A 72,089-nucleotide genomic window follows, 5' to 3' on the forward strand; every position below is an offset into this window, starting at 1 on the left:
CATAGAAGACTACTAGGAGAGTCTTCAAAGACCAGGTTGGAAAAGCAAGCAGTCTGGGCAGTGGAAACCACAGCAGGAAGACCCCAATCCTTATACTGCTAATAGTGAAATAAATTAATTCCCAATCATCTACACTTCCAATAGCATAGGAAAGTTCTCACAAAAAACAAGTGAAGACACAAAACCAAGATGCAAAGGAATATGATCCCAGTTCTATCAAAAAGAAAGAAAGAGCAATGTACAGAAACAGTCCTAGAAAAAAATATAAAAAATGTTAACAGTGTTTTTTTCTGAGTGATAGAGTTACAGATAATTTTTATTTATGTACATAAATCTCATTTGTAATTATAAAAATAAATGTTTTTTAAATTACTTTTTCCAAGTCCAAAGGAAAATTGTTCTTAATGCCAAAATTTTGTGACAAATTCCATACTCACAGTTTTCAAATCCTTCTTGAGTTCATATACTTTGATAATGAGTTTTTCTAATTATTAAATGATCATATAAGTTCCATATTATGAGGATTTGGGGTTCAATAAATATTTTGAAAGCTCTTTCTTGCCTTTTATGTGAGTAACTAGGACATTATAGAGAAATCACAATTCCAGTAAATTATTGGTATTAGTATGCAAAATCCCTCTTGTCAATAATTAGTATAGACACCACTAGTTGGGAGTTTTGGGGAGGATCTTGTAAGAAGGAACTCTAGGTAATGCTTGCATATAACTTCATATAAGACCACTTCACAGATAGCTTCGCTTTTTCCAAACAAAGTTAGCTCTTTATTAAAATAGCAACATAAATATTAATAAATTTATTCTTTATTAAAAAGAAATCAGGATTCACAAAAACAAAACCTGACAACACTATCCTAAATAACACCAGTCAAAAATGAAATAAAAACAGCAATTATAATCCATTATTTTAAAACAGCAACAATTAAGAGACTACATACCAAAACTTTTGAGATGCAGTCAAAGCTGTTCTCACAGGTAAATTTATAGCCTTATATATCCTATTATTAAATAAGAAAGAAATAAAAATAAATGAACTAAGTCATCAATTACAAAGAAACATTAAGAAAACAAAACAAACTTAAGAAAATAATAAAGAAGGAATTAATTAAGAGTAAAAGTTACATTACTGATGTAAAAAATAGTCAAAATAGAATTTATGACATAGCTACATGTTGGTTCATTTAAAAGACTGGCAAGTCTAATAAAAAAAGAAAAATGCAGCTAAAAAATTAGAAATCAGAAAGGAGCTATAACTATAAATATAGAGAAAAATATTTTTAATTGCAATAATTATATATAAAAGTCTGCTGATTTTAAAATTCTATGAAAATGCATTATTTTCTCTAAAAATATTATTTTTTAAATTGATACTCAAGAAATAGTAGTTAACCTCCCTAGGCCAAAGTTATGGAAGAAAAACTTCAATGTTTTCAGAGTAATCTTCCACTCACCTACCCTGAAAAAAAGTTTGGAGTCTAAACAGTACTATGGGTGAGTTCTTCCAAATCCTCAAAGAATAAGCTATTCCTATACTCTATACTAATCTAGAGCAGAGAAGATGATTTTTTGAAGCTGATAAAAATAGAATTAAAAAATTTAAAACTACCATCCAATCTTATCCATGAATATAAATGCAATTATCCTACATAGAATGTAAGAAGCTGAATTCAACATTATTATATTATACTGAAAGAGGAAAAAGCCCACCATAATGAAATAGGAAGCATCTCATGCAGAAATAATCCAACATTAAGAAATCTATTAATATGATTTATTGTAATAATAGGTCAAGGAAGTAAAACCATATGATCATCTCTAGTTTCCCAGAATATGTTTAATATAATTCAACAACTTTCAATAAAATGCTTAGCATACGTGAGCCAGGAAACCATTTCCTTAACCTAATGGAGACCTCTATTTCAATCCAACAGCTAACATTAAAAGTGGTGAAATACTAATGACATTCCTCAAAAGTCAGGAATAAAACCAAAATTAATACCATCATTTATTTAATATATGAGGTATAAATATTGTAAAGGAAGAGAGAAAATTATCATTAATTACACTTCAAATGATTGTCTACTTAGAAGAGAATCAACTAGGAGGATTAATGGAAGAGTTCAAAAGAATTACCAAAAATCAATAGCTTGAGCCTACAAGGAGCAACCAGTTATAAAACATAAAGAGAAAATGACCCCAACAAAGATATGGCATATCTAATGATTAACAAGAAATATGGAGGACCTACAAAATTACCAAGGAATATACCTTGGTATATTGTATATTGGTATATTGGTATACCTTGGTATATACCTTGGAAGCCTTCAACAACCTTGACATGTGACAAGTTCCTGAATGGAGAAATTAATATTACAAAGATGGCAATTTTCCTCCAATTAATTTATAACATTAAAGCAATTCTAAACAAAATGCTAATAGAATTTCTCTTGGAACTTGACTGAAAGACAGCTAAAGTTTATCTGAAAGAATAAATGCACAAATAGAGCTGAAAAAGAAGAGTAAGGTTTGCCCCATTAAAAAGTTAATCACATAATAAGGCAAATTATGGAATGACAGTAATTAAAACAGCATGGCTCGGGAATAGAGAAGACTACCAGGCAACCAACAAACAAACAATAAATCCAGAAAACACTCCAAGTGTATTTAAGAATTTAATATTTGGTAAATGTGGTTTAAAACAATGGAAGAGGGAGTTTTCAATAAACGATGATGCAACAACTAAATAAATAGTTAGAGCCTTAATCACATCTATATCAAAAATAAATTCCATTTGGAGTAAAGATTTCAATCTTTAAAAATTAAGAGAAAAGAAAACATAAACAAATATTTATATAACATTGAGATGGAGAAGACTTTTTTAAAACATATCACCAAGAGCAGAAATCATGAAAGAAAAGATAGATTTATCTAAATGGAAAATGTAATATTTCTATATATCAAAGACATCATGAATTAAATTGGTACATATATGACAAGGGGCATAATGTCTGCAGCATATTGAACAAATAGTTGATTATTTTAATATATAAAGAGCTCTTAGAAATCAATAAAAAGTGAACTCCCAACTAAAAAATTAGCAAAGGTGTTTATTTGTTCCTTCAACAGGTATTTATTGTGCATCTGATATGTGCCAAGTTGTGCTAGGGGCTGGACATACAGTGTTGAAGAATCTAGACATCCAGACACAGTCTCTTCCCTCATTCATTCCAGAATGAGAAACAGACACACATACAAAAAGTAAATAAACAAATAAATAAAGTTACAAATTGAGAAAAGGGATTGAGTAATGAAGGAAACAAATAAAAAACTGGGAGAAGAGTGGTGAGGACTACTTTCAAGCAATGCTGTGGGCAGGGCTTTCTCAGGATGTATTTAAGTGTCACATAAAGGATAGCCAAGGAGAGCAGCGTAAGCAGAGATAACAGCACTTCCTAAGCCCCTGAGGTGCAAAATAGATCTTGGCATGTTGGAGGAACCAGTGCAGCTGCATCACAGTGGGCAATAAAGAGGGGAGCATGGTTGGGGGTGGAGAGAACAGTAAGGGTCAGTTCACACAGCACTCTGTAGGCCATGGCAGGGGGTTTAGCTTTTATCCTGTGAGCAACAATTTACTCAACTCAAGTTATGATCATAGGTATGACTGGCTATCACAGTAATCAAGTGAGAAAAAATACTCATCAGGATTAAATAATAGCATTGAAAATGGAAAGAAGCAGACAGATTAAAGGTGTATTTTGGAGATGAAGCTCATAGATTATGCTGGCCTATTTGATGTAAAAAAGAAGTCATCAAAGAATCAAGGATGACTCCTAGGTTTCGAGCTTGGTTGTTGGATGGCGGTGCTACTTACTGTAATAGAGAAAGTGAGAGGAAATAGGTTTGGGATGAGAATGAGGAATTAGATTTTGGACATGTTAAGTTTGAAAGATCTGAGTCATCCAAAGGAAGATATTAAGCAAACAATTAGAAAGAGTCTAGAATTTACAGGTCAAGGGGGGAAACAAAGTTGAAACCTTTAGCACAAAGACAGTACTTAAATGGATGGAAATTGTTAAGACTGTCCTGAGAAAGTACATGGAAAGAAAAGAGGGAGCTGAATGGAGGTGAGAGAACTCAACTTCTCAAAGCCTGGCAGAAGAAGTATAACACCGATCAGTGAAGGAGGAGGAAAACCAGGAGACGACAGTGCCTTGGATAGGAAGACAGAACATTTAAAAAGCAGAGAGTGGTCAAGGTGAGGACAGAAAGGTATCCTCCTTTGTTAGGATAACACGGAAGTGACTGGTAATCTTCACAAGGACACTTTCAGTGGTGGCGCAAGGGGAGTCACATTGTGGATTGAAAGCAATTGGAAGATTAGATGAAGACAATATATAAAGATAACTCCACAGAGTTTGGTTACGAAGGAGAGCTGAGAAATGGCTATTGGTGGGAAAGACGTGGTTTAGATTGAGGACGCTGGAACATGTCTGCAGGGAGATGAGAATGATCCATTCAAGACAGGGACTGATGATATAGAAGAGAGAAAGGGGAAAACCTAAGGAGAAAAGTCCTTGGAAAGGCGACAGGGAATGGGATCCAGAGCACAAGAAGAGGGGCTGGAATTTGAAATTTCCTCCACAGTCACAAAAAGGAAGGAGGAGGTTACCAAGGCAGCTGGGTTGGGAGGTTGGAGGGTAGGAGGGTTTTGTGGCGGGAAGATGAGGAGGTTTTTATGCAGTATCTTCTCTTTTCCAAGGGAAGTTTGAAGTAAACAGGTAGGAAGGGATCAGAAAATTTGAGGAGAGATGAAAAGGTATATGCATTAGAAGTGGGAAACTGAAACTACAGTGGGAACAACAGCACCAATTTGAGGTTGGAAATCATGAGTTGAAAGTGAAACTAACTGCATTGTGTGATTTTCTTAAAGAAAATGTTCGGTTGTCCCAATAAAGCCCATGGAAGGCAGATGGTATAGTTTGTCCAGAGCTGGGAGTTTACAGGGAAAGTAAATTGGAAGAAATTGAGGTTAAAGATTGCTGAGAGCACTATATTTCAAGGATTATAATGATGGACTGTGGCATCCAGGCTAGACAAGGAAGGAAGTGAATCTAGAACAGGGGCTGATAGTGGGGAAAATGAAGTTAATGAATTAGCTGTCAGTAAACAAGGGATCCAGAAGGATAGGAAGATGATCAGAGTGGAATGTCTGAGAACCTGTTAGCTCAGGTCCTTCTAGAAGCAGACACCAAGGCAGGCTTCAATTTGCAAGAGTTTTATTGAGGGGACATCTGTGAAGGAGAAAAGTAAGGAAACAGGAGCAGGGAGGGGAAGGACTTCATACCATAATGCAAGTCTGACACCTATGAAAGGAGAAGGGGATCCAGCAAGAAGAGCCTTAGACTGCACGCAGCCCGGTTCTAAGAAAGTTCAACCAGGCTGCTGAGGAGTCCCCGAGACAAAGTTGCTCCTTAGAGGAGTCCTGCATGTCACATGAATGGACCATCACTAATACCCACACGAGGCTCAGTTAGGGACTGGGAGTAGCCAGGAGGAGCATGGCTTCAGTGCAAACCCAGTCGTGGATCTCCCGGGATGCAGTCTAGAACCATGGGGGCAAGGACTGATTCCTAGGGGAAGAAATGGTCACTGGGGATGAAGTTACGAGGAGGGAAGTTACAAGGATGTTGGAGTTCGAGTTCAACCACAGTTACGCATTACACACTCCAGACTGTGTCGGTGACCCCGCAGTCATCGGGGATTTGCACACTCACTAAACCAATCTCTGGCAGACAGTGGGGCAGGGGTGGGGAGGAGCTTGGTGATGATAGGATTTGAGGTGAAGAAGACTAAAGCAGGAGCTGGCCTTTGAAGAATAACGAAAGAAACTGCCTAGGAAGTGGATAAATTACAAGGAGGGAAAGAGGTTGCTACCGTCCAGTGGGAAGATTCTTAAAAAAAAAAAAAAAAAAAAAAAAAAAAAAAAAAGCCGGGGTTTTGGCAGGATGAGGAAGTTACGCTCGGAGAGCAGCAAAGACTAGCAAGGAGGCCAACCTCCCGACCCGCCGGCCCTAAGGCACACGGTCCTCCTGAGGGGCTTCGTGGGCAAGAGTTGCGAGGCGAGCCAGGTTCGGTCACAGCGAGCGGGTGAAGGGAGGTCTGCGAACAGCTGAGCACACCGCGGAGTTCGCTGCCGTCGGAGCGGACTTGCCCGAGCCCGGGACGGTCTGCAGGGCGCGCGGGGAAGAAGGCGGGACGCGGCGGGGGCGCCTGAGGTCCTCGGGCGGTGCGGAGCGCCGGCGTGGTCCCGCCGGTGGCCGGGCGGCGGCGCTCACGGCGGCGCGGGCTTCCCGAGGCCGCGGGCGGCGTGCTGGCGCTCCCGGGCGGCGCCGCCGCGGAGCTTGGCGCGGCAGCTGGCGGCGGCCTGGCGCGTGGTGACGGCGCCCGCGGGCGGGCAGCGGCTCCCCGGGGCGGCCGGGCGCAGGGCGGCGGCGCTGCGGGGCGACGGCTTCCCGAGGCTTCGGCCCGCACGGGCGGCAGCGGTCCCCATGGAGAAAGACAAAGACACGCCGGTTAGAAACGGGACACACGCGCCGGCTCCTCCCAGCTAATCCGGGCGCCGCAAACCCGAACTCCGCGCGATGCCGTTTCCGCCCAACAGGTTGTCTGTCCCGCAGACGCCCAGAAACCTGTGTCGCTCGGAGGAAAACGGCCTCCGGCTGAAGTCGCGTATGTGTTTTAGCAATCAGAGAAAACGTATCAAAACCCTTAAATCGTTTCGTACTTTGACCCGATTCTCGTTTTAGAATTTTCCCCTAAGGAACAATTATGAATACGTACAAAATTTCCATACAGGGCGTTCAGTACAGTATCTACAACAGGAAAAAAAAACAACAAAACCAAAGGCGAAGAAAATTAAAGAAAAAATTTAAAGAAAAACGGGAACTATCCTATATCCAACAGTAAGATGTCAGTCGGATTATACTCTTTCTTAGAGTAGATATTAGCCTATCAAAATAATGCTGGGAAATAATACCTGATCACATGGGAAAGTATTTATACTAGACGGAATGAAAAAATCAGTTCTCATCCCCATTTGTAATGTGTGTGGAGAGGTGTATACTTATGTGTGTACATACACAGCACACCACACGTGTATAAAATAATGGAGACAAAAACCCCAAATGGTCATCTCCAGGTGATGAGGCCGCAGGTAATCTTGATATGCTTCCCAAATTGTATACAATAAGCATATTTTTATAATAAACAATACACTTAATAAAACTTTATTCCCTTCTTATGTTCCCATTCTTTCTCCCAAGTCAAATTTCTGAAAAGAATCGTATTGTTTAGAAAACTAGTGGACATCAGGTTTTAAGAATGAATGGATGGTCCCCAGTAGTTTATCTCCCTGAAAGGTACTGAGTACATCAGAGTATTACAAAGCAGCTTGTCTCTTAAATATTACGCAGTTAACCATAAGCAGTGTCTTTTGTGAAGTTATACCTTATTTTACTCTAGTAATCATTTCTACTTCAGAAAAAAAGGAGGGAAAAAAGCTTTCTGGGTTTCTAACAAACCTAATTTGGTTTGTTAGACTTGGGAACACAAAGTTTACTAAAAACAGAAAAAAACAATTATATTTTTGGAACAAATGTTTTACAGAATACCAACGTTTTAACAACATATTCAATCATTGTCTCTTTGACTTCAAAGAACTTAGTGGGAGCCAAATTAAAATGTTACAATGAACTAGTCTAAACATCTTGGTCTTCCAATATAATACATTTAAATTTTTAGCGGTCATTAATACCTAGGAAGCCTGGTTTTTGCTAAACCTTGTCCCAGGAAAATGCATAAAGATGACCATAAAATTATATTAATATAATATAGGGGTGGGATTCCAGGGCTGTGTTGTTAATTTGATACAAGATACATTATAAGTTCCAATGATATTTTTAATTTTTTTTAATGTTTTTTTATTTTTAAAAGATAGATACTCACACAGAGTGTGAGTGGGGAAGGGGCGCAGAGAGAGAGAGAGAGAGAGAGAGAGAGAGAGAGAGAGAGAGGGAGACACAAAATCTGAAGCAGGCTCCAGGCCCTGAGCTGTCAGCACAGAGCCCGATGCGGGGCTTGAACCCACAAACTGTGAGATCATGACCTGAACCAAAGTAGGACGTTTAACCGACTGAGCCACCCAGGCGCCCCTTTTTTAAAAAAAAAATTTTTAATGTTTATTTATTTTTAAGAGAGAGAAGTTCCAATGATATTTTAAGCAGAAGTGACCTCAGAGTTGTCAGGTTGATTTTACTTAATGATGAACAAATCCAAGTTTAGATGTTTATTACAATAGTGCTTAAATCAGTGATGACCTACTCAACCACACCATACTGCAAGTTTCCTTCTCTCTAAAGGTACTGGATAAAATTATCATGTCTAGAGGCATACTTTTAGTAAAAGATTTTCAGAAATAAAATTTACAGAGAACAAATCCTGAGAGGCCAAAAAGTTTGTATTAACTAACTGTTCCTGAACAAAAAGATGGTTTATGAGCTTTTTAATAAAGCATTTCTTCTCCAAAAACCTTATTTTTCACCAAATCAGTTAACATAAACAGGATTGAATACAGATACGCAAGAGCATTTATTTTTGGTGCTATCGTCTTTCATTCTCCATACAGTGAGTCTATTTGACATTTTTGAGTACTGTTTGTCTCAGTACTGTGCTTAGACACTAAGACCAAAAGATTACTGAGGGTTCCTACCTTTGAGAAGCTCTATCTAGAAAACTGCCTTCAGATTATTAGGATAACTCAGACCCTGGACCTAATCTGAATCCCTATATCACCCTTCAGTCCTGCCAAAGCTTTATTTCTCACATTCTTCGCATGAGCTTTCTAATTTCCCATGATTCCTTTGCTCAGATTCATCCACAGCATCCCACTGTCTTCACACTAGCTAAATTATTAGTTCTTAGCCTTTCAGGAAAATCAAAGACCAGTCTGAGATTCTGATTAAAGATATGGGCTTTGTCCTCCAGAATTATGCACAGAAATGCATACACCATATACTTTATTTCACTGCACTGGAAACTGATTTCCTGAACATAAGCAATGTATAAAGAACAATATTTACAAAGGATTATACCTCCCTCATATTGTTATTTTTCGTAAAAGAAAAATGGCTTCCTGAAGAAAATTAATTTAAAAGCTTCTAACTGCTCAGTAGTAAATTTCAATTATATTTGGCTTATTGAAGTAAAATTATGATATGGTCTTTGATACAGCAACACGTACGTCTTCTTTGATAATCAGTTAGAACTTTTTTCTCCATGGCAACAAGCAGTGAAATCTTTGAATCCCAAAGGTACACAGAACCCAAGCAGAATTCCAAAGAACGCTTTGTCAGGTTAAGGTTACCTCTGTACTGCAACACTAAATTCCTCCAACACTTAAAAAAAAAATTTTTTTTTAAGTTTATTTATTAGAGAGAGAGTGGGAGGGGCAGAGAGAAAAGGAGAAAGAATCCCAAGCAGGCTATTCACTGCCAGTGCAGAGCCCCATGCGGGGCTCAAACTCACCAACCGTGATATCATGACCTGAGCCAAAACCAACAGTCAGACGCTTAACTGACTGAGCCACCCACGAACCCCTCCTCCAAGGCTTTCAACCTAGAGTCAAGTAATGTTATTTCCCCTGCTTTCAAATTAAATTAAGACCTCTTGAAAGGCAGCAAACCTCTGCCTAGTAGAGAAAAACATCATATTCTGTTCCTATTTCTTGGTAGTACCTGTTGGAAAGGTAGTGACAGCAGCTGATACGGAAAGTAATGAGACACAGTCACGTGTGGCTAGCCTTCCCTCATCAAAGCAGGAAAACCATGACGTATGCCTGATATGATGGGTGCACATTTGCCCTCAGAGTGCTAGTATTTTTTTTTCTTCCATTTGAATATTAGAGAGAAAGACAGGATTATTTTGAAACTGTTGACAGTCTTTCCAATTTCCAAAAAGGGTCCTAAAATGGAATTCTTTCTTGAGGGCATCAGGGAGCACATGAAAATGTGAAGCTTGATGCACTGAGAGGCATCAATAGTTTATCCAGTTGCATGCTGAACAAAAATGGCACAGCATCCGTTTTCTTCTAATTCTGGAGTTAGTGGTATTTGACAGAAGCACTGCTTCAATTCTCTTTCATGGACCATATTTAAGAAACTCTATACCACTCCACTCCCCTATCATGTATGATTATTTCTCACCTCTATGCTTTTGTTCTTGGCATTTCACCCATCAAAAAAATGTTTTCTCCCTCCTTACGTCTATTCAAACACTTTCCACCCCTCAAGACCCAGACCAAAGCCACTCCCGACGAGCTTTCCCTGATCATTACAGTCTGAAATGATCTCTCCACTTTCTGAACTCCCACAACAGTAACTACCCAGGACCTTTGGCTCCAAGTGTGGTTCTGAGACCACCAGCTTCAAAAATGCACCATAATCTGTATTTTTACGAATACCAGAAAAAGCTATGGCAATGTCTCCACTGTTTTCCTAAATCATTCCGCCACTCTTAAAAGAATAACTGATCCCCAGATGGATGGAGAGGGGAAGGCTGACAATGCTCATTGTTGCTGCAGTGACCAACTCATCTGTTCCTTTCTGTACCCATTTCCATACAAAACATTTTGATTCTCCAGCTGTGTGTCCTACCTGTAACGTCACTGTCAACTGCTGAATTCACCACCATCATACCTCTCCCTCTGGGTTTTTCAACCATTACCTCCCAATTCCATGGCAATCCTGCTATTCTAAGAATCCAGATGCTGCTACCATTTTCAAAATAACTTTACATTCTATGAGAAAGAATTTAAGCAGAGCTTGAAATGAAGGTAAGCATGATTAGAGGGAAAGGGCTATAACTGAAACATCATCTGTTCAAATAAGATATAAAATTATACATATTCTAGAGCTAAGCAGTAACTTGAAGATCATCTCTTTTAATAGACTCACATTGCAGATGGGGAACTGTGGAGAATGAGGTATTTGGGAGCAAAAAACTGAAACTTGAAAAAGAAAGTCTCAAAAACAAAATGGTAGCAAAGTCATTCAGAGCTAAAAAGGATTGTCCTAATTAGCTTATGGATTCCATATTAAGGGTAAATGAAATTAAGGAGGGAGTTAAAAGACTTAAAGAATAAAGAATGAAAAGAGCTCAAAGTGTAAAAGATGAGACAGATCAGTCATCTAAAGAAATGGCCCAAAAGACTGACTTTGATATTACAAGTATCAATGTGACCTGAACTCAACACCAGTTATACTTATTAATATTAGTTATTATTTAATTACTGTATGCCAGGCACTGGGCTAAGTGTTTTATAAGTATTAATGCAAATTTATTAAACTCCAATGGAAAAAAATGTGCTAAAGGAGATAGTCCATGGTAACTATGTAAGAAAAGAAATCAAGAAATCAAAAGCTGGCCATCTGTCTGCAGCCTGGTCTAGTAAAAAGGATGCTCTGAAATTTGAACATCTGAGTGGCAAATATATTCCTTGGGAAAGATGAATGCATCACACTACCAGAACTTGCTGATTTGGGTCACTGTGAGCTGACTCAATGTCCATCAAGCAACCTTCTGATTACAATTTAGTAGACTGTAGATTTGCCTGTTTGGAGAAAATACATGAGCCATAAACATGAGAAGCCAGTGCGTCTGATACCTCTCCCTGCAAATTAAAAAACTAGCACTGTAATATTTATACACCAGTATCTAGGAGGCTCGTTAGATGACACAGTTCTCTAGCACCCAGTCACCTTGCTAGATCAACCAATAATCAAGGCCAGCCTTAGAAAGTAATAGCCATGTCAAAGTGACCTGTGAGGCCTGGAGGGGAGGCTGGCCTCTCTATCTTGTTCACCATCTTCAAAATACAATGCTATGTGATTTCGAACACATACTAAACACATACACGTGCACATGCATACAGCGCACGCGCATGTGTGCACACACGAACCATTTAGGAATGAAAATGATGGAAAAAGGAGGACAAAACATAGTGTTTCTCCAGACTCCAGGGCACCACCTTGTGAATTCAGAGCTTTGTTTTTACAGCAGAAAAGGCTCAAGATTGAGGATTGACTGATTTAGAGACAGAGAGAGAGAGAGAGAGAGTGCAAGCAAGGGAGAGGGGCAGAGAGAGAGAAAGAGAGAGAGGGAGAGAATCTTAAGCAGGCTCCACACTCAGTGTGGAGCCCGACATGGGGCTTGATCCCATGACCCTGGGATCGTGACTTGAGCCAAAATCAGGAGTCGGAAGCTCAACCAACTGAGCCACCCAGGTGCCCCAAGATTGTTTTTTTTTTAGTAGCACCAATAAGTATTTATTTCACTTGTTAAAAGAAGTTAGCCACCTAAGGAAAAAAAATTCAAGTAAAATTTAGACATATAAATTTATACCAAACAATAAATATCAAAACATTTCCCAGGTGCCTGGATGGCTCAGTCAGTTGAGCATCCCCCTCTTGATTTTGGCTCAGGTCATTATCCCAAGGTTGTGGGATCAAGCCCTGCAGCAGGCTGAGCGTGAAGCCTGCTTGAAATTCTCTCTCTCTCTCTCTCTCTTTCTGCCCCTCCCCAACTTGTGTGTGCTCTTTCTTAAAATAAAAAAAAAAAAAAAACACTAAAAAAAAAAATTCCCATGTCTCACACAATACACAGTTATTTAAGGGTTCTGGTTTTTGTTTGGGATGTTTTGTCAGTTTTTGTTTCCTGATAATATCTCCATAGAAGAGAGACCTAGAAATATAGCAAGGTTCTACCATGACTTAATCACAATTTTTGACAAGACTTTAGCTCTCAATCTTACACCAAGAATTCCAAAGTCAGAATGCAATTAGAACTGTCCAGTTTGAAGATAATACACATAAAAGCTGCACTAATGCTATAAACCTCAAAACTACGATCTTATTTGTTCTACTACTGAATCTTAACTATTGTGAAAGTATTACGGAAATATACTTTTAGTATGATTAACTTTTTTCCAATCAGTAATGGAATTATAATTAATACTGTTTTCAAACAGAATTACTCAGTAAACAATGCATTGAGAAGTACTGCCACCTTTAGGGAGAATGCAGGATTACTGTCTAAAGTAAAATCCAAATATAAATACTTAACCTCTATAAATCCTATCATGGACATCTGGCATGGGACACATTTTTTTTTAGTGGGTTTGCCTTTTGTGATATGGTTTGGTTGAAAAGATCTAAAATCAAGGAGTTCTTTAGGCCCCATTAATCTCTAATAAATAAAGCAATAATTGCACTGATACATAAGTTAGCCAAGAGAAACCCAGAATGATCAAAATTAAGAATACATTTTTATACAGATGATCATGAGTCATATCAAGAGTAACACATATAGTTACAATCCATTTTGAGAAACAAATGAAAAATTATTTCTGTTATTTGCATATGAGGTTGGAGATTTAAAAATTCAGAAAATAGGGGCGCCTGGCTGGCTCAGTCGGTGAAGCATGCAACTCTTGATTTTGTGGTTGTGAGCTCAAGTCCCATGTTGGGTATAGAAACTACTTACAAATAAAATCTTTCTAAAAAATGGAAAAAAAGGTATTTAAAAATTTAGAAAATAAACATTTGTGGTTTGGTATTTATAACATCATTGCCTTTCACTGGCACTGAGAAAGATTTTTGTACATACCAGAAAGATTTTTATACAAGTCTAAAGGTAGATCATTTCCCTGAAAACTGTACCTGTCACTTCTTTTTCAAATGAAAATTTCCTAATTAGCTGTTATTGGTAACTAGCAATAATAATTATTATATATATTTCACTTATCTTTTAACTTCAACATATACCATAAAATAAATCAATAACCATGATCTCTTTCTGAAAGCAATGTGAAATACTACATTATGGTCACATAAGAAACTCAATGTATACTAGAAACAAAAAATGATTTAATAATTTGTCCATTCATATGAACAAAAACTATTTGTTTAAATGATAGACAATATAGTAACATGAAAGTTCATGGACCAAAGAATAAAAATATCCAGTGTCCACAAAATTCAGACATACTGCCATGTGAAAAAGTGGGGGGAAAAAGCAAGGTACAGAAAAGTGTATACAAACATGCTACCATTTGCATAAAGGGGAAGGTATACATTTATATGGTTATATATACATAGGACAGCTCTTGAAAGCCCAAGAAACTGGTAATTTGACTCTGGGGTAGAGAATGAGAGATGGGATAGGAAGAAAACTTACCTTTCACAGAACACCTCATAGTACCGTTTTTTTGTTATTTTTTTTTTTTACATGTATGTGTCATTACCTACTAATCTTTAAGAGATAGCTGGCCTCTATTCCTGAATTCTTCATTAACTACACATGTGACCTTGTGCAACCACTTACCTCAACTTTTTCCACTTTAGAATGAGGGTATGCTAAATCTCTAGAGTCCCCATCTGCAATTCAACAGAATTATGGCTCAAAAAACAGCATATACAAAATGCCAGGTGGCTAAAAAAAAAAAATAACTATAAGCCTTACTTTGCAGTGACTTATATAACACAATATTGTAATTACTTACACTTCCGCCTGCTCTGTTCCCATGAGGCTATAAAAAAAAAAAAAAAAAAGGCAACATAGCAAGCAAAAGAGTCTGAGAATAAACTTTCTGTTTGGCAACAATGTTTCTCTTCTTTCTTTCAGGTTAATCCTCCTTTTTTATATATCTAAACTATGGCTTCCAAGATATAGACTCCTAGAATATACTTGATAAATGAACAAATATTAAAAATAATTGTAAAAAGGTAGAATTTTTGCAGTAGAGTTTAAAAATGGATCCTAAGAAAAAAAGCTGAAAAATCACCTCCTATTCCCATAAAGTTAGCCCAAGAATCTCCCAAAATCATTGATAATCTTCATAAACAAGATACTAACAGAACCAGAGTAGCCAAGAGGAGAGCAATAGAAGGTTTAGACCAAAGTAGGACACAAAGAGGTGACAGAAAAGACACCCAAACTGACAGCTGGAGAACAGAAAACAGGAAGAGGCCTGGGGATCCGTTCATTCATTATCCCACATGCTGCGGAGAAAAACTGTTGGGCCTCAAAGGGCTTAGAGTCTAATCGTGGGGCACACTCTAAATAACGATGCCATAGTAACACACAGGGTGAGAGTGAATAATAAGTGGTAAGGTAAATGTTGTGAGTTCATCAAAGGAAGAGGTCACCATGGGTTGGAGCTGCCAAGAACAGAGTCACAAAAGAAAGAGGATTTTGAACCCTGTGTGATAAGCAACAAGATGATGGCAGCATGGACCAAGTCGGCGCTCGTAGTAGGATGATGAATTTAGTTTTAATCATACTTTGATTTTAAATGGTAACTTTGCCAAACACGTGAGAATCAGGGTTGGCAAATTTTCTCTGCAGACTCCTACTACGTAGGAGTGACGACACACTAGCACTGTATCAAAAGTGACTGAACAGGCTAAATACAAGATCACTATGCATCTAGATGCAACTTTTAATAGGGCAGGGCGCTGAGGTATGAGAAAACGTTTGGCAACCCTCTTCCAGTATTTTCTTGCAAGTACCTAGCATCATTTCCTATCACAACCTTCACACACTTAGGAGTCAGCTCCACCCAAGATACACAAAACCGGGAAATCAACAGGTGCCAGTTTTACTTTTCTATCGATTAAGTCTGTGAATTGGGGCTAGCAGATGAAATAAAGTGCTGTGGATTTTACTGCATCAGAAGGAGTGCCAAAACAACACAAAACAAAGCAAAACACTACCTTCTATCTCCCAGTGATCTAGTAAAGCTAAGAGAATAATGTTTAACCACTTAATATACTAATTTTGGCATAACTTCAAGGTATTCATTATCTTCTGGATAAAGAATCTGGGTGTGTTTTTGGTAACATGATAAATCTTGTAAGAAATTTCTACACAAAATGTCTAAAATGTTGGCACGGGGCAAGAAAGAATATCAACAAATATAAAGGTTATTAAACAAATGAAGTCCTCAGTGCAGACAATATGTATTCTAAAATTCTATTCCACTCTGCATTTTTGTTACAAACTTTCAAGTGCCGAAATACCTTTATTCAATAATCTTTTAGTGACTTACTGAGGTGAAAATGGGTATATTGAAAAAAAAGCAATGTTTAGAAACAAATTTATTTAGAAAAAAAGATTTGAAACAAGTCTTAAAAGTTTATGATTTAAAATAATTCTACACAGGGCGCCTGGGTGGCTCAGTCGGTTAAGCATCAGACTTCGGCTCAGGTCATGATCTCATGGTTCATGGGTTCGAGCCCCGCGTCAGGCTGTGCTGACAGCTCAGAGCCTGGAGTCTGCTTCAGACTCTATGTCTCCCTCTCTCTGCCCCTCCCCTACTCACCCTGTCTCTCTCTCTCAAAAAAAGAAAATAAACATTACAAAAAAAACACTTTAAAATAATTCTATGCTATGGCAATGTACCTTGTTTTGACATGGATATTCAGTTTATGCTAATGCCCATTATTAAAGTTCAAATAACAAGAAAATGAAACCATTTTCAAAACATTAGAACAGAAAACTTTAAATGTTCCCCCCCCATTTTACTATAGATTATAAGGTTATAATAAAATGTTGTTTTATTATAGCTGTCCTCTTCTAGTTCAAGTCTGTCAGCATTTCTATTATTGACTTTAGTTTTTAAGGGTCCTAACTCATCCATAAATTTACTCTATTAAAACCTGACACAGAAAGTCTCCCAGGAATCCTTCCCTTCAAAGGCAGATTTTAAAAGTTAATCAAAAGTTGGACAGCTCAAATGGTTTACAGTACAACGTCATTACTTTCAGCCCCAAGCAGGGCTGACTTCTTAAAACTCATTCTACACACTCTCCTCAACATCCATTGGTCCGTGCCAGGTAAACAGATTGTTCCATGTCAGTTCTGAAGGGACAAAAACCTCCACTTGCGGAGAATTCTAGCGGCTATCTAAATGGCAAGATCTAAAGTTCCATTGTTAGATTCTCCCTTCAGAAAGAAGTGAAAACAAATTGGGAGAAACCAGTGAGGGCCACAGAAACATATATGACAATGCAGGACCTAGCTTTTAACTGTTATCTTAAATATTGACCCATCCAAAAAAATGTAGCTTGGCAAAATAAAATCAATATATTTCAATCATCTGTTCAATATTTAATAGCATATTTTCCCCCTTAGAATCTGGCTGTGGATACTAAATTAAGTTTATCATATGGATTATGTCAGATTCTGTTAGTTTAGTGACATGGCTTCCTCCTAGTTTTCAGAAATAGTTTCTGCCTTGATCAGAAGCACAGGGACTAAATCACAAACAAATCCCGAACATATGAAAGGTATGGAACTCAACAAACACACCTTGTTCAGTCTCAGAACACTAACAGGTTGTTTTATTATTTTAAGAAGGTTATTTCCTTTCTAAAAATAATCTTTTAAAATAGGTCTTACAGATTTTTTTAAAGTCCTCTAAATTCGTTCACATTGCCTAATAGTGTTACAATTTAATTACCCAGCATTTCTTAGAGTAATATCAAATATAAGTTATATTATAGACTGTATAAATGGCAGTGGAGAGTGGTAGCGGTTGGAGCAGAGAATCAGTGCTAGTCAAACATCATTTCCCAAATGAAAAACTGAAATAGAAAGGCACCAACCTAACTTACACACTAAACCAGAATGTGAGAAATAGTATGATATGCGGAGTGTATTTATCCTTCTTTGCAACCTCTTCATAACCTATGGCTTAAAATATATGTGCACTAATGACTCATAAATCTCAAGTCTCTGGACAAATCTCTCTCTTGACCTCCAGTCTGTATCTCCTAGTCCTACTAAGCATCTCCAGTGAGATGTCCCATAAGCATCTCAAACTCAACACATCTAAACTTTAATTCAACATTTCTCCCCAGAAAATGTTCCTCCTCCTATGTTTCCTACCTTGAAGAATGGACTGACCCACCTGCCCAACCAATATTCCCAAACCTGGCAGTCACATTCCTTATTCATCTCCACTGCCTGGAAAATTACACTTCTGAAATAATTATAGTGTCCATATCTGTCTCCTCAGTTTCATTGCCTTACCTAAATTTAGGCCCTTATCACTTCCTATTTAGATTTCTAAAAGTGGCTTCTATTTGATTTCCCCACCACAAATCTTACTCTCTATCCCAATTCAATCTCCTCAATGCTGTCAAATACCCCTGCTTAAAATCCTTCAATAACTACCCTTAATCTTGAAAATTTGATTCAAACTACTTACTTGGTACATAAGATCTTTCTTGACTTGGCCATCACTCTGTCTCATCTTCCTTCCCTTGGTCTACGTGTGGTCTCATATGTCTGTACCCACCTGGAAGTTTTTCTGCCTCTTTCAAAACGCAATTCAAGAATGAATTTAGGAATTATGAAAAGCCTTCCCCAACTCCTCAGTGTGCTTTAATATTGCACTTCTGTGTATCCTTATAATTTGTTCTTTTCTATGATACTTAAGAGGAAGAACTGTGGCACAAAAACAGACACATAGACCAATGGAATAGAATAGAAACCCCAGAACGAGACCCACAAACGTATGGCCAACTAATCTTTGACAAAGCAGGAAAGAACATCCAATGGAAAAAAGACAGTCTCTTTAACAAATGGTGCTGGGAGAACTGGACAGCAACACGCAGAAGGTTGAAACTAGACCACTTTCTCACACCATTCACAAAAATAAACTCAAAATGGATAAAGGACCTGAATGTGAGACAGGAAACCATCAAAACCCTAGAGGAGAAAGCAGGAAAAGACCTCTCTGACCTCAGCCGTAGCAATCTCTTACTCGACACATCCCCAAAGGCAAGGGAATTAAAAGCAAAAATGAATTACTGGGACCTTGTGAAGATAAAAAGCTTCTGCACAGCAAAGGAAACAACCAACAAAACTAAAAGGCAACCAACGGAATGGGAAAAGATATTTGCAAATGACATATCGGACAAAGGGCTAGTATCCAAAATCTATAAAGAGCTCACCAAACTCCACACCCGAAAAACAAATAACCCAGTGAAGAAATGGGCAGAAAACATGAATAGACACTTCTCTAAAGAAGACATCCGGATGGCCAACAGGCACATGAAAAGATGCTCAACGTCGCTCCTTATCAGGGAAATACAAATCAAAACCACACTCAGATATCACCTCACACCAGTCAGAGTCGCCAAAATGAACAAATCAGGAGACTATAGATGCTGGCGAGGATGTGGAGAAACGGGAACCCTCTTGCACTGTTGGTGGGAATGCAAACTGGTGCAGCCACTCTGGAAAACAGTGGAGGTTCCTCAAAAAATTAAAAATAGACCTACCCTATGACCCAGCAATAGCACTGCTAGGAATTTACCCAAGGGATACAGGAGTACTGATGCATAGGGGCACTTGTACTCCAATGTTTATAGCAGCACTCACAATAATAGCCAAATTGTGGAAAGAGCCTAAATGTCCATCAACTGATGAATGGATAAAGAAATTGTGGTTTATATACACAATGGAGTACTACGTGGCCATGAGAAAGAACGAAATATGGCCCTTTGTAGCAATGTGGATGGAACTGGAGAGTGTGATGCTAAGTGAAATAAGCCATACAGAGAAAGACAGATACCATATGGTTTCACTCTTATGTGGATCCTGAGAAACTTGACAGAAACCCATGGGGGAGCGGAAGGGAAAAAAAAAAAAAAAGAGGTTAGAGTGGGAGAGAGCCGAAGCATGAGAGACTCTTAAAAACTGAGAACAAACTGAGGGTTGATGGGGGGTGGGAGGGAGGGGAGGGTGGGTGATGGGTATTGGGGAGGGCACCTTTTGGGATGAGCACTGGGTGTTGTATGGAAACCATTTTGACAATAAATTTCATATGTTGAAAGAAAAAAAAAAAAGAGGAAGAACTGTTTCTTACCTCTGTAACCCTAGCACCTAAATCAGCGCCTTACACAAGGCAGGAACTCTATATGCCTACTGAATGGATGAAGCTGGTCAATCTATGAAATAGTAAAATCTGAAGAATACTTATAAAATTCCTTGATCTTTGAAACCTGGGCAGGCCTCACAGGGTGGACAAAAAGTTTAATTTGCTTATTATTACTGACCTACCCCTAGATAATATTTTCAAATGATTTATTCAGCTTCTATTCAATGAAAGTTCGTTCAATTGAAATCTTCAATCTTTAAAAGGCAAATAAACACCTCATTTCAAATACAACTAGTCCTACAAGTAATAAACACTTTAATTTACATGTGGTATAAAGGCTTGCATCACTCAAGGAGCTAAAAGGGAATCTGGGTTAATTCAACCTAGCAAATACCTGTTTGCCTGCATGCCTAGGGCACCACCTATGCATCAATACCGGGTAAACAAATCTAGCTGCCACCACCCAGTGGCCCCCAAATCAACTGCAGTCACATCAGCATTAGTGTGAGTGTGGGGTAATTGTTGACTCCCATCCTCATGGAAATAAATGCAATAGACAGAAGGGAGAAGCCCATTACTATTACAGAAAAACTAGAACTACAGACGAAGGTCTATGAGGATGTAGAAGATTCTAGGACCCTGTAATTTCTCTGCCTTTGCTATCTCCTATTTGCCTATACTGATAAGCTATCATTCATCCACTCATTCAACAAATATTTTTAAAGCATTACCATGTCCCGAGTATTGTGCTAGGCACAGTGTCTACATAACTATCCTCACTCAGTCTCTTACATAAATTTCTCCACTGGGAAGACAGACATTAAACAAGTCAATGCACAAATATAAGCATAATTACAAACTGTATTAGATGACAAGTAGGAAAGGAATATGAAACAGAACTACAAGGGAGACATACTTTAGGTTGTCTTTCTTTAGAAGTGACAAGCTGACACCTGAGAATGAATAAATCAGTCAAGTAAGGAACATACAGTAACAGCACATCTGTGTTTTAGGAAGATAATTCTGACAGCAGCATGGAAGACAGATTAGAGAGGAGGTCAGTTACAAGACTAATACAATAGTGTAGGTAAGAGATAAGAGTCCAAACTAAACTACTAAAGATGGAGATGGCAAGGAAGAGCCAAATGTAAAAAACAGTCACAGGAAAGATGAACAGGCGTTGATCACTGATTACGTGAAGAGTGTGAGAGAAAGAAAAAAAAAAAAAAAGTCCAGGTATTTCCTAGGATTCTAATTAGTCTAGGCAACTGGGAGGGTAGGAGTGTGAAGAATTGACACAGGGAACACATAAAGAAGGAACAAGTTTAACGGGAAGATAACAAGTTTGGTTTACTGAGTTTTTGTTGCATTTAAGATACTGGAGAAACATTTTATAGAGATGTCTGACATGCAACTTTGAAATCAAATGGTCTTATAATCAGGAGAACAGCCAGGCTAGAGAACAGGTTTGGGGTCATCTTCACAGAAATGATAACTGATGCTCTGGAAGTAAAGAAATCACTGAGACGGTATAAAAAAAAGAAAAAGGACTCAGGAAAGTTTGACCCACATTTAAAGGCCTACTAACAAATGCCAAAGGCAAGAAAGGCTCAGAGTTCACAGAAGCATCAGTTCAATAAATATTTATCAACATCCACCATGTTCCAGATGCATTATAAGATGCCAGGGGTATGAAGAAAAGATAGGAGCCCTACCCTTAAGATGCTTATAGTCTAAGAAAGAGGCACAAATAGATCATTTCAATATAGTTATTGATGAGGTTCTATAGAAACATACTCAGGGGAAACCTAGCCAAACTTTGGAAGTCAGGGAAATACTCACTGGAGGACATAGTGTCTGATCTAAAGCTTCAAGATTAAGCAAAATCATGCAAAGTTAGTAACGGCAAACCAGATGAAATCAAGAGAATGTTCCTAGACTTTTAGAATCCTGAGCAGGATAATGGGTATGAAAAGAACTGGAAAAACCTGAGAGGCTAAAGTGATTTAAACTGGAAAGTTATTCTTAGACGAAAATAAAGATGGGAAAAGTGGTCAAGGGGTTTTGGATAGAAAGTTCACAGAATGTTTTGGGAGAAATGTTACAGAAGAGAGATTGGAGGAAGCTGCCAAGTTGTATGAGGATTTAAGCTTTATGTAATTGTACCTTTCTATCTCCTTATGAAATTTCTGTAAAATAGTAAATAGGTTCATTATTTTCCAAAGATTTTTGGAAACAAAGATGTTTGTTTGTTTGTTTGTTTGTTTTTGACGCAATACCATGCTGAGATTATCCCAAGGTGACCCAGTTATAAGTGACCGTAAAAATCTGGGAAAAGTAAATTTATAAGTATTAATGGTCATGAAGAGGTCAAGAATGATGAAAAGCGAGAAGCCACCAGATGTAGCATTTATGTGGGCATTGATGTCCTTCAAGTGAACTTTTAATAGAAATGTAGGGGTAGAAAAAAATTGCAGATGGTTCACAAGTGAGTGGTATAGGCATGGCACTATATTGTTCATTCATTCAACAAATATTTACTGAATGCCTACTATGGACCAGGAACTGTCCTAGGCCCTGAGGAATCAATGGTGATCAACACACATATCTAAGAGCTTTATAGTCTAAAGGAGAAGGAAGACAAGGACATACAAAGTTATAGTGAAAGTGGTGCTAAAACAGAGCAGTATGAAAGCACGTGGAAGCCTGACAGTGAAAGGAAGCAGGAACAGATGGCAGTAACTAGATTGAAGGTAGTATGTAGGTAAAGTTTACTTTCTGGCTGAAAGGAATTTGAGCATATTTGTGGGCTGAGGGGGAGAAGCTTGTGGAAAGGAAGACAGAAGATGGGGAGGGGAAAAGAGAGGAGGGTTGTTGAAGGAAGGTCTTGGGGGAAAAAGGGCAGAAGTGTTGGACTTGGAAAAGAAGAACACTTCTTTCTGCAAAGAATCAAAGAAGGAATAGAAGACAAGAAAGTAAGTGTGATGCAGAAGGGGAGCATAAAGAAATGCCTCTATCTTTTGCCATGATACAGGCTAAGCTCTTCTTACCAAGGGAGCAAAAATACAGCTGGAGGCCTTAAGGACAGTGCAAAAGTTCTAAAGTAGGCAATGTGAGAATTACATAAACAAAATAACTAATCAATCCCAATTTCTAAGATTACACAAATGACAGAAGCAGCAATATCAACAACTAATATCAACAATTAGTTGCCTGCTTTTTGTTGAGATCTGGGAATGGAATAGGAAGTGAAATGTGAGCTGAATTTCAAAGAATTCAATAAACATGAATTAAACAAAAGTAAACCTTTAAAAGAACCAGCCAAAAAAATCACTAAATGTGCATCCATACAGTGTGCAATTGATTATGGATTACTTACAGCAGATACAGTCAATACAGCACTGCCATGAGTTTGAATCTGTCACCATCACTGAGTAGCAATGGCAGAAGCTAAGAGGTTCACACAAAGAAGGCAGGCAACAGAAGCCAGCAGTAACAGAAACAAAGAGGAGCTCACAGGTAGAGAAACTATACAGATCAGAAGATGATGTAATGGGAAGGAAGCTTAAAAGCAAAGGTATATTTGTGGACTAATGATAAGCCTGAAGATCCCTGATGTCCTGTTCCTGCCTTCCGTTTTCCTTCCTTCAACATTCTCTAAGCACCTGTTATATGCCAACTACACTGTGAGGCACTGGTGATGCAAATAGAAGACATAATTCTTGCTTGTAAATTCAGAGTATGTTCACGTACCCACAGCCTAATGTTTACAACAAAAGAATAAAACCAAAAGCTGCTTTGAGTCTCTATACTCAAACTATACATGCTTCTATAAAACAGCCACAGAGAAGCAAAATTATATGAAAGGTTCAACAAATTCTTTAACAATCAGCAGAAGGTGCTATTAAAAGTGGCAGCAGATTAAAGACCATAAAATAGTATGTTTTACCTTAATAAACTGCTGGGTATCTTGGCTTTATCACGGATGTTACATCTGACTTTTCATTAAACGGTTGGATTAATGCCAACAAAAAGGCAACGAACCACAAATGGCAAAGCAAGATAACCAGACACTAAGTGCTAGAAAGTATTTCAGAGCAAATTGATAATAATTTTAGTGATTACTACAACAGTAATAATGCATATTTACTGAGCTCTTACTTGAGCCACGCATTGTGCTGAGTATATAAAATACAATATATCACTAAATTTGTATAAATTCCCACAACAAACCTACCTATAAGGTAGTTTCTAATATTATTTTACAGACAAAAACTCAAGCTTAGAAAGATTAAGTAACTAGCAAGTAAAGGAGCCAGGACTTGAACTCAGGTCTGCATCATTCTTAAAAATCCATGCTTTAACCACTGTTACGATTCTGTTGCCCCAAAAGACTGGAATAGTACCAGGCACATGATGGACACTCAACCAACGGTATGTGTCATTGAAGGAATGAATGAGAAGATATAAAACAGCTATTGCAGAGTGAACCCAAACATGGAAAATACAAGTAGAAAAACAGAAGCAATACTTAAAGGGTTCACTAAATCACCAACTCAAACTATACAGCATAATTGGAGGTGTGTGGAAAGCAGCAGCAATTGACAGAATGGTCTAATAGGCTGGTACAGGAGATGTAATGGTTCTTTCAGAGTGAAAACTTCTATGAATCTGCAAAGCTGAAGATGGAAACAGCACCAGGCAGTTCAGAAAAGGAACTGCAGACGCTGATTAGAAAACTCTTTTCCACATTTTCTCAGGATGGAAAGGACTGATGCTGCACTGACAGAACACTCAAAGTCCCAGGTTACTTTTAATTCTATCACCTTTTTAGTTTTAGTTTATTTTTTTTTTTAGAGCAAGACAGATTAACACCACAAATCTGGTACCTACCAACTCTGACTTTCTTAACTGAAGTATAATTAACATACAGTGTTATATTAGTTTCAGGTGTACAGTATGATTCAACAATTCTATTCATTACTCAGTGCTCATCCCGGGAAGAGTACTTTTTTTTTTTTTTTAAACGTTTATTCACCTTCGAGAGACAGAGAGACAGACAGAGCATAAGTGGGAAAGGGGCAGAGAGAGGGAGACACAGAATCCGAAGCAGGTTCCAGGCTCCGAGCTGTCAGCACAGAGCCTGACATGGGGCTTGCACTCATGAACGGCGAGATATGACCTGAGCCAAAGTCGGACGCTCAACCGACTGAGCCACCCAGGCGCCCCTCAGGAAGAGTACTCTTAATCCCCTTTATCTAATTCTATCTAATCATGTGTACTGGAAAGATTACATTCCAGAACTATCCAGATCCCTCTTTTAAAAGATTCCCACCAAGATTCCTTTTATTGGGTTCAGGAATAGGTTTTATGCCACTGACTCTGCCACCGTGATCACCAATGACAGGAGCAATGGGGGAGCACATATCCCAAAAGCAGCCAATCTATGAAGAGCAACTTATGGCCAGCAACCGATGAAAAGACCTGGCATGGGAGATTTGCCCGACAGGGAATAAACCTAACTTAATCAGATTTTTTTCTTACGAGCTATATGGAAAGTAGCTGAAAAGCAGAGAAGGCAGGCAGCAGAAGTAATGAGGCAGTTATAACCACATTGAAAAGATACAGAATAAGGTTATTAGTTTAAAAATAAAAAGTAAAAACAGAGTCTGAGAAGGGCAATAACAGCAGAGAATACTGCTGCTGCTAAGAGGACCATACCCAGTCACTACAGCTGCATTGATTTTTTCCAGGTTCTGTTAACACCTAGTTGAAATCTATATGGTGAAGCCAGTTTCAATCTCCCTTATTTTCCCACATGAAGCTTTCTAATAAGCCTTTCATTACTAGCTACAGACCAAGTAAAACTCTGCTTGCAACCAAAAATAAATAATAAAATAAAATAAAATAAAATAAAATAAAATAAAATAAAATAAAATAAAATAAAATAAAAATAAAATAAAGCATGGCACAGTATTTTTATCTATGAGTGCACATACACTCAACAGAGCTGCAATTAGATGACAAGGCAAACTGGGTGGGTGGTAATCTAAGCATTGTGGGTCTTAGTTCCATCTTGTAGCATCTGTGATTTGAAGACACAGTGTTACACTGTTACTTTGCTCTAGTTAACCGTTTTTAAAAAGGGGGGGGGGGGGCTTCAGAGATGTATCTTAAACCTTTAAATTTAACAATTTATATCATTACAATTGTGCACTTAAAGATTAAAAAGAGATCCAAGGGAGCTACAGGAAACAAAATCATCTCTTCCTCCTGTGTGTACAATAATCTGTTTATGTCCACATTTTATGGCAAATAAGTGATTTTGTTCTCTCATAATCATACGCAACAACAGTTGACTAGTCACGATGGACAAGCAAAGAAAGGGCAAATTGGAAAAATGTGAAAATGTTTCAGAAAAAGTTTAACTTGACGATACACTGAAAATTATGCATAAATTTCACTAAGTATGTTTTTGACCATCTTTATGACACTCTCATTAGACTATCTTATCACCTTGAAGTCTGCCCATTCAAAGGAAAGGACAAAGCTCAGAAAGTCTCAACCATCTGCAAATGCCCAGCACATTAAATTTCAAGGAATTCAACCAATCTCCAATGATCAAAAGGCTTGAAAATGACATAGCCACTCTCCTACAGAAGCTTTTATAAAAAGCCCCTAACAACTTATGTCAAAAAATTCAAGGAAATGACATAAAAATCCTTTCCCTAAAAGTATTTTTTCATATAATTCAATCACTTGTGCATACAATATCTTCCTAGTGCTTCACTATTTTTTTTCTTAGAAGAAAAGCATTCCTTGCTTTTTCCTTCCATCCAAAATAAAAGCTACTAGTCACACCTAACAGGTATTTTGGGGTTCAGGTTTACCAAAGGCCCAATCTATGCAAGAAGAGTCTCAAACTTCTTTAAAAAAATATTTTTGCACACTTAGAAAGTCTGACTAAAAGCCACAGTTCCATTTCTCAGAGCTAATTTATTTTCAGTATAATCCCACAGATAGCAGAGATTAAAAACGAATATTCAAAACCTGAGTTGTAATAACAGTTCCATGCACTTAGGGTTCATTTTGGTGTAATAACTTTTCCTCTCGACGTAACATCATTACACACTCTTGTATTGAAAGTGCTAATGAGATTATATAAAGCAGGACACCCGGATAGCTTCATGTTATTATTGCTCAAGCATTCAAAGTAAGGGTTTTGTTTTTGTTTTTGTTTTTTGGTTTATTTTGGTTTGGCTATTTTTTCAAGCATTATCATTCTACGCCTTACGCATCACAGTGTTTTGTGTGCCAGGAATATGCTCCAGATACCTGACACAAGTATTTGAGTATCAGCATCACTAAGAAGCCATACAACACAGGCGCTGGAACCCCAGCACTTGATCTGAAGTTCAGAATACGAAGGTTCATCCAAACCTAGGGACAAACGTTCTCTGGTGTTGCAAATTATACAAGTCCCTAAATACAAAAGTTTCTAAAATCATTATCTTATTGTTAAAAAAGTAAAAGCAGGAACAACTGGGTATGTGCGTAAACCCTTTCGGCAGATAATCTAACAGTACTTGGGCCTCGGTGAAATTTGGAGTACTGCCACTAATGACTACCAGGGGTAAGACTTTTGAAAGTACCACTTCTTACCTCTTCAGGACACATTTACCCAAGAAATTCCTGACTTAGCCCAAATCATGCTCTCCTGAAGAATCTACTCATTCCACAACTGAAGCTTTCTTTCAAATAGTACTGCATATATACTTTTACAGAAATGTTTCAGCTATGTTAATCAATTAATATTAGCTCCATGTCAATATTCTGCACATGACCAACAATAAAATTTTTGTGTGATGGGACAGATACTAATAAGAATTTTAAGACAGATGGATTATTCTGGGGAGTAACCATAAAAACAAAGCCAAACTTAAAATGAATGTGCTTAAAACTACCTAATACCTTTTTTCAAGATGAGTGAAAAATTTATGAGAATGGTAAACAAGTAATATCTGATCAGAAGAAAATTGACAGCAAATAATAATACAGTCGGTTGTCTTCATTGTCCCAATTAAATACAAAGCAAGAGTTAAAATCTGATGTGTAGCAATAAAGTTCTCTTCTAATGCACCCATTTCAATCTAAACTTTAAGTGGTAATAAAAACATTACACATTTCCAATGCTATGAAAATCACTTATGGTAACCATATCCAACATTTATTGTAACATGCCAAGCACTACTTTAAATGTTTCACGTATTTTTCATTTTATCCTCAGAACCCCGTAAGGTAGATATTATCCCCGTTTCACAGATGAGGTAACTAGGACACAGAATGATCAAGTAACTAGTACAAAGCCACACAGGAAATAATGTGTGGATACAAAAATTTCACCAACTTATCTAGCTCCAGATCATTACACTAAGCTGCCAATAAGGTAATGTGGTAGATGTGCTTTGCAAACAGTACAATGTGCAAATGTAACGCGCACGGATTAAGAGCACATGCTTTGTAGTCAAGACCTAGTGTCAAGTCTCAATTCTGTTATTCCCTAGCTATGTGAACTTAAGTAAATCACTGAAATTCTACGTTGAAACTCAGAATTTTATAAAATGGAGATAATGAAGTAACAGTTCTTACTGGTGGATCTTATTGGTGGGTCTTCTTGGTCGATGAGGGGCATTATGCACGTAAAGGATAGCAGAGTACTTGGCATACAGTCAGCACTCCATGAATACTCATTATTGTTATCTAATATGAAGAGTTCTGTTTATTATTACAAACTATCATCTTAGTACTGGCAGCATTTTCTAAAATAAGTAAAATCAATATTGAAATAATAAAAGCTTATGAAATGATGGGGCACCTGGGTGGCTCAGTCGGTTAAGCGTCCGACTTCAGCTCAGGTCATGATCGCACAGTCCATGAGTTCAAGCCCCACGTCAGGCTCTGTGCTGACAGCTCAGAGCCTGGAGCCTGCTTCAGATTCTCTGTCTCCCTCTTTGCCTGTCTGCCTGTCTCTCTCTCTCTCTCTCCGTCCCTCCCTCAAAAATAAATAAACATTAAAAGTTTATGAAATTAAAACCCGAAGTCTCAAAGTATATGACAGCACGATTCTGAGATGGAAAAAGCTACCACTCGCTTGAATATCAAGTTTTTATTCACAGTGCCTGCGTATACATGAAAATGTGCTAGGCACTAAACAAAATTATCAAGACATAGTCCCTGACTTCAAATATAAACAATCAAGCAAATTAACTCTACTGAGTGGGCACAAACAGTAAAACCTCCCAACTTCAGGCATTTTCCCAACCAGACACAACTATGGTCTTCATTAAGTTCACCTCTGCTTGGGGTGCATGGTGGTGAATATATGCAGAAGAAGCAGTTTGAAAAGAAATAATAAGCCTGACAAATCCAATTTAGAATGACAAATATTCAGGAAGAAATGAGCTGACTTTCCACCCTCTTACCTTCTCAAAAAACATTTTTGCTATCTTGGTACTTGGTAGAGAAGCAAAAAAAAAAAAAAAAAAGAAAAGCCAGAAATTCTGAAGAGAACTCAGAGTAAAATAGTACAGAAACAAATTCTAGGAGACAGGAGTGAATTTGAAAGTTAGAAAAGTCAAAATAATTGCAGGTGAGTTTAAGTGAAACATGTTTTATTCTACGTTATATCATGTGCCTAATTCCTTAGAAACCAAACAACAGCCATTCTTAAGACTGCTGATCCTTACTTCTTTCTAATCCTTAGGTTTCTAAAGTTGGAGAAGAGGGAAAGAATAGCACAGAGTACAGAAGGATTTTGTATAATGCAACAGCCAACATTTTGCTACACGTATCTTAGAGCTCGGCTTCAGATCAACTCTTAGAGTCACAGCTAAATCATAATCCTGGTAATCTATGGATTCCATTAAAAAAAAGGAACTTCTAAAACTCCTAACTAAGGATCGAGAATACTTCCATTGGCCACTGTGGGAAACCTGGAAACCTAATTTCTAAAGTTTAAGAAGCATTTCTTTTTCAGAGGTCATGCTATTTGAAAACATCTTTTGCAACTTCACAATAGGAAATGATAGCCACTTGTGTCTATCTCAATACTTTCTTGCCATAACACCTATTGGTAAACTCAAGCCCTAGAAAGACCACAAAACTCCCTGCTACTGCATCCATGGGCTCTTTCAAGCAAAATGAGTAGAACAGCCTATTGATCATAAAACAATATAACAAATACATGTCCCTAAAAAAAGTGAAGTACTTTTCAATAATACAAGCCAAAAACTCAGCTCATATGTACAAAAGTAGGCCAAGAATTTATATATTCTACAAGAATAAAGAATATATATATTCTTCAAGAGGAGGCTTTCTTCCTGAAGTTGGGAGGAAAGAGGGGGAAACAGAGACATGAAAAAAAAAAAAGTTATCATACATTCAAGGTATATATCTCCATGTTCTAATAAACACCTGCCCAGTGTCAGCCATACCTCACCCAGCTCTCACTTGCACTACCCAAACTTAGGAAGTTGAAATGCAAGCCATACTTTTCATTGTTTTTCCTCTTCCACCACACTTACGACGTATGGAATGTATCTCAGGAAACGAGGAGTTGAATTCTACAGGAAAACTCTTGATTGATCAAATAATAGCAAAGGTAGATATAATTGGTAGCCAAAGATAGGTTTTAATATAAAATAAGCAGTTTCTGATGGCTCTTTACCTGCTTAACTACTCCTCCCCACAACAAAAAGTGCTACAAATATTTGCTTATATTTGCATGCAGAAAAGCTTCTGCCACAAATTTCCTAGGACTCTTCTCCTTAATAGTCTCAGGCCTCAGCCTCTGAGAAGACAGATCCTGAATCAAAATAAAACCAAAAAATAAAGATGAAGACCAGAAAGAAATAGGAAGAACAAAGAACATCTAATAACTTCTTACTTGTTCATTCCACCTCTCTAAACTTGTTTAGCCTCTAACTCCTCTCTGCCATGATCCATTGATTTGGCTACTATGATAAAATATTCCCAATCTCTCTAGGCAATTCTAATTTAGACAGACGCATCCTGACATAGTTCTATTTCTTCCTCTAAGACCGAGATGAAACCTTTTGACAGTCCTTGGAACCCTCAATTCCTCCTTCGAAACTCCTGCTCTGTGGGCCTAGAGTTATGGGTGGAGACAAACTATGAATAGTATTGTGGAAATAGGGGAGTTGAAATAAAGGAATTCCAGTAATTGGGCTCCCCTCCATCAACATCAGGCTATTTTTCTTTATTCCCTACGGTATTTAACAAGTAAAGTAGAAAACGATAGGCTGACATATAGATGAGAGGCTGTAGCAAAGAACTACCCCCAAACTTTTTAGGAATACTCGTATCTTTTCACTGGTTGTAGGTACTTAAGTCTGGAATGTATCTTTGGAAGATGTCTTGTGTGTAAGAATGTATAAAAGATAACACCTTGCAAAAGTCAAACATACAGATTTAATAATGTGCAACTAATGAAGATGGTTTATAAATGAAATACCACCTACACATTTAGTTCCCTAAATATATTATGATATTAATCATTAAAGTTAGGTATAGAAGTACAAGTTTTCCATATGTGGAAAAGTAAATCTGTTTTTAAATTAAAGAGAAATTATCACTCTAATTCTTAAAAATAAAACTATTAGGGTATAATTCAAGTGTAGCTGCTCATAGTCACTGAATAAATTTAAATTTGATAAAACATTTAAGTTTCAACCAATGCACCTTTGTTGAAGCACATTTAGCTGAAATAATTTTGAGTCTGGTTTATTTCCATCACATATAGTACATTTTTCCAACAAGAGCATGTACATTCAATATAGAACATTTCCAGCAACAGTTACAGTCTTTCTAGTTTCCTTTCACAGTATATTTTAGTGCAAAGCACTGGGAAGGGTAAATGTTTTTCTAGCTATAGAAGCATTTTATTATGACCTTGTGGATCTTCAACACTTTAAAATTTTTACAAGAAGTATATAGATGGACAGGGTCCCTCCTAAGTACAGGTATGAACCTATATAAAAACATGGTATGTTCTCTGCTGTACCTTTTAAAATTAGAATTTGACAAAAATTACTAAAAAATAAAATATTCCCTAAAAAGTACAAAATATTGATACACAAAAACCTGCCCAATATTTCATAAAGATAGATGTACTTCTGTTTTTCCTAAAATCTTGATTACAAAAATGGACAAGAATTCATTATTTTCCAAATTTTACAGTAGGAATCAAATATCATCTAAAGTAGTCATTTAAGATTTTACTTGGGAGAAAAAACTTCAGGGTTTATACTCCCATCTTCCTTTTTTAGCAATATTTAAAGAATTAAACTAATATCATAAGAAGTGGTTGTGCATGGATTGTCTGCATCCATAAAATATCAGTAAGCTATTTACTACCTTCATACTAACATTAGTAAATGTGTGGTCTTTAAAAAAAAAATATACAGAAACTGAAAAATTAAGTTGCATCTATTATTAAAGTGCTTTGTATAAAATTTAAAGAAAAAAAGGGGAATGTTTAATTTTCATAAAAACCTCAGATGTTGACAAATAAAAATAATGATCCATGGACGAAAATGAACTGGAACTTTCTGCTGAATATATTTTAGAATGAAACTTTCAAACATTTAAGTGCTGGAGAACAAGTTAGAAATAAATGAATGTAAAAATAATTACAAATACTTAGTAGGCTAAATATTTATAATATGTTGATACTAATTTCTCTTTTGGTCCTAACATACACTCACTAGGAAATAGATCTGTACAATTCAGATGAAAATTTTGCCAAATAAAGTGAAACAAAACTAAAGTCACTAAGATATAAAGTCTCTGTCAATTAAAAATCACCAGTGGTGATATATTCTTCAGGTTGTTGATCGCTTTAATCAACAAATTGTTTGGAAAACAAAATTTGCAACATTTTTGTAGGAACTGCAGACCAAATGCACAAGGTCAAGGGTGGTTAGCTGATGGACTGTGATGACAATATGTAATGTCACAGCTACTTGAAAGTGCTGGAAGAGGCAGTGCCTTAGAAACAAGTGGTTAGATGGTTATTATTTTAGTCAGAAAACAGCAGTTACAGTCGAATATTTATGAAAATGTTTTTCCTTTTTTTCTCATAGTACCATTTGAAGACGTTTAGTGGTTCTAACACCAATTTAAAGTCTTTCCACAAAAATGAACTCCAAACCTTTTCGTACATCACTTGAAGTTATCTGAGGAGAAATGGGAATAAATGAACACTTTTGAGTTTACCAATAAAACCTTGTTTTAAAAATTATACAACAGTAAATCACTTCTAAAGGATGGTTTCACCTCAAGTTTCCACACAAATAAAAACATGTGTGATACTCAAATCACAACATTTAACCTACTCAGTACTCAAACTAAGTATACTGCTTAGAACCTGAATCCCAAACTAATACTAATTAAATATATTAAATGCCTTAATACAGGGGACACAGGTACTGAAGGTAAACTTTTAAAAATATAGATAGACTTGCAAAAACAAGTAGAGGGAGTCTACTCCTTATTTCATATTGCATTTTTAAAAATCTACATTTATTCCAAAACCTTCTAAAAAAGTAAATTTTTTTCTTTTTTCCCAATAGGGATTTTCCTTTTCTTGCAACGCACAACCACAAAAAAAGATTAAAAAAAAAAAAAACAACCTACTTAATAATATTAACTATGTTGAAATGATCACAAAAAGTCTGTTTAAACAAAAAGGGAAAAGTAAGATTTTGAACCTAAATAATCACTTTTTCCGCAGATCAAAACTAAAAATAGTAACTAACACACACTCCTAAGGAGAAGGAAAAAAAAAAAAAATCCAAACTTTTGTTTATCAAGTTCCCCCCTTTGACTGGAAGCACTATGTTAAACATAAATAATAAATGCTAATTGTTCTAAATCCAATTTGGGGATTTTCTTTTTCTTAGTGCAGCACTTTATTTAGCCGTCACAGATTAATTTTTACAATAATTACAGTGCCTCAAAAGACTTTTTTCCTATAATTATCGCCTTCACAAATTCATTCTAATATATTTAACTTTTCCTACAATGTATTCATTAGTAGACTAAGTCACTAAATCAAATTAAACCTGTGCAAAGTTAGTTAAACAGAAGACTTCTATTGTAAACATAAGCCAATATAAACGTATATATTTTACAACATTGAGAGGAAAGCACTGACCCTGTGCCATCTACCTAGAACTATAATGCATTGTCCTGTGGAAGATAAGTTCTGAAGTTAACTTTTGTTCCCAAGCCACTGGAATAAAGGTCACTGAAGAGGTAAATGCAATATGCACATTACTCTTGCAGTTCCCAATGCCATAAGATATATGGAAGCAAACATGTATTAAAATGGAACCAGCTATAAATTATGGTCAAATGATTTTTTTTAGTTCGATGGGGGGAAAAAAGCAAAACTCTGTAACTGTTCCTCACCAGACAAGAGCCTTAGATCTTGTACTTCGGCCTTTGGTTTTGTTTCCTTCAGGTGAATTGGAAGCATTTGCCTTATGAGTTTTCTTATGATGTTCAAGATAAGTCTTTTTGGCAAATGCCTTTCCACATTTATTGCATCTGTGAAGAGAAAAGTTTTTTGTGACTTTTACTTCAATACCAACGTCAGCTACTTCATACTTTTTACTAGGAGAGTTAGAAGTGCCATCATGTTTTGAATCACTATGTTTTGCCTCATCCCTCGAAGGGCCTCTTTTTGCCACTTTATTTAGAACAAAATCAATGGGCTTCTTTATAGCTCTGATCTCTAAACTGGCTGTTATTTTCCCAAGATAGCGGGATGACTTTTTATGAACCACAGTTATATGTCGTATCACATCGCGCTTCCGACGAGTTTCATAAGTGCAAAGAGGACACTTGTAGAATTTAACATAAATGTTATTCCCATCTGTGTGCAACTCAATGTGTTTAGTCAAGTTCTGTTTGGAAGTAAACTGACGTTTACAAAGTTTACAGTAAAGTTGCTTAAAGTCAAAGCCAGCTGAAAGTTTTGGTTTCCTGGTTTTCTGCTGGCCACCTGCAGCAGACGGACTAGTTGATTTAGGGCTTTCAGAGTCTTGTTTAACTTTATTTTTCTGTGCTGCCGGTGTGTTCTTTTTTTCATTTGAATGATTTGTTCCCTTTAATTCATTCTGTGGAGAATGGGTAATGGAAGGGGGTGAAGATTCTACAGAATCTGCTGGTTCAACTTTAACTTTTATTTCTGAACTGCTGGCAGTATTATTAGGGCCTTTCTCTCTTTTAGAGTTTGTTCCAGAAAGAGTTATCTTGTGGACAATTTGCATATGTCTTTTAAGCATTATTTGTGAACTATATTTCCTCTTGCAAAGGAGGCATTTGCATGCAGTTAAATTGTATTCAGCCTTTGAAGACGACTTTTGTTTTCGAGTCTTAAAAGATTTTTTAGGAGAAACAGAATCCAGGAACAAAGGTTGCCCAGGCTTTGTTGCTATATCAGGAGTAATTGAATCCCTCCTTAGTCCTCTATGAACTTCATCAAAATGCCTCCTTACATTCGCTTTTGTAGCAAATGATTTACAACATACTGGACAACTCCTACTTAATGGAACTAGAACATTCTTACTGCGTCCTTTAGAGGACTGGTTTGGATTCTTTCGTGTTTCAATGTACTTTTTTAGTTCTTCCATCTTTTTCTTGTGTACTTTTCGAATGTGACGACGAACGCCTCGTCTGGAATTGAATTCTTTTCTACAAAGACAACATATCAACTGGTGACCAAAATCAGAATTGTCAGAAGTTTCCAAGTCAGCCTGTGATTCCTGAGGTTGCTCATCAGATGTAGGTGCAACTTCATCTGCAACAATCTCAACAGGAGGGGGCTCTACAGTTTCCACCTCTGTATCTATAACTGGTACTGTTTTAGACTGTTCAGTGCTAGCTTCCTGTATTTGAACTTCGGTTTGTTCAGGAGTACTGCTTGACTCTGTGACTTCAGTAGGATTATCAGTCCTTGAAATATACTGAAACACTGCATTTTGATTAGTTTCTATGGGTTCTAGCTTAATAATATATTCTCGCTTGTCCACACTTGGATATATGGCTTCTAGGAGATCGTTTATGGCTTGACTTTGTTTATCATTTACATCAGGAAGGTCTGTTAAGAAAAAAAACAACATTTTAATCTGAAATAATTAGCCTGCTCTAGCTCTCTAATATTTAAAGTTGTATTATGAACTTCTACCTTAAAACTTATTACATTACTGGTTTGTATTTTTTTATGAGCATTATCTACTTTTCTGTATTTTATAATTTATACATTTAATGTAGTTTTACAAAAATTAGTATTAATTAAACTAAAATTAATTTAAAATCTCATCATGGCACACAAATGTTAAGGAATAAATGCAATCTGAAGAGCTACTTCCACTTCTAAGTGCCCTTAATACAAATACACGAGTGTCCTAAACAATAAAAACAGTATTTCAAATTTTTAGTCTAAAATTTTTAGGCTCGCAAAGGCACATCAAAGTTCTTACAACCCAAGATGGATAAAACATCATGAAGAATGTACTATTCTATATAAAAGTGATTCTTTTTTTAGGAAACATAACAGCAGTCCTATTAACTTAATCCATAATAAATAATCTAATCTACTTGTATAGACATCTGATAGAACTGGAAAAGAAAAATCTGTAGCATATAAATATGAATGACATGTATAGAAGTGCTAAACTCAGTCCTATTCAATGTTTTCTTAACATGACACAATACCATTAAAGCAACTGATTAAAAACTATAGATTTTTACTCAAAAAACAGAGCTAGTTTTATTTGTACAATAATTACATCCCTTATGGGAAACCAAATATTCCTATTATATATCCCAGAACTATCTAACACTAGTTATGTTTCCACACACAACTCTAAAATCTGGCCACAAATACAGCATCAAATCTGGCTATCCATTTAGAAATCAAGAAATGATTCACTATTGCTCTTCTAGTGATCTTCCTAATTAAAATGGATAAAGGAGTGTCTACAGGAAGGATAACACTTTCACAGAAGTATTTCTAGAGTGAGTATTGCCAAGAGAAGTACACAATAATCCAATGAATCCATTTATCTATATATCTAAAAGTCAACTCTACACTAAAAAATTGCAAAGAATAACTATCAGAAATAACTAATTTTCTACTAGTACTTCAATTATTAAAAGGTCAGGTTTAAAACTTATCCCCATAGACTGCTTTTTCATTTATATCTCAATGATTAAAAACAAGTATAGCAAGATATAACAGTGGTAAGAAAAATTTCCAAATAGAGGAATTTTTGTTTCAATTATGTGCTATAATATACTTTATATCAACTTCATGCTAGTAATTAAAGTGGTACTTTAGATATTTGGAGTTTTCATTTCATTCCCATCCCAAAAAAGTTAAATTGAAAAGTACACAAAATCTATAATGCAACTATAGTATCAAACCGAGAAAACAAATTCTATAAATTTGTAAGTCCGCAAAGAGTTAAACTCCTGAACAAGACATAATGAATGTAACCTATTACTTAATAAAATATTTTAAGGAATTTGTACCGGTTCTTTATAGCAAGAAAATAATACCATTATGTATACTGCGTACTTAATCGTACATGGTCGGTATACTTAATCCAACAAACATGTGGCTCCACAAAGACATTATTAGCCTCAACCTGCCTCTGTCACATAAAGCTATTTCAGATCTCAAGTTAGCCTATAAGACAATCTAATTTCTGATAAAATGACTGATCTATAAATAAATTTAACTGAGAACAAAACTAATCTTCAAACCAAGACCCAGAAAAAAATGGAATGATTAATATTTTTTAATGCTCTTCACCATCCCCAAGAAATCAACTCATTTACTCATTCTTTGCCTTATTTCTAGCCTCATTTACTTAACAGTAATCTTAGTAAATTAACAGTCATATGTAAAACGTTGTTAAAGAAGTGAAAATGAAAAATATCAATAGTCCCTTAAAGCACTCATATTTTAACTTAGAAAAATCCTGAATATATACTATCTGGTCTACATAAACATTCAAAAACAATACCCAGTATTTTAATACAAATAAATATACTCATAAATCGAACCTCCTATATCTTTAGAAAAACCGAAGCAAAAAGCGCTCATATGAAAGTACCTATCTAAGAAAATGAATAAAACATTAAGTCAAGTGTTTAATTTTATTCTCCATCATTAAATTATCAATACCATTTTAACACAAATATACAGCTACAGTATATGAATACTTAACTAACTATAAAATGCATAACTGAATATATGAATAAAACTTACTGTCATCCATCTGGAGACTTGGTGGGCAGTAGAATTTTTTATGGGTAATTAAATTTGGTAATCCTCTGAAGAGACTGCGGCATAATTTACATTCAAAAATAGTGTCCACGTCTTTTAATAAAATATGCTTAAGTTGTTTAGTTCCTGAAGGAAAAAAAAAAGAAAACACAAAAGATAACTTTAAAACACGCACTTTTAACTTGGCAACCACTGTTGACAATCCAAAGTGCAATTACTCTTTGAAAATAAAATACAGACATTGCCAACTTCTACCATAGTGTATTCGGAACTAAGTTATAAACTAAATTTTAAGCAAAATCGCATCATCATTTGAATATTATGACAGCTAAAACTGATATTCTTTTTCTAATTCAGCAGCCAATCAATTCTTAGGATATCCCAACAGTCACTCCAACATCTGGTTGATCATCACAATGACCTGGGAATAAAGATGTACATGACCCACCTCCAGAGATTCTGATTCAATAGATCTGGAATGGGAAAGAAGAATTAAACATGCCCCTTCCTCCCCTACCCCTTTACTCCCTGCCAAAGTATCTGGCTGGTTCCTACAGCTCTCTTCTGCAGTGAAATGAAGATGGAGTTCTGTAATACATTTTCCCCTGATTCCTTAAAGAAAGTCAGAGCTGTGTCCCAAGACTGCCTGTGATTTTTTTAAAACTCAAATTACTTCAGGTTCTACGCCAATATGGAATTCTGGCCATTGAGTGTGAGAGTACAGAATCCTTATTCATAACATGAATTTTGCTTAGGCCTCTTGAGACCACTATACATTTATTCAAATTCTTTCTCCCTCAAAAACTCACTTCAAGTGCAATTAATTAAATACTGATAGTTCTACACTTTAAACTAACTTAAAGCCTGTCTTCCCCGCTAGATTATAAACACCAAAGCAGCCAAAACCAAACCTGTCTTATTTACAACTAAAGTGTTCAGCTCTCACAATGCTCAATAAAGATAAGTTGAAGAAATGCCACAGATCTAGGGAATCTAAGCATTATGACAGAAGGTCAAAAGGCAAGAAAAAAAAATAAATGGCAACAAGCATCTAATCTTTAAAGTAAAAATATCCGCCAGGAATAAAACACAAACAGAAGATCTTTTGTCATTATTTCCTACAAGGTTTTGCCACAGGTAAATTGACAAAATTGATCTGCAGTGCTTTACTAATTAATTAGCCTTTAATTTCCTCAAATAAAAAAGATGATAACGATATTGACTTAAACTAAAGAGGAAAAAACAAAAGTGTCTTGAAAAACAACTTTAAGACTATCTAGGTATAAAGTGTTCTATCACTCAGCAAGCACTTGACATTCTGTTAAGCTCTGGGACTACTAAAGAGCAAACACACTTTACTATCCACCTTGTAAAATGAACAAACCAAACCAAATGTATCTTACAGAATCATGAAAAGAAAATATGAACCTAAATCCCAGAAAAATTAAATTACACATCTGGGTTTCTACTGGAAAAAAAAATATATATAATGAAATTATTTCCACCATTTCTCAAATTCAAATCAATGTTTACTGCACTAAACCATATTACCACAAAATCAGAAAACACAAATTTAAAAAGATTCAGAGGACAGCTTGAGTATATTCTTTATATAAAAGTAAACTCATACACACACACATTTTATTCCACTTCACATTACAAAATATATTGACAATAGACTGCTAACATATTTAGTTCATAATCTCCTAAGTGACAAACTATGAGAGGTAGACTAATGATAAAAATATTTTAGATAAACCTAAACCTCTCTACTTGATCTACCTATAATTCCCAAGTACGGTTAAGTGTAGTAAAGTAAAAAGAAAACATAGAAAGTTTTTGCACACTTCAATTCTAAATTAAATTACCTGCTAGACCCATACTAAAGATTCAATTCTGCCTTTAAAGATAGTCAAAAAAGATTGAAGAGCAATGCAAAAATAACCTGAACTAGGTTTAACGTAAGAATTCAGTTGAAGATTTAAATAGAAAGTATGAGGTTATACATAAAAAAGTTACTGCTAAAAATATAAGACTGCATCCTTAAATCCGAGCTCTCACTTTGTCTGTAAGATTCTCTCAACCATAAAAAAGTCTATATCTACGTATAGATTCTTATTTAGTCCTAGTTATAGAGCTAGTTATATTCAGTAGAGTGTATATCTGTTCCCAATAAACATCCCCCTAAAACAAGTCTCTAGCTCTAACCTGAACCAATCAATCTTAATACTCATTCACAAATGCTCCCCCCACCCCACCCCACCCTACCTACACACATATATGCACACACACATCAACATGCACATGCACAGACACAAGCATGTCGTGTTGATCCAGGTACATCAAATTTCTTTCAGAGCCACAGGTTCACCAATTTCTCGCTCTCTCACTTTTCAGGCCTTCACCTAGGTTTTTCTCTCTGCCTATAACAATCTCCCATTTCCCTGGTCTGGCTCACTTCCAGCAATCCTTCAAATTCCAAGTTAGTTGTTTCCTCCAGGAAGCCTTCTGATCGCTCCTGTTTTTTAAGAATTCTTCACCCCTACTCCCATGGCACACTGTACATCTATACTATATTATTCCACTTTCTTGTAATTATTTTTCTGTACTCCCATTAAAGTGGAAGCTCAAAGAGGAAAGAGAAGGTATCTTTATTCTTCCCACTGTATTCCCAGCCCTCAGAACCATGCGTGACTGATGTTTGTCAAATGACATATTGGAGAACTCTATGTTAAAGAAAACCTTCTCTATAAATTAAACTTTCTTTTAGCCTATTGTAAAGTTGACTGGGAAGTCAAGAGACTTCAAAGATTTTTTTTTAATGTTTCATTTTAGTTTTTGAGAGACAGAGCATGAGCAGGGGAGGGGCAAAGAGAGAGGGAGACAAGGAATCCAAAGCAGGCTCCAGGCTCTGAGCTGTAGGCACAGAACCTGCAGGGCTTGAACTTCACCATGAACGTGAGGTCATGACCTGAGCCAAAGTCAGACGCTCAACTGACTGAGCCACCCAGGCACCCCTAGACCTCAAAGAGTTTCTAATTCAACTTATACATTTTACAAATGAGAAAAATAAGAGGTCACCCATTCCATAAATACAGACAACAGAAGTTTTTCCCTAAGTTAGCAGTTGCCATTTAAGGTTTTGTTGTTTTTCCCATGCGGTCTTAATGGTCTAATCAGCTACTATTTTCTTATTGCTTTGCTCACTAACAATTAGGCACAGCCAATCAACTCTGCCTCTGTCAATAGCTAAAACTTTCTACCACCTGAGACAACAACAGACATGGTCATCTAAACAGCAACATAAAGTTCTTCCACAGCTCTTGATTCAGAAAGAGCCAGGGTATCTTACTCCTAATTATTCCTTTTCCGATATTAATAACTTTTTCTTGCCTCAGGTTTTAAAACTATCTTAGGATGCACTATTTACTGCTTACATAGATCATTAATCAGTATCTTTCCAAAAAACCAGCCCTCCAAAGGGTAAGTTTTTGATGCCTAGAAATTAGCTAATTAGTGAATATTTCAGATTCTCATAATAGGTGCTCATAAAAATTACTTAAACCTCATCAAGGATTTAGTCATGTGCTATTCCTTAATGTCAAATATTCTGTATGTTCTGAGAAAAATGTTTACAAGATTTTTTCAAAGGAAATCAGTATTCAGTTCTACAGTAGGGTAGACTGCAGTCACCTTACATGATGTGATACTAATTATAACTCTTCTGTGCTAGAAAGATAAGCTTTCATTTTTTTCTTAATATATGAATATGTTGGTCAATGACCATTTTAAATTGTGGCAATAATGGATTTTTAAATGTTTATGTATTTATTTTGTGAGAGAGAGCATGTGTGCATATGCACGCACGTGGAGGAGGAGCAGATAGAGAGAGGGACAGAGAGAATCCCAAGCAGGCTGGGCACTGTCAGCGCAGAGCCTGATGCAGGGCACAATCTGTGAGATCATGAGCTGAGCCAAAATCAAGAGCTGGACACTCAATCAACTGAGCCACCAGGCGTCCCTAAATTGTAGCAATAATTATTTTTAAGTGGTATACTGTTTGCTTTATTGATGATTCACACATGAGCTCATTTTTAGCATGACTGTTTAAACACAGTATCATCTCAACACTGCAAGCAAATCCATAATTTGTGTCAAAACTGATTTTCAAGGCCGGTATACAAAGGAAATTTCTAGCTGATCTTCTCTTAACAAAAGTTCTTGGGGCGCCTGGGTGGCTTGGTCGGTTAAGCGTCCGACTTCGGCTCAGGTCATGATCTCACGGTCTGTGAGTTCGAGCCCCGCGTCGGGCTCTGTGCTGACAGCTCAGAGCCTGGAGCCTGTTTCAGATTCTGTGTCTCCCTCTCTCTCTGCCCCTCCCCTGTTCATGCTCTGTCTCTCTCTGTCTCAAAAATAAATAAACGTTAAAAAAAAAAAAAAAAAAAAAAGTTCTTGAAGGTAAAAAACAGGGAAAACTTAAGAAAATTTTAATTATTATCTTAAAACCAGCTGGTTAAAAAAAATTACTAGGTTAATTATGGAACACTGCCACACACTACAGTAAATTCATAAGTAGAATAAAATTATTCTAGTGCCTACTTGGTGAATCTTTTAGTTTAGTATAACAAACATTTACTGAACACCTATTAAATATCAGGTCACAATGCTATTCACTGGAAACACAGAAGTGAAGGATCTGATCTGTGCCCTTAAGAAATTTCCAAACTAATATAAATGACTGCTCTCCTAGGAACACAGCCCCAGACGATATGCTTTGAAGAATGTAAGAACAACAAATCAAACAAATAAATCTACACCTTTCTTATTCATCCAAAAAAATATCTAGTCTGATTTTAAATTTCCTACAGTTGTCATGTAACAACCAAAAAACAAAAACAAAATCCATGGCACTCTCTTATGTATCTATGATAAATCATACTTCCAAGCTAAGTTTTTGTTTGCAGAGTCAGGACTGAGGGAGGCATCACCATCCAGTCACAGCTTACACTAAATACAAGTAATGTTGCTTTAAATAGTACAAAAACAAAACAAAATAAACTCTTCTAAGAAGTTAAATGACCAAACCTAAACTTAAGATGATAATGGCAATAGCAAATATCACAAAAGCTAATTCTCATTTTTCACTACAATTTACTCCTCCCTAAGATTCAGAAAAGATGCCCTTCCTTGCACAGTACTGTATTCTATAGGCAGAATCTTTTTTCTATGATATTATATATTACCTCTTTTTTCAATATTATATATTATAAGGATTCAAAAAAAGGTATCAACTTCATATTAAAGACCAGTTTTGAATACCAAACTAAATAATTATCATTGTCTTTTCTCTCCATTTTTCTGTTTCTACCCTTAGGATATTCAATAGCTCCTTTGCCTCTAGCAGAAGGCTGAGAGACTAAAAAAGACTATTAAGCTCAATTAAATCAATTTTAATAAACGTCTCATGCAAGTACATCTTTTTGTTGTTGTTGCTGTTACTTAAAATTCTGCTTCAGTTTGGGGAGAGAGATCAGGAAGGAAGGAAGCTAAAAGTGTTAATAGAAAGGAGGAAATTTGAGGATGCCAAGTCACACAGATTGATCCTAGAAGAACCAACACAGCTAAGGCAGCACTCGGGCAAAAGGCAGGGCCCAGTCAAGGCAGTACCGGAAGCCAAGGATTCAGAGCAAACAGTATGTCTCAAAGTCACCCAACCATTAGGGATTTCAGAGTAGAAAATCTATAGTCTGGAGCAAAATAGGCAGCCTAAAATAATAAGGCATCTCTCTACGAACAGATGTCAAACAACAGTGAAATGTACTGTTAAAGCAAAAATACATAACAGGGCGCAGAGTCAGCTATTACTCATACGGGGGGGGGGGGGGGGGGGGCGGGGTATGAGGGCTATATGTATAGACAACCTTGGAAGAAAACACACAAACCATGTAGCAGTGGTTGCCTGAGCAAAGAGACTCATTTTTATATTTTTTATATCCTTTTGTACTTCATTATTTTTTTAAACCACAGGCATTTATGACTTAATCCAGTAACATTATTTACTCCAATACAGGAATATTACTTAATTCCAAAAAAAAAAAAAAAAATCTACTCAAATTAATTTACAAGTGAAGCAGCCAGAAATAAAGAGATATTAGAGGTCAAGAAGGATAACTTAAAGCCAGCAAAACAGTCCAAAGCAAAAACTGAAGTGTGAGGCAAAGAGAACAAGTCAAACCTGATCAAGCAGTCAGTATAGCACACAGGGGGCTGTGGACTTGAAAAATGAGAGAACTCCTTCCTCAGCCTTTTATGAACTTCCAGCTTGGGTAGGAATTCATATCAGATCACAGACAGTCCAGTGTAGGCTGAAGAAGGTGAGTCACTTAGAGATGATACAGTAGCTGAAGACAACTAACTGAGCTTAAAGATTAAGCTAGATATCCTAAGACATTACTAATACCCAACCTGATTTAGTTTCTATAGGTTAACAAGAGCAAAAGCATGGACTTCAGATGGTTCTTTAAATGCAATGTGTGTGACCCAGCTGTAAAGGAAAGAGCCTAGAAAGAAATGAGTCACTGAAGGTGTGGTTGGGAGTAGAATGGAACCAGGAGGAACTTACAGGGTGAGAATGGATCTTGGTCCCTAAGTCATGCAGGCCAAGCTTCCATTCTATCCACCCCAAGTTTCAGTCAGCCAGGACCTGGATACTTCAGTGCTAAAGAGCTATCTTAGTAGATTTTAGATTACACAGATATGTGAGAGATTACGATCTCGAGGAAATTAAAACTGCTTAGTACTGAGACGCGTTAACGAAGTAAAAAAAATCTTTTTTTAAATACAAAGTTAGTTTCTTTGTATCGCTAAGCATATTTCTAAATCACTTCTAATTTAAATTAGCGGGTACTTTAAATTTATAGTACTTTCAAAATTTGCCTAAATAAAACATAACTCAGAAGGCAAATCTGCTGGGGACATTTAAAAAAAAACATTTTACCCATTTCATGGACCCTTTCCTTTAGCTCTGATTGTAAAGAAATAGCAAACACAGAAAACAGATATGACCACAGTGCAAAAGAAAACAATTTCATTTTTAAATATTTACCTTCCACAGTTAAACACAGATTCTAAACAGGATCTTCTTGGAAAGGGATATTTTACAAGACAAAGCATTTATGAATGAACCAATTCTTACTTAATCAAATAAGACTATAATAAATTGAAGTAGTATAAAATAACCTTATTAATTTCAAATTCTGGATTTTTAAATTTTATTCAAATTTTATTTACCTAACATAGAGTGCAATATTGGTTTCAGGAGTAGAATTCAGTGATTCATCACTTGAATTCAATACCCAGCACTCATCACAACAAGTGCCCTTAGTACCCATCACCCATCTAGCCAACCTCCTACTCACCTCCTCTCATCGACCCTCAGTTTGTTCTCTATCATTAAGAACCTCTTGTGGTTTGTTTCCCTCTCTTCTCTTCCCTGGCCCCCCACAGTTCATCTGTTTTGTTTCTTTAATTCCACATATTAGTGAAATCATATGGGATTTGTCTTTCTCTGTAAATTCTGGATTTTAAAAACCTACAGCAAAGAATATAACTAAATGTGAAAAGCTATTATCTTCATTTCCAGGAGAAAGCGCAAAAGGAATTATTTCTCTATTAAAAGTAGCTAACAAAAACTCTTATACTACAAAAACTAACCATTCTCCTGTTACGCCAGAAATATATTATAAATACGGCTCCTAATAAGTAAAATTGTAGTTGTCTTTACTAAAGGAAAATCTGACTTATCAGTTACTTCTGTTAATGAAGGGCAACTATCAAAAGTAAAAAAAAAAACAAAAAACATCTTTGAGTAGGTTTACCACCTATTTAGGTAAACCTAAATAGGTTTACCAGCATCCAACATGAGCAAGGCATGTGTATACACTCAATACTTAACTAAATTAAATATAAATAAAAGCAATGCCATGAGGACTATAGATGAAAAGTCCAAGAAATAGATATTATAAAGTCAGAAAACCTTTTTTATTTTAGATTAAGGAACAATCTATTTCTTAGATCCTAAAATAAAGCAAACAGATGCCACTTCTCTTTACAATGACTTAAAAACAAGCACCTCAAAGAATTTATTAACACAAAACAAGTTATTACATATAAATTATCTTTTCCTTTGAATCTTAGAAATGTTTCATTAAAATAGTAAGCTTTAGAATAATAACAAAAGATATTCTAATCTTCTAAGTTTCCATCAGTTAGGTGTCCATCAATCATGTGTGTTTGCTTATTTATATCTAACTCAACAGTCTACGACGTCAAAGAAGCCAAATCTACAAAAGGTGGATAAGCGGATTATAAGAATCAAAGCAACCTAAGATCTTACTGATAACACAGTTCTGACAGTTCTCACTTATGTATATGCAGTAAGCAACAACTATTTTAAAGCATTGGATTGCACCCACACAAGTACCCTTATTATACATGCAAATACTATAATAATCTAATAGAAAGAAAAGCTAAACACTTGTATCCGAAGATCCCAGGGCTGGAATAAGTATTTTTCCTATCTTGTGCTCTATTTAAGATATTGAAACTCCAGGGTTAGGCCAAAGAAGGGGAGTCACATAAAGAGTGATGATAAAGTAATTAACCTAAAATAAGTGACATCTCAGACGCTGTGAATAGTCTACTCTGCCAATGCTTTTAAAGACCCAGTAGAATTCACCTTTGAGAGTTTATAAAGAATATGCCAAAAAATAAAAATAAATCATTAAGAGGCACTTTACCAATAAAAATACCACATGTATTTCTTTAAACCATAATAAACAAGCTTATTTCCATATGAATATATAATACATAGTACTGAAAAAGAATCTAGATCAAGTCAATATTCACCCACTTTTTTAAAATATGGCAATTAAAAGTATTCTATAAAACCAATGTATACATTTTAATATTTAAAAAAAATTAATTCTCAGGATTTCTAGGTAGTTTTTAACTACTATGTGAAGATTGAAAAATACATCCTAAAACATTCATACCTGATCGAAAGCACTCAATTATTTGCTGAATACCAGATTTGGATGTCTGTAGTGGTTGCTGTAACAAAGGAGCATCTCCAGGTTCCAGGATATAAACTACATGGAAGACAAACACCCACCCCAATCCCCACAAAAAAGGGTTATTTAAATCATTTACTATTAAAGTAAAACAATGATTTGCTACAATCATGTTAACGATAATCACACTTGTTCGTATATATTTCACCAGCATCTTTGTAAGGCAAAATGAAATAATGGGGAAAAATAAAATTACCCTCAATTCAAGGCTAAATTAAAGCTATGTAAGGCTTCAAACACAAAGATTTACTATTTTGGTATTACTTAGTACCTATTTGTCATGTCTGCCTTTTTATTCCCCTTGAAGAAGAACTACTGTATTTAACCAAAATTCTAGGGCAATCATGGCCTAGCCACATCTCATAAACCATTCCAAAACCCTCTGGACAATCTAGTACAACTGTACGGGCAATTATGAGAGCAAAACTCAAAAACCACTGCCTAAGGAAAGAACTAGTGAAGTGCACAATGATAGATGTTCAAAAATGTTCACTGCAGCACTCTGTAGCGCTGTAAATAATTCAGAAAAAAATTCAAATTTAAAAGTCTCTCAACAGGAACCAGACTAAATAAACTATGAAATATCCCTACAATGGAATCCTTCATGGCTGTTAGAAAGCATGAGCTAGATCTACATATACTAACAACAAAGAATGTCAGTAATAGATTAAGCAACAAAAACAGGTTGTGGAATATGATCTCACTCATATTAATGTGTATTTCAATAAATACAGAAAGAAATTTAACATACATGTGTGTATGTACAGACGTTAATATAAACACAAAAAGTCTGGTGGGATACCAACAAAACAAGGGTTCTGTCGGCGGGTTTTACAGGGGTGATTTTCACTTTCTGTCTCATACTTCACTAGTGCTTCAGAGCCTGCCTGGGCTTTTAGAAGAGTGCATGCTAGAAAAAACACATTTCTATAATGAGTAAAAATAATATTTCCACTTTAAAAATAAATTTTTTCATTTTCATATACAAAGGTCTCTTCCAAAATTCTCAGGCTCACAGTGTAATTATGTAATAAATTAGATTATGATAAAAAGTAACTGCGAAGGAAAACTGAGTTTTCCCATCAGATACCAAATAAAGACATGATTGTGGCACAAAAAACCAGCCACTTTAATTAACTCTTTTTTCAGTATGTTATAATGTTCTACTCAACTATTACCATCTTAAACCCAGGATCGTCCAGTCTGTGGGAAAATTAAGAGGGAAAACAATGATGTGTGCTGCTACTGCTTCAGGACCTGGTCTTGGACAGCATTTAGCTTTCTGATAAGGGGGCTAAAGCTTGCTGTGCTCTGTATATACACACAGCCTTAGATTCTCTTTAAGTCTTCAAGTCTGGTGCTCAGTGGTCACCAAACGGGAGGGACTATGTCTCAGGACTAAGTGATTTTATTAAGTACAACTTTCCCAATTTTAAGAGATACTCTAGGAGTATTTTAAATGAATAACATGCACACACCCACAATTCACTCTGAGAACACTGATATTGGTACTACCTGCAGTGATTAAGAACATAAAGACTCTAGACTTGGACTTACTGCACCGAATTTTATTTTCTGACATTTATTAGATACAACTAAGGCAAATTAAACTCTCTGATCTCTTTTTCATCTCTAAAATGGGGATAATAAAAGTACCCAAATCACAGGGTTTTACGAGGATTAAATGAGTTAATGCAAGTAAACTAGTTAACTGGTTAAAACAAAGCCTATGTTATAGTAAGTGCTCAATAAATGTTCTATCACCACCACCACGACCAACATCAGCATGTACAAATCAACTGCTTTCTGACACAAAAAACTGAAAAATTGTCTCCAAAATCTAAGAGAAGGAGAATTCAACCCCTTAAAGACACAAGAGCAGAAGTTTGTAAATAAATCGATGATACCATTTATTGGGATTAGATGAATCTCTTTTCACTATTGGTACATTATAATATGTGACAAAAGTTTACAAAAAAACAGTAGTTAACTACAAAAAGAGGGTAAAAATTTTATAATTGTAAAGAATCAAAAGCATCAAGGCTTGGCTCTATAAGTGACAAGAAATCTGGAAAGGGACAATAAAAAAACAGTAATGAATAAGGAAGGGATAAGGGGAAGAAATGATAACTCGTCCTGAGAGTCCCCTTTCCTCATTTAAAAATGCTCCAGAAAACTTTCTATAATACATCATCTTCCACTTCCACATGACAACATCTGATTTCAAAGCCAGAGCAAAATTTTGTTACCTAATCACCTTCAGAACACTGCTACCACGAGACACATCAACACGTGTGTAAGAACCCCAGGGTTAGCTTACTTATCCACAGATACATCCACTTAATATACAGATCTGTGTAGTTCCCATTGTAAAAAAAACAAAACAAAACAAACAAAAAACTTCTTCACTTGAAAATACACTCTCAACCCTAAAAAAATTTATATATTAGTACTTTATAGAAGTTTCCTTTCATATATCCCATCATCCCTCCCAAGATCAGTTTACATGACCATTAGGAAAAAAACCATCATCACCCTCCAATCAAAACACCCAAACACTCAGAAGTTAACATCTGTCTTTACATCCTTCCAAGAACACATTTCCCAGAATCAAATACCTACTTTTGCAACAGTCTCTCCTAGCTTAAAACGAGTGCTTTAAAAGATCTTTCATCTGGCATTTACTTACAAACAATAGAGCACAGGGAAGTAGCTGGAGGGTGGAGAAGGGAACTGCGGAGAAGGGGAGAATACAGGACGAAAAGATATTGTCCATGTGTTAATAACTGATGGGAGTTGTGTGTCGGTTATATCAGGTTCCTTATACCATTCTCTCTACTTCTGAATGTTTGAAAATTTCTGTCAGGAACATTCTTAAAACATAACTAAAAAAGTACTTCACACACACTGACAGGCTTATAACACCACCCTTCACTACGAATTGACCATCCTCTCAAGGCCTCCTCAGGAACACAGTGCTCCCATCCGGGAACCCTCCCCCACCCCCCCCATTCATAATTCAAGAGAACAGACCTCTGGTAATTGGCCATTAGAAGAATTTCTCAAACACCATATTATCTTGGTGTGCCTTCAGAAGGCATCTTCTTTCAAAAACTAGCACATCATAACATATTCCTCTTGGTACTGGAAATATCCTCCCACTCAGCACATAACTTCCTCTGAAATAATGACAATTAACTACTCTATAGGTTAACAAACTTTTAGCTTTCCACCAAAGTAGTCTTTGGAAAGTGTTTAATTCTAGCTAAGAAAGCAAAGAGACACTAACTACTTTTGACCTGGTCACTGAAAAAGTTTCTCACAGAAGAAAGTTTAACTTTTAAAATTAATGCAACTTAGATGATTTGTTAATGAGGGAGAAAAAGCAAAGACGTTCCAATACATATTAAAAAGTTCAACTGTGAAAAACATCTGTAAAAAGACACTGAAGTCTCTAGGAAACTTTAATTATCAGAATACACTAAATAAGGTACAGCCACAAATTATCTTATTTACTTTATCTCCATTTCTTCCCACTCAAAAGTTCTATAAGGGAATGACCTTATCTGTTTTGTTCGCCACTTACATCCCCATTGCCTTGGACAGTACCTAGCACCTAACAGGTGCTCAATAATAACTTGTCAAAGAAATAAAGAAACAAAATAAACACATAAACTTCTTCCTAAATAAGAAGCTTTAACAAAATGATTTCATTAACTAATTCAACTTAAATGACTTGAAATGTTTTCAAAAAAAAAAAAACACAAAAAACAAAAACAAAAAAACCCCCAAAACTAGAATAAAAGGTCAGTAGAACACAATTATAAAAGGCATTCACAGCCTTCTACTTCAAAACTAGCAAACTCCAATATTTAGTAAAACATAAATGACACACAAAATATGCAGTATGGAGGGGTGCCGAAAATTACATAGGTCAGGGACAGTTGAACAGAAACTGGGTCCCATCCTGGGACTATTTTATTAGCAGAAGTAAGTTATTACTGATTTCCAGCCAGCCAGTGGGGGGGATGGGTCACAGCAAATTTTATTCTCATGTGTACCAAAGTTTTCTGAAAATGGGAGTTCTTCCTCTTTACCACTACCATTTTTTTCCCATTAGTCAAAAAAGTTCACTACTTGAAATGAAGTCTAACTGTGATATAGGACCAAGTACACTAGAGCGGTTAAAATACTCCAACAAAAAACAAGCACAAGTGTAAAAAGTTCTAATACCTTTTAGGTCAAAAATAATGATAAACACCTGCCTTTAAACTAGAAGAGCCTCTGTCTGGTCTGGTCACATATGTATTCAATGATTCCCTTGTAAGTTGTACCTCTATATGTTTGTGACAAAACACATCAAACTTCTAACAACTAGAAAAACTTAACAGTTTATATGCTCCATTTATCAAAGTTTTCTAATATTCTTTATGAGACTCAAAAAAGGAACTTTTTCATTCCATAAATCCAACTAAAAACAGTTCCACTGAGTACACTATCCTTATGGATCCTTAAGTAAAAACACTTATGTATTCTACCTAAAAAATCAGTTTTTTTAATTCTGCCATACACTGTGTTCTGTCCAAAAAAATTTTTAAAGGCTGCAGTGAGCAAAGAGCGGATTCTTCCAACAAGTTGAGTTTAACAAACTTTTTAGCCCAAACTAAACTCATTTTTTGGCTCTAACCGCTATTCCCTGATAAAAACGCATGAGAAACTTTAACTTTCAAAAGTTTAAATGAATCCACTTTCACGAAGACAAATGCTAGCATTCTATTACCTATTTTCTCTTTTCTCTTCAGTTTTAAACATTCAAAGGGCAAGGGGGTATACTACTAACTGCAGGCTGCCTTGAAAGCAGGAAAAGGGACTGAGTGATTGATCTTGTGGAAAAGATTTAAGGTGACACTTGCAGTACTTTTTTTAAGGGATCAAGCAGGGGAAACCTCTTGTTTGTACAAGCTTTTGGTTTCATAACTAGTTTTATGCTGGGGAAAATTATAGCCTGCTTCCTTAGAAATGACTTCTCGGGCAGGAAGGAAACACAAGGCAAAGTGACCCTGACGGAGGGCAAAGTGACTGGAGAAGAAAGGAGTATACCTGGTTCACAGCATCCGTGATGATGGTGGTCAGTCTGACAGTATTTGTCCCTTAAAGGCATTTTCAGTGGGCGAGACCTACTTTCCTTTCACTGTAAGAAGCTCTTCATTGCGGCTTGGCTGTTGAAAGAAGCACAAACCCGTCACTCACCCTGAACTTCCTGGGGGGGCTCTGGTTCTATTTTCCAGATACGTTCCCTCCACCCGCGCGCTCCGTTTTCCCTCCACGGACCCGCACCTTCCTCTAGAGCTGAAAAAGAAACATGCACGAAGGCTTCTCCAGCCCAAACTCCCGCACAGGTTCACCGCCCTACCCGGAAACGCAGCCCGGGGCGCGCAGCGCAAGGCGAGGGCCTGGCCGGCTGCGCGGGCGGCAGCGGCCTCGCCGGCCCGGGCGGGCGCGCGCGGAGACGGAGGCGCGGAGCGCGGCGGGCACGGCCGGCGCCGGGGCCCGCGGGGCGGCGGGCGCGGCGACAGGGGCGGCCGAGGTGCGACTCCCGCCGGAGGCCGGCCCTCGCCGCGCTCTCCCGCCACGCACGTGCGTTGGGGTCTCTCCGGCGGAGCCCCCGTCCCCATAACCAAGTGCGCCCAACTTACTTAACTCCTAGGGCGGGCCGGCGGGCAGGCGGAAGGAAGGAAGGCAGGCCGGGCAGCCGCGGGGACAGCCTGGCGTGGGAGGCGGCTTCGGGCCCCACCTGGCGCAGCCTCGGCGGACCACGCGAAGGGAACCGGGGTTCGGGCCCGACGCGCTCCCAAAGAGTCCCCGCCGGCGCTGACGCGGAAGCGCCACAGCTCACCACGTCCCTCCGCGGCCCGAGGCGACGGCGACGGAGGCGGCGGCTCACGGCGTCCCTCCGCGCTGTGGAGCTGGGCGGGCGGGTGGCGCGCGGGCGCAGGCAGTTGACAGGAGGAACCGCCCCGCAGAAGCCGCAGCCGCCACCGAAGGAGCCGGAACCACGGCGGGCAGGACCTGGGCGCCCCTCGCCGGGGCAACGGCTGCCGCCGGAGCCCGGCTCCCCCCAGCGCCGCTCCACCTGCAACGGTCCCTCAGGCTTTTGGAGAGGGCGGGGAAGAATGGGGGTCCCCCCCACCTTGGGCCTTTTTTGGTAGTAGTTGTTGTTTCAGGAAACTTTATTAAGTCAGTCTCTCTCTCTCTCTCCGTCTCCCCCTCCCCGAAGAGCCTGAGCTACCGCCGCGGAGCGGGTAGGAAGGGGGAAGCAGAGACTCCCGCAGCGACAGGGAGCGACTGACTGACCCCGGACGGAGATGGGGCGAGGGCAGGAAGTGACAAGCTCTCCGAGTGGGTGGGGGGAGTGTGGCCGGCACGCCCGGGAGCGCCGCGCGCATGCGCCCGGCCGGGCGCCCGGGCCTGTGGGGAGGCTACGCGCCGCGGCCGGGCCAGGCGAGGGAACCTTGGCCGGTGGCCCTCGGGCCGCGACCGGCGTCCCGGGCCGGCCCCTCGTACGCGCGTCCCCCTGCGGGCCGACGGAGAGCCGAAGCCCCGGGTCGTTTTGTGCCCGGGAGACGGACGGGCTGATGGGCGACCAAACTGTTGCTCTCGCTTTTCTCCTTTGAGTGGAACCAAACCTGGGAGGGTTGGAAAAGCACGGGAATGAACTGTAGGGAAAGGTTGGCAAATGGGTGAGCCGTAAGTAGTGGTGACTCCGAAAAGATTGTCAGCACACTTATAAAATGGTAAAAGTCGATTTAAAAAAAAAAAAAACAATTTTCGAAGCGTGCCTCCCAGAACTCGGTGGTTTTCATCAGGTCTTTGGGAGGAAAACTAGTGGTGGAGGATAGGCATGGACTGCAGCGGCACTGCGCTTCTGGGACCTGAAGGCGAAGGTGCGTCACATGGGCAGTATGCACTTTCCCTCCTCTTCGGCGCCCGCGTCCTGCTCGGAAAATCCCCGAAGATCGAGGTCGTCTGTCAAATTCCGCAAACCCGTGTGGCCGCCTCTTGGGGCAGGAGAGGCTGCCTCCTCACCGCCCAGAACGGAATTCTGGTTCTCCTAGCAAATACGTGTCCACCGACGGTCGGGAAATTTGAAGGGAGAAAAAAGCCCATTCGCATTGTTAGCTCCTCGCGCCGACATTGTCGGTTTGCTGGGTCCTGAAAGAGCAGTTTAGCAGTAGGTAGGCTCAGTGTGTATTTTGGAAGAGCAAACTGTGGCTGAAATCTGTTTTCAAAATGCATAGGGAAGTTTGTGGTCGGTCCAGTAATTAATTGATAAACTTGTTATTGTAAAAATACTGAACGGAGCATCTGCATAGGTCTTGAGCGATTGTAGCAGCTTGATTATAGGGGTGACAGGAAAAGGAAGGAAAGCGATCCACCTTTTTAAAGGAATTCCAGGTACTGGACATTTACACACCAGTCACATGAGTGTTATGTTGGATCATTTTTTTCTGTGCCATTGTCAAGAAGCATCACACAACATCAAACTAAAATGTAATGCCACAACTTATATGTAAAAGAAATTATGGTACGTCCATGTGACGGTGTTTGTTATGCAGCCAATAAAAATCATTTTGTGTAATATTTAATTGTATCCAGTATACTTAAGCGTATCGAAAAAAATGTGACACCTGAACAGTAATTTTTAACATTGGAGTTCTTTGGTAAAATTTAAGGTGAAATATTTTCATTTTCAGAGGATCTTTTCCTACTTTTATAAGCACACTTAGCACAAGTTAAAAAATGAATATACAATTTTAAGTTGCCATAAACCTGAAAAGTCACTGCTTCAGATATGTGAGTTCTAAATGTTTGCTGCCCACATATGAGTAAAGAACAGTTAGCTTCCTGAGTAACCTAGAGGGTAACCCTGGTACTAGAGGGTTCCCAAAACTGCTTGCTAATAGAATAAATTTTATTTTTTTATTTTTTTTTTTAACGTTTATTTATTTTTGAGACAGAGAGACAGAGCATGAATGGGGGAGGGTCAGAGAGAGGGAGACACAGAATCTGAAACAGGCTCCGGACTCTGAGCTGTCAGCACGGGCCCGATGCGGGGCTCGAACTCACGGACCGCGAGATCGTGACCTGAGCCGAAGTCGGCGCTCAACCGACTGAGCCACCCAGGCGCCCCAGCTAATAGAATAAATTTTAACCAATTTTTGAGAAATTAGAATTATAGACATGATTGGAATGTTTGTGTGGGTAAAATATTGAACACTGGGTAAAAGATTGAACACTGAATTATAGAATTTTAAATATAAAAAGAAACCATGGAAATTATCTTGTAAACCTTATTTTGTAAGTGAGAAAACAGAGATTAACTGATTTGCTGAAGGTAACAGAGTAACAGAGCCTTCTGTAACAATACTAGTATCCGACATTTATTAATTAGTGTATTAAGCTCAAGAATAACTCATTTAATCCTATCAACAATTCAATGAGATTTGTTATCCTTTCACTCTACAGGTAGGGAAACAGAGGCAAAAACATACAGCTGACAGACAACTGAGCCAGCATTTGAACCCAAGCAGTATGGCTCTGAAATTCATGACCTTAGCCTTTATGCTGTATTGCCTATTCTGTGTTGTCTACACTATATCATAGCCATTTTTTTTTTTTTTTAATGTTTATTCCCAAGAGAGCAAGCGGGGAGTGGCAGAGAGAGAGGGAGCAGTGAATCCTAGGCAGGCTCCATGAGGTCAGTGCAGAGCCTGGTGTGGGGCTCAAACTGATAAACCGTGAGATCATGACCTGAGCTGAAATCAAGAGTTGGACGTTTAACTGACTGAGCCACCCAGGCGCCCCTCCACATCATAGCCATTTTTGGATCACACTGTATGTGAAAGATGAGCCAGTAGATCCTGTCAGTTGTGAAATGTATTAAAATGCTATGTACAACTTTATGAAGTGGAAATGGAGTTGCTAAATCACAAGAATTTAATTGAAATTTCACAGGGCTCTAGAGCTTAGACTTTGGACATCTAGAATTATCATCCTACCTCTAAAACGACTCTGCACAAATCATCCCTGAAAAAGTATCTGTCTTCCCCTTTCCTTGTTCACTGCAACAACCTACATGACACATTATTACAGCTTTAAGGAACTTTTTGATCTCTAAAGTCTGGAAGTACATCCCAATGATTAACCCAAGACCATTTTATGGTTTAAAATTATTGTCTCATCTTCAAGGCAGGAAAATTCTACCGTAAATCCACACACACACACACACACACACACACACACACACACACACGTACACATTATTACTGCATAAGAAACCACCCGAGAAATAGTTCTTTAAAACCATTTTATGTACTCTCAATTCTATAGATCAGTGATTTCGACTGGCCTTGTCTGGGATCATGCATATAGTCATCTGGCATCTTAACTGGGCACACTCCTGACTGGTTGTTGGTATTGACTATTGTCTGTACTTACCCCCTAGCCTTTCTTCCTCAAGATTAGCCTGGGCTTCTTCATATCTAGGCAGCATGTCAGGCAGGTACAAACAGGAAGCTATAAGACCTCTTGCAGAAGTTACATGATCTCACTTCTACCACATTCTATTAGTCAAAGTAGATCAAAAGGACAGCAGAGAGTCCCCTCTTGATGGGAAGAACAGCAAAGTCCCATTTCAAAAGGACATGCATATAGGAATGGGAGAATTATTGTGATGATCTTTGTATACACTCACAGATCATTTCAAGAATGATACTGGCTAAAGCTGCTGAATTTTTTTAATGCTGTATCATTCCTTTAAGAATAGCAACACCAGGGGTACCTGGGTGGCTCAGTCGGTTAAGTGTCTGACTTCACCTCAGGTCATGATTTCGCGGTCTGTGAGTTCGAGCCCCGCGTCAGGCTCTGTGCTGACAGCTCAGAGCCTGGAGCCTGCTTCAGATTCTGTGATTCCTTCTCTCTCTGCCCCTCTGTCTCTCTCTCTCAAAAATAAACATTTAAAAAAACAAAGAATAGCAAAACAAGGAGACAGTAATCAAATGTATTCTTTAGGTGGGCCAATTTGGTGGCCCTGTGTAGATAAACTTTGATGATTCCTCAACTTTTCTAAGTGGACTTCTTTTTTGATCATTTTGTTACTTTTTCAAAGGTTTTTCCATCTGTTTCAAACATCCCACTAAATCACAGCATAAAAACCTAACACCAAGTAAGAGCAATTATGGCTCCTATAGAACCTTTACTCTGGTCCAAATTTTGCTAGCTTTCCTAATGATGTGTCATTTTACAATACAAATAAGTTCATAATTAGGTACAAATCAAATTTTGAGCCAAAATAGAGACTAAGTTTAAAAAAAGTCATGGAAAAATTGATTTGGAGGGAGGAATATTAAACAATTGATTATCAACTATATAGAATTTAACACCTAAGTGTTGGGCCAGCAACATAATATGAAAAAAGAAGATAATGCTTTTCCTAAGATGTTTATTTTAAGGAGAGGAAGGAGTAGGTTATACCTGGGTTGCTGCCCTGGAGATAAGTCGCCTACCAGAAAGTCTCTGACATGGACTTGTATCTTTCATTCCTGGCACTAATGCACATTTAGGTCTCACTAGCCAGGTGGCATAATGCATGCACCATGCTGCCTCGTGGGCACCAAACCATCCTTGACAAACAAGTCTGCCATTCAAATGCGTTTCAGATAGCATTTAAGTGAATCCCATTTTTAAAAACTGCTTTTTGTTATAATGGAGTTTGTTTATAAGTCTGTGTTGTAATCTAATAATAATAGCTAATGACAATTTTGTCACTTTTTGAACTCAGACAATGTGCTAAGTGCTTTCTAGTTTTTCACTGAATCCTTAACAAAGATCCTGGGTTAGATATTATCCCATTTTACATAAAGAGAAACAGATAATTAGTGTCTGAGCCAAGATTTAAATATAGGTATGAGTCCAGGTCCTATGCTTCAAGTTACATATATGCTAATTATTACTAAAATTTTCTCTCCAGGTCAGACCTGTCCCTGGAGCCTCTCTAAACTCTATTTCTAACTACCCAGGAGACAGACCATCTAAATTTCCCCCATCATCTCAAAATTAACAAGACCAAAACCGAACTTCTCACCAAACTGCTCTTCCTCTTCCAAATTTTAATCAACATCCTATCCATTTAGGCTCTCAAGACAGAAGCCTTGGAATCATAAAGAAGATCACATGCACAAATACAAAGTAATGAAAGTTACTTGTATACAGGTTTCTTGTCTTGCTTATTCCCAATGTCTAACCCAGCACCATAAACAATTGGTTATACCTCAGAAAGGTCAAGCAAATACAGTTTCCTATCTCCATATGCACCACCAATTCTCTAGTCTAAAACCTCATCTCTGAACCATTGCAATAACTACCGCCATGGTCTCCCTACTGGTCATCTCTCTCTCCCTCAATTATTCCACACTATCAACAGAATTGTGGTCCAAACAAATCTAGTACTACTCTCCAATTTAAAATCCCCATTGACTGCCAATTTTCTACAAGGAGTCAAATCTTAACAAGGAGCATGAAAACTGCATGCACTTTGGGGTCAAAAAAATCTGGATTTTAGTTAGCCTTACCCATCACTCATGGGTTTTGTGTCTGTAGGCTAGTGAGAACCTCTTTTGAGCCTCAGTTTCCTCAGGCGTATGCTATTTTCAGTGTAGTGAGAAATCAGTTAATGAATAAAGCACCCAGCAGGATCGGGAATACAGTACAGATATAATAATAATAAATACTCGTTATTATACCTGGCCCGCCCACAACTTCATAACTTTATGCTCTAAACACACTGTATTTCTCACCCTTTTCAGAAATCAACAAAGCAAAAAGTAGTTAAACTGGGTGGGGAAGGAGTGAAGGACACAAGGGAATTTTAGAGGGAGATGATAGAGGTGTCAGTTGTGTGCACATATCCATTTGTTAAAGCAACTATTAAAATAATAGAATAGTATAGGGCACCTGAGTGGCTCAGTTGGTTAAGGGTCCAACTTCAGCTCAGGTCATGATCTTGCAGTTCTTGAGCTCGAGCCCCGCACTGGGCTCTGCCCTGACAGCTCAGAGCCTCGAACCTGCTTCGGATTCTGTGTCTCCCTCTCTCTCTGCCCCTCACCCACTTACACTCTGTTTCTCTCTCTCAAAAATATATATACATTAAAAAAAAATTTTAAATAATAGTATTTACCTTTGGGGGGAAGGAGAAGGTTGGCAAAGGGTACCAATTTGGGCGTTACTGGCCATTTTATAGATGTTTACCTCAATGATCATTACATATATATTTGCTTTATAATAATTCAGTAAGCTGATAGTTTCATGCATTTTTGTGAATGTGTATAATATTTCGCAATAAAAATATTTGTTAAAATAGCTGACCTAGGTTTCAATGCCTGTGAACTACACTTAGAAATCAGAAATTAGAAACGATTATTGGACTGGTTTTGTGCCTTTGCACATGCTACTCCTTATGCCTGGAAATACGTTTTCTCTCCATCTAGAAAACTCTTACTCCTCCTTCAAGACCCACTTCGGATGTCATTCCTTCCATGAAACCAGTTTCCACAGATAAATAATTGCTCCACATTACTTCTCCTGTGGTACACCATTCTGATTAAATATCTGATTCTCACATCATTTAGAATTCATCAAGAACACAGACCATAACTTACTCCTCTTTGTTTTGCCATCATCTAGCACACTACTGTCACATGATAAGCAACCATTAAAAGTTACTGGATGCGCTTGAGTGATTGGATTAGCAATAAATACAATAAGAAAAAATTAGTGGGGAAAATCAATTTTAGGAGTTTGGTTTAGTAAGGCCCTTGGCCTAAAAGGACACTCATTTCCAATGTAGAGAACAATCATACAAGGACAATTAAAGGAACTCCTATTGTATACTGTGTACTAATGCTGTAGAATATGTAGCATATTGATACTTGAAACTATTAACCATTCATCATGTAAAACCATTCATGACTTTGTTTTTGTTTTTTTGAGGGGTGGTGGCTGTTATGTTTAGATTTTTTTTAGTTTTAATTTTGAAATAATTTCAAATTTAGGCACAAATTGCAAGAATACAAAGTTCATCGATTTTTATTATTTTCTCATATTTGTTTTCTTTCTCTTTCTCTATGCACATATTTGATTTTTGAGCCATCCAAGAGTAGGTTGCCTACATCATGCCCCTTCACATCCCTTATTACTTCGGGGTGTATTTTCTAAAATGAAGGATATTATCTTACATAACCACAGTACAGTTATCAAATTTAGGAAATTTAACATGATAAATTTGATTTTATTTAAATTTGATTTGATTTGATCTGATTAAACATGATTTGGGGAGCCTGGCTGGTTTAGTCAGTGGAGCATACGACTCTTGATCTCGGGGTCATGAGTCAGAGCTCTATGTTGGGCATACAGCCTACTGAAAACACACACACACACACACACACACACACACACACACACACTCATGATTTGATACAATAAAGCTGACCCTTGAGCAATACAGGTTTGAACTGCATGGGTCCACTTATACATGACTTTTTTCAATAACACAATATAGTACTATATATGTATTTTCCCTCATGATTTTCTTAACATTTTCTTTTCGCTAGCTTATTTTATTGTAAGAATAGAGTATGTAATACAGATGACACTCAAAACGTGTTAATTGATGGCTTACGCTATTGATAAGTCTTCTGGTCAACATGCAACGAGTAATGTTTTGGGGGAGCCAAAAGTTATATGTGGATTTTTAACTGTGAGGGGTAAGTGGGGGTCAGCACCCCTAACTCCTGAGTTTCTCAAGGGACAACTATACTTTTATTACATCTATAGTTATTACTATATATGATATTTATATTATATTGTTATATTATTATAACTATGTCAGTTATCCTGATAATGCCTTTTGTGAATCTTTTTTATTTGCTCCAATATGAAACCCAATCCAAAACCACACACTGCATTTAGTTCTATCTCTTTACTTCCCTTCAATCTGGAACCATTCTTCAGTCTTTGTCTTTCATGACAACCACATTTTGATGAATATAGGCCAGTTGTTTTATAGAAAGAGTCAGTTGGGGATTGTCTGATGTTTCTTCATGATTAGATTAAGGTTTTATATATTTTGAATGGAATACAACATAAGGGATGTGGTGTCTTTCTCCTGCGTATCACAACCAGAAGCATGTGATATCTGTTTGATATTAATCTTCACCACTGGTTTAAGTGGTCGTTCAGTTTCTCCACTATACAGTTCTATTTTTGTTATGAATAAGTAATTTGTGAAGATATAGCAATGGTTTTATTATAGAGACTCCTTTTAACCAGTATTCTTGAGAATTCTATGTAGGTTTTAGAAATTATCAAAAGTAAAAGAATAAAAGTTAATTGAATTGAATCTTTATTTCTAATCTTATAATTACAAACTAATAATCAATTGTATAACTGGAAACTGTTTTTCTGGTTTACTCTTACGTTATATGAAGTTGAAAAAAAAAGTTTATAATTATCCTGTGTACTAATTTATTATTGGAAAATCCATTCAACCAACATTTACTGAGTATCTGTTATATTTCAAACATCCTGCCAAACTGAGAATATATAGTAAGACAAGTTTTCTTCCCTGTAGTCAAAATTTACTTAGTGCCTATACACTAGGTCCTACGAATGCATCCATGAATAATTTAGGATGTTTTTATCCTCTTGCAGTTTCTAGTCTAATTATTGAGGTTCCCAATCTAATTTTTTTTAACGTTTATTTATTTTTGACACAGAGAGAGATAGAGCATGAACGGGGGAGGGTCAATGAGAGAGGGAGACACAGAATCCGAAACAGGCTCAAGGCTCTGAGCTGTCATCACAGAGCCCGATGCGGGGCTCGAACCCACGAACTGTGAGATCGTGACCTGAGCTGAAGTCGGCGCTTAGCCAACTGAGCCACCCAGGTGCCTTGAGATTCCCAATCTAAATGATAACATGTAAAAAAGTATATTATTTCATAATAATCACATAAGACAAGCACAGAAGAGATGATTGAAACCCTGGAATTATAAGGTGTCATACACAACAGGGGGACAAGGCAAGGGAGCATTTGCAGCAACAGTTTTTCAACTCACTTGAATCAGAGAAGAGAGCATTATAGAGGATGAATAATAATGTGTTGGTTTGGGGGTGCCTGGGTGGCTCAGGTGGTTAAGTGTCGGACTCTATTTCGGCTCCAGTCCTCGTCTCACAGTTCCTGAGTTTGAGCCCCACATCAGGCTCTGTGGTGACAGCACAGATTCTCTCTTCCTCTCTCTCTGTCCCTTCCCCACTCGTTCACACTCTCTTACTCTCTCTCTCTCTCTCTCTCTCTCTCTCTCAAAATACACTTTAAAAAATAATAATAATGTGTTGGTTTTTTCCCAAGTAAATGTGATGTTTCCAAAACCTATTCCTAAAGGATAGCTGGCTAATAGATCATCTATTGCTATGTATTTGCAAGGTAATGCATTCTAAATTCTAAATTGTAAATGTTTTATGATTCTATTTAAATAGTCATTGAAGAGTTTTGCACTTGATATTACATCATTAAAAAGACATTGTGAGTTTTTCATTCATTCTCCCAACTGCTCCTCCTTATGGCCAAAGGGGTTTATTTGCAAGACTGAGTAAATAAGGCTGTAGTTCAAGACTGTAGAACAGAATGAAGTTAACTTCTTTATGTAACTCTCACTTCATTAGCGTATTGATTGGAACTACCAAATCCAAAATCTTCTCTAATGACAGAGTATCAGGAAAAATGTACGCTTTTGGCTTATAGAAACTGAGTCAAAAGTTAAAAATCCATACATATGTCTCAGGTCTTAATTCCAGCTGAATACATAGACTACTATCAATCAGACTGTAACCTACAACAAAATACTATTTCAGTGAAACACTTTTAGTAAATGGTTGGTTTCTGAACTTATATATTTTTTTTTATTTTTTATTTTTTGACGTTTATTTCTTTTTGAGACAGAGAGAGACAGAGCATGAACAGGGGAGGGGCAGAGAGAGAGGGAGACACAGAATCTGAAACAGGCTCCAGGCTCTGAGCTGTCAGCACAGAGCCCGACGCGGGGCTTGAACTCACGGACCGTGAGATCATGACCTGAGCTGAAGTCGGACACCCAACCGACCAAGCCACCCAGGCGCCCCTCTGAACTTATATTTATCCAAGATGTTAAATAATTTCTAAAACAATTTCTGCAAAACGATCATTCATATCTTAAATTAACATTAATTTTCCCATTCCAACTTTCTATTTTTTTTCAAGTTTATTTATTTTTGAGAGACAGAGCATGAGCAGGGGAAGAGCAGAGAGAGAGGGAGACACAGAATCCGAAGCAGGCTCCAGGCTCTGAGCTGTCAGCACAGAGCAGGTCTCGAACTCATGGACCGTGAGATCACGACCTGAGCCGCAGTTGGACAGTTAACCAACTAAGCCACCCAGGCGCCCCAAACTTTCTAATTTTTTCAGATGAAAGTTGTATACCTTGAATATGAGAAATCTCTAAAATTAGAGCATATGAAAGTAGATAGTCAGTAGATAGTATATAGTCAGGAAGCTTGCTGAATGTTTCTTCTTTCGAGTCATCAGAACAGACTGTTCATAAAGCAATTTCAGTATTGTAATTGTCATATATGGAGTAAGAAAAAGTTAGATTGGTAAGAATTTTGGAAAAGAGCCTTGAGAAATTACTCCCTCCACTCAAGCAGAGTAGCTTCTATTTAGGAGAAAGCACCACAGGATCCAGAGGGGCAAGATTCTCGGTAAGACCTGTGTTGCCAGGCAGGACTAAATCAGCTCATGACACCTACAGGCTGGAGTTAATATCACTGTTTTCAATGCCACAGAATGACACTTTCTTCTTAGTACTTTGTGGGGGAGTATCTAAATCTACGGTCACTCTCTTTCCTCAAAGAAATGCCTTTGAAGGAAAAAAAAAAAGTGGGTCAAATTCAGCGTCTTTCTAAACATCTTATTGCTAGAAGAGACAATGTGCCAACACAGTCAGGAATGACAGTTTCATTTATTGGAATAAACTCGCTTTGCATTTCTCAGAAATTTTTTTAAAAAAGGAACAATTGCTATAGAAAATTGAAAAATCCCCCATTAATGTTAGTTCTCTTTTCTTCATCACTTGTGAAACTGAGAACAGTTATACAGTAATGTGAGAGAAGATCTCATTGAAGTCCCTCCTTTTTTATTTTTTATTTTTTAATGTTTACTTATTTTTGAGAGAGAGAGCGGGAGCACAAGTGGGGAAGGGACAGAGAGAGAGGGAGACACAGAATCTGAAGCAGGCTCCAGGCTCTGAGCTGTGAGCACAGCACCAGACGTGTGAACAGTGAGATCATGACCTGAGCTGAAGTTGGATGCTTAACCGACTGAGCCACCAAGGAACCCCAAAATCCTTCCTTTTTTAAATTGTGGTCTTTCTGGTCATAGGAAGGTCATTTTAAACATGGCACCTAGCCAGATGAGTGAAGATGCAAATAATGCACAAGCCAACCACTTGTGAATGTCCAAAGACTCTTCAACTTCAGTGCTATATTTTATTTGGAAAACATCTGAGATATTTGTATCTCATCTAACTGTGTCTTAGGATGTCACTGAAAGAAAACAAAGACCTCATGTCCTCTGAGTACTAAAAAAGAGTCTACAGAAAATATTTTGTAGTCTATTTGTTCATCCCTACATCATCCTTGTGTTAAAAATTGGGGGGTGGGGGGATCCAAGAAAAAAATGTAAAGAGGTGGTGAGGAGAAAGGAAAAGTCATTGGCTTTAATAGGTAGGTTGTTGGTTTGTGTCTCCGTTTATGAAAGAAACCAGTGAGTAAAATATATATTCTAACTTTGAATTAGGAGAAGCAAGAGAATATAAGTCTGATTTATTATTACATGGCTCATGTGAGAAAAGTTTGTTCAAATTTACTGTATTTTGTACTATATGAGGTTAGAGGAATAAAGATTTGGCTCAATTACCAATCATCTTTGCACAATGTCAGGGTTGGAAATACCTTCAAAGTCATCTTTTTAAGCTCTAACCTTCTGTCTAAAACTTGCATCTCCCTTACAATATTCCTATCAAAGGCCCAGCTAAAGTTTGAACATTTCTGAGTAACAGGGAATTTACCACCTCCTGAGATAATACATTCCACTTTATTCAATTGCATTGAAATTGGCCTTCCTGGGGGCACCCAGGGGGCTCGGTCTTTTAAGCATCTGACTCTTGATTTCAGCTCAGGGCATGATCTCACAGCTCAGTGAGTTTGAGTCCTTTATCAGGCTCTGCTGGCAATGTAGAGCCTGTTTGGGATTCTCTCTCTCCCTCTTTCTCTGTCCCTCCCTAGTTCGTGCTCACTCTTTCTCTCTCTCAAAACAAATAAACTTAAGAAAAAAGAAAAGAAAAGAAATTGGCCTTCCTGAGCCTTTCATACCCAGCAAGGATGAGTATATGGGACAGACATAATTCCTCTTCCATCCCCCATATGTACTTGAAGTGTTTGCTGACTAGGCAAAATTTCATTACTTCATCCTCTAAAAATATCAACTATTGAGTTAGAGTATTTTGATTCACTCATGTAACAGTGTTTAGTGAGGACTTGCTTTATTCCAGTAACAGTCCTAGGAATGGGAAGATATCACGATGAGCTGAAACAAAAACCGTGACCTGACCCTCATGGAATTTACAGTTGTACAATCGCTATCTCCCCCAGATTATATGAAATCTACTGTTTCCATGCACATGCTTTCATTAATTTACTTTCTGATTAAAGATGCTAAAACAACTTTAAAAGGAAAAAAAAATTCCTTCTAGTAAGCATTCAGCAGAAAACTCATAATTGTCAACACTGAGGAACCATACCTCTACCAAAAATACATTACTACTTATACTTACGGAGCTAGTACAGATATACATAGTATATAAGAATGTCATTTGCTATGATTTATTTATCAAATAAATTTAAAAAATGCATACAATATGATTCATTAAGAGAATACAATTACTTGAATAATCAAAATCATTCATGACAGTCAAGTAGCTGACTTTTTGCAGTTTTCAGATAGGATAGAAACTTTTGTAGTTAGTGTGCCTGGTTCTTACATACTCCAATAGTTCAATTCGCTACAAAATTAAATTTGCAGATGAGGTGGATGTTGGTAGCAGGACTAGGTTAGGAGCTAGAAAAAAACAGTCAAGACTATGCGATTTAGGTGACTGACATTACCAAGAATAATATATTGAAAACTCTGAAGGAAAAGTCTACAAAACCCTCCACTGGCGCTGTCGGTATAGTCATGCTACGAGCAAATGAATTCCTGTATCCGTGAGGCCTATTCAGAATCTTTTGTAGGTAAATGGAGTCCTACCTTTACAGTCACAACTGATTAAACTAGTTATCATTTCGTTAGTCACAGGCAACCATATACAGTCTGGCACACAGTAGGCACTCAATGGACATTTTTGACTAAATGAACACGTGGGCAGAAGTGGAAATAAACTCAGAAGCGGCATGAAAGGGACTAGAGAGAAAGGGAGTTATTAACTCATTCAATGAATATGTATTGATCTCTATAAATAGATCAGGCATGGTGTGTCAGATGCTGCTCCAGGGTGTATGGGGGGGAAGCAAAACCAGACATGATTGTACTAGCCCTCAAGGAGTTTACAGACTAATTGAAGAGAGAGCTATTAACCCAAAAATCACTCATGACAATGCAAATATAATGTGCATAATATAAGTGGTATAATAAGACACATGGTGCCATGAGAGAATATAATAGTGAGATTTGACCTTGTCAGGGAGGTCAGGGAAGGCTTGCAAAAAGGAAGTGACATGGAATTATCCAGAATGAAGTGAGGATGAAAGAGGGCCTGGCAAGTGCAAAGTTCTTATGGAAGAAGGATGGCGAGTGTGACTTTGCACACTGGACGTGGTGTGGCATAAGGATGGAAAGACCTTTGCAGGCCATGTGTACAGGTCCTTTATCTTCAGAGCAAAGAAAAAGCGTCCGCATGTGTAGTCAAGGTTAGAGATCTAATCATTACATTCAAACACGCACACAGAATGTATTGTCATTATGTTGTACGTGTTTACATGTACATATAATGAAACTGAGATATCAGACATTATATAATTGATATAATAAAACTCCCCTTTTAAAATGAACAATTCAGTGGTGAAACCCAGTTTTAGTATACTTGTAGAATTGTGCAACTATCACCACTATGTAATTCATACCCTTTTCACTGACCAAAAAGAAATCCTGTACCTATTAGTAACTCCCTATTCCTGTCTCCCCACAGTCTAGGGCAACCACTCATCTACTTCTTGTCTCTATGGATATGTCTCTTCTGGACACCCACATAAATGGAATCATATAGTATGTGGTCTTTTATGTGTGGCTTCTTTCACTTGGCATTATGTTTTCAAGATTTATTCATGTAGCATGTATCAGTACTTCATTTCTTTTGATTGCTAAATAATATTCTATTGTATGGATACACCATATTTTATTTATCTACTCATTAGTTGATGGACTTTGGGTTGTTTCCATTTTGGGCTATTACGATTAAATGTTGCCATGAACAATTTGCGTACAAGTTTTTGTGTGGGCATATTCTTTTCTTTTTTTTTAATGTTTATTTATTTTGAGAGAGACAGAGCACCAGTGAGGGAGGTGCAGAGAGAGAGGGAGACACAGAATTTGAAGCAGGATCCAGGCTCTGAGCTGTCAGCACAGAACCCAATGCAGGGCACAGGGCTCGAACCCACGAACCGTGAGATCATGACCCGAGCTGGAGTTGGACGCCCAACCAACTGAGCCACCCAGGTGCCCTGTTATTTTCATATCTCTTGGATATATACCATAGAGTGGAATTGCTGGGTCATATGGATGTCTTCTTAATGCTCACTGTTAACATCTGTAGTAGATGAACATCTGGACTGTTCTTCACTCTGCATAGCCAGAGCCCCAGTAGTGCCCCCCTCAGTCCCTGCCCAGCCTCTCCTGGGATCAAGCTGTATGTTTGCCACATATTCTGTCCAGCCTCTGGCAGACTGTCCATAACAGGCCTGCCAGCTCTAAACTCAGCATCCAGGCCACATGGAACTGAGGGAGAACCAGGAATGCAAACTAAACCTCTCTGACTAAACACACCACAGCATCCTTTAACTATGGTGTGTACTCCCCCAAGTGGATGCAGGACTGCCCTGTGCTGCAGCTTCCTGCCAGGATCCCAAACAATGAGTGGATGAATAATCTGTCCACTCCTGTTGTTCCTCCCAGTTTATTGAACATACCTGCCCAAAATGGATGAGGCCAGGAGAAGGGTATCATGTGTGATCTCCTCTCCAGAGTTTTGGGAACTCAGAATAAAGAGGATTTGTCCAATTATCTTCACACCCTCATTTCTGCTTTACCCATCTAGTCCACCAACATGGGTAGACTTTATTTTTGCTTCTTCCACAGTTCAGTGACTCTCTAGAGGGGATGTTTGGAACTCTGTGGAGGTATTATTGGTTGTCACAATGATTGGCAGCTGCAACTAGCATTTAGTAGAACAGTATAGAAGATACCAGACGTCTCACAGTGCTTAGGACACTCGGTGCAGCATTCCATCTGACATTTCTTTCTAACGTTTATTTATTTATTTATTTATTTATTTTGAGAGAGAGACAGACAGACAGACGGGGGGGGCGGGGTGGTGGGGAAAGAGAGACAGAGAGGCAGAGGGAAAGGAGAGAGAAACCCCAAGCAGGCTCTGGGCTGTCAGAACAGAACCCGATGCAGGGCTCAATTTCATGAACTGTGAGATCATGACCTGAGCCGAAATCACAAGTCCAATGCTTAACCGCTGAGCCACCCAGGTGTCCCCAGTCTGACATTTTTTTAATGACAGCTTTACTGAGATAAAACTCACAAAGTATTATTCAATTCTTTTAGTATATTTACAAAGTTATGCAACTATCACTACAATCTTAGAACATTTCATTACCCGCAAAAGAAATCCTGTGGCCATTAGCAATGACCCCCCATTTCACCTCAACCCCCTATCCCTAGGCAACCATAAATCTACGTCCCCTCTGTATGGATTTGCCTATCCTGAATATGTTGTATAATTGGCCATATATAATATTTGATCCTTTGTGTCTGACTTCTTTCACTTAGTGTAATGTTTTCAAGGTTCACCCCTGTTGTAACACGTATTAGTACTTCAAGTTTTTGACTGCCAAATAATATTCTATCGTATGAATATGTCACATTTTATTTATCCATTCATCAGTTGATGAACACTTAGGGTTTTTTTTCCACTTTTGACTATTATAAATAGTGCTGCTGGAACATTCATAGACATGTTTTTGTGGAGATATGTTTTCATTTCTCTTGGGTATATGCCTAGGAGTGTAGTTACTGGGTCACAAGGTAACTGTTTAGCTTTTTGAGGAAATGCAGACTATTTTTCAAAGTAACTGCACCATTTTACATTCTTGCCAGCAGTGGATGAAGTTTTCAATTTCTCCGTATCCTTGCTAATCCTTGTTATTGTCTGTCTGTATTATAACCATTCTAGTTAATATGAAGTACTATCTCATTGTGGTTTTGATTTGTATTTCCCAAATATAGCTAATGATGTTGAACATCTTTTCGTGTGTTTATTGGCCATTTGTATATCTTCTCTGGAGAAATATGCCTGATGTTTTAACAACCCACTAGGCTTACAGAAAGGTGGAAAAATTGCTTATTATCTGAGCCTAGAATCGAATTCCAGTTTACATATACCCTTGACCCTTGAACAACACAGGGTTAGGGCTAGGTGCTGACAGCGCAGTTGAAAATCCACGTATAACTTTTCACTCCCCCCAAATGTGACTACTAATAGCATATGGTCGATGGGAAGTCTTACCAATCATAAACTGTCAATTAACACATACTCTGTATGTTAAATGTATTATATACTTCATTCTTACAATAAAGTAAGCTAGAGAACAAAAAATATTAAGAAAATCATGAAGAAGAGAAAATACATTTACAGTACTGTACTGTATTTATCAAAAAGAATCTGCATATAAGCAGATTCTTTTTATTCCAAAAGAATCTACATTGTTCAACAGTCAGCTGTAATCATGAAGTATTTTTTCATGATTTTAATATACAGTGAATTCAAGAAATGCAACTACTATGTAAATTGAGTGTTGCTTATACCTTGTTTTGTTTGGAAGTTTAGCAAGATTTCTTCATTATTTCAGAACATATCACCAGTGGCAGTGCCCTCATGGTATTTGAATTACTGGTGTAACATGCTTTTCTGTATCAGTCTCCGTTTGTTCCTATGACATGCAAATATGTACCTGAGGGAGTTTGAGACTCCTTTTAACAGAGTTTGAAACACAAGGATCTCACCACATGTTAATAATAAGTTTTTAAAAATATTTCACATCATTTCTAACTTTTTAAATGTTATATAACACACCATTGCCTGTGCTGTGAAAATTACATATTAAAATTAGGTACTGTAATTTGTAACAGCCTGTTGTTTTTTAATCTTACTTTGACTCTGTTCCCAGAAGCCTGTCAAACAACCTTCTTCTGATATGGTATTGTTTTTCAATCTGCCTTCTTCCTCTTTGCCTAAGAATATAGTATCCAGGGTCTTTTTAAAGACCAGAGATGGGATGCAGAGGAATTTTAAGGCAGGAGATAGGTTTTGTGTGTGCGTGACACTTGATCACTGATGTCATAATAAAGGGAATTATTTTACATTGTATAAGAAATAAAACCAAATTCATTTGTACCAATATCTTATTTCCTCATTTTCTCCATTTCAACTATCTATAATTTGTCTTGGCTATTATCCACACTTCAATTATGGTTATTTCCCTTTCTCTTATCATATATAATTAAGTGTCTCTTGGTATTACATATCCTAATTCTGGTTTTTATTTTTCATTTCCACTTGTATTTCTGCCCTTTCATTTTCTTGTATTTCTTATACAGAAGAGTTTTTTACTTCTCTTAAATTCAAACTTTTTCACTGTAACAAGATTCAAGCATATGACCCCCTCATTATGTCTTCTGGTCTAGACATGTCTAGGCTAGAAAAACTTATTATTTTATAATAAATTACTTTCCCTTTATTTCTCCTTTATATTAGGCTTAGGTTATTATATTGATTTTTTGGAATTCTATGTGGAGATAATTTACATTATCTATGCCTTTCATTGCAGGATGATAAGGGAAGCATTATAAAACATTAGTTACGAAAATGGGACACTGGATCTGAGAAGGTTGAGAACCACTGCTCTACACCAAACCTTCATCCACCATAGGACAGCAAGCTTCATGGGCTGGCTATCCTATCATAGGAGGATGGGTTAGCCTCTCTACACCTTGGCACACTCTGTGATCTCAAATTAGTAAGCTTGGTTCTTTACACACTACAGAAATTTAGATAATCATCTCTAGCCCA

The 72,089-nt window shown here is 37.5% G+C and overlaps 1 protein-coding gene across 3 annotated transcripts; it reads right to left on the reverse strand.

The window, feature by feature from the left end:
* Positions 1 to 13,954: 13,954 nt before the first annotated feature.
* ZNF800 (zinc finger protein 800) lies at positions 13,955 to 53,927 on the reverse strand. 3 transcript variants are annotated; one of them, XM_042923695.1, is made up of 6 exons: positions 53,229 to 53,927; positions 52,633 to 52,751; positions 47,455 to 47,550; positions 38,384 to 38,527; positions 34,513 to 36,205; positions 13,955 to 14,506 (listed from the first exon to the last, which is right to left on the reverse strand). In XM_042923695.1, coding segments are annotated over exons 2-6 (1,995 nt in total). In that variant the 5' UTR covers positions 52,694 to 52,751; positions 53,229 to 53,927; the 3' UTR covers positions 13,955 to 14,505. The 3 variants fall into 3 exon arrangements, with proteins under 3 accessions (XP_042779629.1, XP_042779625.1, XP_042779617.1); XM_042923691.1 differs by lacking the exon at positions 13,955 to 14,506 and adding an exon at positions 29,171 to 33,275; XM_042923683.1 differs by lacking the exon at positions 13,955 to 14,506 and having other exon boundaries at positions 33,721 to 36,205.
* Positions 53,928 to 72,089: the final 18,162 nt, after the last annotated feature.

This window comes from Panthera leo, chromosome A2 (assembly GCF_018350215.1).
Source record: "Panthera leo isolate Ple1 chromosome A2, P.leo_Ple1_pat1.1, whole genome shotgun sequence".
NCBI lineage: Eukaryota > Metazoa > Chordata > Mammalia > Carnivora > Felidae > Panthera > Panthera leo.

Bases quoted from the DNA above. Each gene is read 5' to 3' on its own strand.
- ZNF800 (XM_042923683.1), bottom strand. From the start codon at position 52,693: ATGCCTTTAAGGGACAAATACTGTCAGACTGACCACCATCATCACGGA. The intron at 38,528-47,454 runs GTATGAATGTTT...TTTTTCCTTCAG, and splicing joins AATTGAGTGCTTTCGATCAG to GAACTAAACAACTTAAGCAT. The intron at 36,206-38,383 runs GTAAGTTTTATT...TTTTCTTAACAG, and splicing joins AAGTCTCCAGATGGATGACA to ACCTTCCTGATGTAAATGAT.